The 72,089-nt window shown below is 43.3% G+C and overlaps 1 protein-coding gene across 1 annotated transcript; it reads left to right on the forward strand.

Moving 5' to 3' along the window:
* The first annotated feature begins 14,370 nt into the window (after positions 1 to 14,370).
* On the forward strand, positions 14,371 to 57,743 carry LOC126455436 (farnesol dehydrogenase-like). The gene is made up of 6 exons (XM_050091185.1): positions 14,371 to 14,526; positions 26,742 to 26,904; positions 35,324 to 35,453; positions 56,521 to 56,650; positions 57,199 to 57,345; positions 57,552 to 57,743. The coding sequence occupies exons 1-6, from the start codon at positions 14,395 to 14,397 to the stop codon at positions 57,594 to 57,596; spliced, it is 747 nt and encodes a 248-aa protein (XP_049947142.1). The 5' UTR covers positions 14,371 to 14,394; the 3' UTR covers positions 57,597 to 57,743.
* Positions 57,744 to 72,089: the final 14,346 nt, after the last annotated feature.

Consider the following 72,089-nt stretch of genomic DNA (forward strand, 5'->3'; position numbering starts at 1 on the left):
TTACACGCCAGGGCAGGGTTTGCCGAGCACGGAGACAAGCAGTAGAAGCTCTCGCCGCGTGTAGTCTGACGTTACCAAGGCTGAAACGTAAGACCAGGTTGGATTCCATGGAGGGCAACAAAACGGGGCGTAGAATATCAGCGACGCACGGCTCAGTTGTAAGGGTGTGGCGGATGACAACATGGCGTCCCCAAACACTTCTTCGGCCTGTAATCTTATTAACTGGAGTCGTATTGTCTCCAGTGATGGGTTCCGCTTCGAACTGAGCTCCAATGACGAGCAAATACGTGTGTGGAATACCACCAGTACCGTCGCCCGCCATTCGGCCCGACAACCAGGAGTGATGCCCATGCGGTGGGACTTGGTTTCATAGCATGATCCCTTGGTTGTCATATGCTGCTCCCTTAACGGCACAGACGCAAGACGATGATATTCTAAGGCCCGTTTTGTTACCCTTCACGGCAAGTCATCCTGGGCTTACATTTCAGCAAGATAATACCTGCCCTCACACGCCAAGAGCTTTCGCTGCTTGCATTCGTGATAGCCAAACGCTACCTTGGCCAACAAGATCGCTGGATTTCTCCACTATTAAGAACGTTTGAAGCGCTATGCTTGCTCGGGATTTCGACGCTCTAACGTGTCAGGTCTATACAGAAATTGGCACAGTATCGGTCAGAAGGACTATCAACAACTTTATCAATAAATGTCAAGCCGAGCAATTGCTTGCATAAGGCCCAGAGGCAGACGAACGTGTTAATTAATTGCTCAATTTGTGGAAGTCTCTCTCCTAAATAAATCATCCAATTTTTCTGAAATTGTAATCATGTCTGAACTTGTTCATCACGTCTACCGGTACCGTCACATTCTGGTAGTTCCTTCGTGGTGCTTCGTTGTCCTCTAGTCTGAGAGTGTATGCTCAAAGTCGAGAGACTACTAACTTGAACGACGAATTTCGTAGCAGCAAAATCTGAAACAGTTTCAGAGCGCATAAAAAAAGAGAACATTTGTCTGGTCGATTGCCACTGTCTCCAGAAAATGGACAGTATTTCACTATGCTTTGGCGTTCGTCAGACGATACACCGCTTCACACCAGACAGTGGAGTTAACTCCATGTCAGTTCGCATACGACAGCAGGTGCCACCACTATGTTCCAAAACCCCGCGCATAAAAACGGGATTTTTCCGGGGCTCATCTTTTGGTTCTACTGCTGATAGAAAGGTAGGGTCAAGGGTATTGGGTAGCACGTTGGCTAGGAACCATTTGTAAAACAACAGAAGGAGCGCCTTAGAGTAACTATCCTGTAGTGCAGGGTCAAATTCTGAGTATTACACACTTCCTCTAGCTTAGGCAAACCGAGTAAATCGCTTGGCTCTTGTGCCTTAGTTGTGGTCTACCGTGTGCCCTGTTTAAATGTGTAGTTCCCAGTTGCCCCATTCTTCCTTCCTTGGCACATTTAAAAACTTCCCAAAAATTTTGGCATGCGATCATATTCCCATTTTTTTATGTTGAGATAGAACAAAAGAGTGGTAGTGGGAAACAAACAGGAAACAATTCTGGAAGACGGTAGACCATAGTTGTGGTATAGAAAGACGGAAGGAAACAATGACAACGCGAGAGAAAGAGAGGGACACAGCGACAGTGAAACATAGTTGACGGTGACAGTTCAGTGATACGGAAAGAGTGAAGGAGACAGTGCAAGTGGGAGAGGAATAATGGGAGGGAGAAAATGTAAGTGGGTGAGAACCAGCGATAACGTGAAAGAAAGAGATAGCCAGTGTGCGGAGAGACAGTATCAGTGGAGAGGGATGAACGAGATAGTAGCAAGGGGAATACAGTGACAATGAGAAGAGATAGTAGTAGTAGAACAGAACGAAGGAGACAGGGGCTGTGAGACAGTAGACTGTGATAGTTGGGGAGACACACGGAGATAATAATAATGACATGAGCTGAGTGAGTAAGTGAGACAAGGAAAGTGGGAGTGGATGGGTGCGGGCGATTTACAGCAGTGGACAGTGGGTGTAGGTGAGTTACACATAGGGAAGCCTTTGAGAGTGAGGGATGATTTGCATGTTAACAAGAGGGTGAATATGTTAGCACGCCAAAATATTGGGAAAATTTTTAAAGATTCTGTGGAGGGTAGAACGAGGCAGCTTGTTTCCCACTAGCCGGCCGGGGTGGCCGAGCGGTTCTGGGCGCTACAGTCCGGAACCGCGCGGCCGCTACGGTCGCAGGTTCGAATCCTGCCTCGGGCATGGATGTGTGTGATGTCCTTAGGTTAGTTAGGTTTAAGTAGTTCTTGGGGACTGATGACGTCAGAAGTTAAGTCCCATAGTGTTCAGAGCCATTTGAACCATTTTTGTTCCCACATTTCAGTCTGAGTCTTTTAAACTGGAGCATATTAGCCTATTTTGTGCTGCGATAGCAGCATCTTTCCGCTGGTTAAATGTATAGTCACACGGAAATGGGATACGCTATAACCACGTACGAAACAGAAAGCTAGATCTGCTGTTTCGGTGTCATTTGTCAGATCGGTGTCTTGCTACAGCCAATAGGCGACTGCGTATCACGTTACGTCTCTGTCTGTACACCCCGCGAGCACTCTGGAGAAAACTTGGCGGCCTGAGGATTAACGATTTTTACCCTGTACGTAGACTCCCTAGGTGCGCGTCTTAGAGATAAGAATGGACCGAGATGGCGAGCAGATGATATACAAAAAATATAGGATCTACCTGGATATGTATAGCTGAGGACTGAAGATCAAAAAAATTTTAGATTTTAAATACCTGATGACGATTACGTCACAAATATTCAGAAACAGTATAAAATGTCTTCCGAAACGTGTTTACATTTATTAAATGTTCCTGGTACTTTACAATACTGTCAGGCTAGTAGTGACAATTAAGCAGTGTAACATTAATACACTCCTGGAAATTGAAATAAGAACACCGTGAATTCACTGTCCCAGGAAGGGGAAACTTTATTGACACATTCCTGGGGTCAGATACATCACATGATCACACTGACAGAACCACAGGCACATAGACACAGGTAACAGAGCATGCACAATGTCGGCACTAGTACAGTGTATATCCACCTTTCGCAGCAATGCAGGCTGCTATTCTCCCATGGAGACGATCGTAGAGATGCTGGATGTAGTCCTGTGGAACGGCTTGCCATGCCATTTCCACCTGGCGCCTCAGTTGGACCAGCGTTCGTGCTGGACGTGCAGACCGCGTGAGACGACGCTTCATCCAGTCCCAAACATGCTCAATGGGGGACAGATCCGGAGATCTTGCTGGCCAGGGTAGTTGACTTACACCTTCTAGAGCACGTTGGGTGGCACGGGATACATGCGGACGTGCATTGTCCTGTTGGAACAGCAAGTTCCCTTGCCGGTCTAGGAATGGTAGAACGATGGGTTCGATGACGGTTTGGATGTACCGTGCACTATTCAGTGTCCCCTCGACGATCTCCAGTGGTGTACGGCCAGTGTAGGAGATCGCTCCCCACACCATGATGCCAGGTGTTGGCCCTGTGTGCCTCGGTCGTATGCAGTCCTGATTGTGGCGCTCACCTGCACGGCGCCAAACACGCATACGACCATCATTGGCACCAAGACAGAAGCGACTCTCATTGCTGAAGACGACACGTCTCCATTCGTCCCTCCATTCACGCCTGTCGCGACACCACTGGAGGCGGGCTGCACGATGTTGGGGCGTGAGCGGAAGACGGCCTAACGGTGTGCGGGACCGTAGCCCAGCTTCATGGAGACGGTTGCGAATGGTCCTCGCCGATACCCCAGGAGCAACAGTGTCCCTAATTTGCTGGGAAGTGGCGGTGCGGTCCCCTACGGCACTGCGTAGGATCCTACGGTCTTGGCGTGCATCCGTGCGTCGCTGCGGTCCGGTCCCAAGTCGACGGCCACGTGCACCTTACGCCGACCACTGGCGACAACATCGATGTACTGTGGAGACCTCACGCCCCACGTGTTGAGCAATTCGGCGGTACGTCCACCCGGCCTCCCGCATGCCCACTATACGCCCTCGCTCAAAGTCCGTCAACTGCACATACGGTTCACGTCCACGCTGTTGCGGCATGCTACCAGTGTTAAAGACTGCGATGGAGCTCCGTATGCCACGGCAAACTGGCTGACACTGACGGCGGCGGTGCACAAATGCTGCGCAGCTAGCGCCATTCGACAGCCAACACCGCGGTTCCTGGTGTGTCCGCTGTGCCGTGCGTGTGATCATTGCTTGTACAGCCCTCTCGCAGTATCCGGAGCAAGTATGGTGGGTCTGACACACCGGTGTCAATGTGTTCTTTTTTCCATTTCCAGGAGTGTAGATCGCCCGACAAAAAAAAAAAGTTAAACACCCTGGAGTGGAGGGGGAAACAAAATTAATCTTCACAGTTTAAGAAGGTACGTTATATTATTTCAGTGATTACAAAATTAAGTGAAATTAGGGGGAACAACAGGGTAACAGAAGAAAATAATGTTGAAATTCAGGATTTTTTTCTCCGTACTGGAATGCAGTAGACAAATGGGATTTGCTGCAATGAATAAATCATACATTGAAGTTTTTATTGGTATTTTTTATTCAAAAATATTAACATCTTCACTGTGTTACAGGGATTTTCCCGAGGCAGCTCTGAAAGGCGATACTGTAGAGCGAAGATTCGTCGCTGGAACTCCGGTTGTGATTATCTGAAACATGAAGTTAACATATCACCCTGATCCTTACAGGTGCAATTTTAGTTCATCGTTGTGACTTTGAAAACAATATGGTGAAATTGTAGATATTTGAAAATATGGCCATTTTCGGACCCCTCTTTTTTGGTCGGAAAAAATACTGAATGTCGACATAAAACTATCGTCTTTGATGAATTTTAGAGAATTCATTTCGCTTCAAGGGAGACCAAAAATCATTAAAGTCATATGATAATTGTAGCGTGGGCCACGACAACCACGCCGAAAAACATGGTTTTGAGAACACAACTAGTGCGCTATTTCTTCGCATCGCCATTCTTCAAAATCAGTTGCTGAAAATGATGAACTAAAATCTAAATGGCAAGACTGGTCTTTGCGGTAGTCGGAGACATGTGAAGGGAAATGCTGACGTAATCGGCTCTCGGCGCTACCAACAGAGAGTGCAGCGTTTAGCTTCACCACTCAGTTTTGACACAAATGCTAGATCGCTGGAACTGGCAGGAATGAAAAAATAAGGAAGTCGACGTGGAGAGTTACGGACAAAACCGATATGTGACGAAACCGGGTATGTAAATGAAGCAATCTTATATCATCTCCTGAAGTTAGTTTTACGTAGAGGTTCTCTTTTTCCCTTACAAAATTAAAAACAACTTCTTTTCACATTTGCGCGTTTTCTTTACGACACTATGTAACACGTTTCATCCGGTTATGAGGAATCTAACTGACGTACAGAATCGATTTCTTTCGTATCTTATAGTTTCCTCTCACAGCTTGATCATGAAGAGCATTTTTTGATTACTGGTCATAGTTATTGTCATACTTAATTTCCCAGTACTCTGCAGCATAAAATTTGAAGGGTTTGGAGTGAAAAATTGGTCGCTGGCTACTTTGCATTAGGTCTATTTTAGGTGATACATTGCTCCGTGCTAAATGTAGCTAACACATCGATATTGTTTTTGATGTTGGAAGGAAAACCACATCTTACCACAGAATTGCGAAAATAGAGGTTAAAGTATTTTATTTGAGTGCTGCCAAGTGTAAGTAACCTGCGACTCTGTCGTGAACAGTTTATGCAAGTAGATGCATGTTTCTCAAGTTAGTGACGGCAATTTGTTGTTGTACTCACTGCTGAAAGAAAGTGACGGAGAAGAAGTCATTCCACTTCAAAGGTTACATAATGGAAAAACACAAACACATCTCATATTTAGAACAGAGCTTGACAAAAGTTTCGTTGCGACACTTATCAATCGCCATTTACTAGACGAATATGATTTATATTACATATGTTAGCGTGAACTTATAGGTCCGATTCCAAACATTTCTATAAATTAAATTTTAACGCAGCAGACTGCTTTCATTTCAAGTAATACCTATGTTAATCCGAAATAAATTTTCTGACTGCGACTATCGTGGCATATGCTGCGTTAGATATAGATGTACTATCTATATGTAGATATAGATATGCCACCTATTTCTAGATACACTATCTGTATTCTACAGATGTATTAGCGAAATATGAAAAGTAATGCTGGACCAGGATTGGAAGCCGGATTTATCGCTTATCGCCTGCAGTAGCCCGAACTATTGGGGCTATTCTTGCTCGTCAGCTTATTTCGAATTAACGTTGTGCGGCTGAAAGTCGTCGTCAACGGATGTTCATCCACACATGCAAGTAAATAATACATATGTGTTACTGTAATGCCGAGAACACGAATGAAAAAATCCCAGTACTAATATAAACACTGAAACTCTTGCAGAATGTCCGATAATAGCTATTTCTGTTGGACCTGAAGTTGATTTATCAGCTACAAAAGAAAAATATAAGAAGTAAAACAAATTTCCAGCAAGGAAAACACCGATATTTACTAAACATAGGAGCTGTGTCACTTCAGAGGTTGCACATACGAACAGTAATGCATTTAAAGGCTTATGTGATAAGTTTTTAACTAAAAATTTGTCACAGTGTGTTTCATTAATGTTTTCTTGCCTACAAGTTTTCATGTAGTCGGTTAGATTACTTCCATCCGTTAGGACGCACATTTCAAGCCGTGGTAGTAGGCAGCTATCGTATGGCGTTCACTCGGTTCCAACAAGGCGTCGAGCGCAACGCTTGACTTCCTACAAACTGATCGAGCCGCCCTCTGCTTTGCTTTCTGTATCGCTGTCTCGCGCGACTACGCAGCATCTCCTTGTCCTTCATAGTGATCCGTCAACATCCAACCCTGTTCGAGCACTTTATGTATCCCACCAGGCCTGGGAACAGCACGCAACACGAACAACACTAATGTGCACCAGTGGCCATTCTACCTGTCACAGAGGTTTGCTACTCTCGTTATTTACAAACCAATCCATGGTTTCTACGAGTACAAAGTTACACCGACATCCGACCACGTTTTCTGTTTGTTTCATCGTTATTGTCAGGCAGTGAACAATAGCTGCGGATAAATGACACTCTTTTCCTTCTGTCACTAAATATTAGGAAACGAGTGTGTAATTACTTCAAATATCTTGTGAATGTTGTTCCGTGGTTCAAATTTGCAGTCGTGTAGTCATCCGGCCGCACCCAGACACTTTGTTCAAGATGTAGGCTATGGTGACACTGTGGGAATGGGAACTGACAAGTACACATGCCTAAAATGTATTTATTCTGCCAAATGAGTAAATGGACAAGTGACAAAAATGAAATGAGATCGAAATGTCCATTAACCGGCGATCGCGATAACTGTGTTTTCATAACGGTTCCATCGATCCCAGAGGGAGTACACACCTTGGTGAGAAGCGCATTGATCGATCGCGTGATCGCGGGTGAACAGTGGACGCGTATCCGTAACGAAACAAACCTTTTCCTCGTGATTCCTTGGCGTCGTGTATTTCGTGGACGCGATGAAGTGAAGGCGGAAATGAACCGAGAGCTACAAAGAAGCTTCCGTATGCGCCTGTGGGGAGCTCGCGTTAAACTCGAACCACGTGGCCAGCGGACTCAGGTTTAAGCTACTCGAAAAACACGTCTGTACTGTACAGTGGCTCGATTCGCACTGCCGTTCCTTCTTTTGCTGACCCCGCGCTGTGGGCGCCACACGTTGCCAGAATTTTGCCTATTGGTAGGTATGCACGCCGACGGATATCTGACGCAGCTAAGGCTGTGGTCATAGTGACACCAATATAGGTGGATTCCTCCGACGACCGACATCGGCCAGACACGGCCGATCTTTCAAATCAGTACTCCACGACCACACGATAGTATAGACTTCCGACAACAATCGGAAAAAATGAAATGTGTTTGTTTTCTTCGATCAAATCGACTGAGGTTTCGCACACGAAATATGGAGCGTGAGAAACTGATAAGTTTGGAGCAAGAAAGAGCACGTTTGTAGCATTCTGAGGGTGAAAATATCATATTGGGATATAGGTCGAAAGCAATGAACGGAATTCGCACGTTTATTCGAAACCTTAAATAGGCAAAATCTTTAGTAGAAATTTTAAGCATAGATTATAACCTAAAAAATGAAATACACTACTGGCCATTAAAATTGCTACACCAAGAAGAGATGCAGATGATAAACGGGTATTCATTGGTCACATATATTATACTAGAACTGACATGTGAATACATTTTCATGCACTTTGGGTGCATAGATCCTGAGAAATCAGTATCCAGAAAAACCACCTCTGGCCGTAATAACGGCATTGATAAGCCTGGGCATTTGAGTCAAACAGAGCTTGGATGGCGTGTATTGGTGCAGCTGCCCATACAGCTTCAACACGATACCACAGTTCATCAAGAGTAGTGACTGGTGTATTGTGACGAGCCATTTGCTCGGCCACCATTGACCGGACGGTTTCAATTGGTGAGAGATCTGGAGAATGTGCTGGCCATGGCAGTTTCTGTATCCAGAAAGGCCCGTACAGGACCTGCAACATGCGGTCGATCATTATCCTGCTGAAATGTTTGGTTTCGCAGGGATCGAATGAAGGGTAGAGCCACGGGTCGTAACACATCTGAAATGTAACGTCCACTGTTCAAAGTGCCTTCAATGCGAACAAGAGGTGACCGAGACGTGTAACCAATGGCACCCCATACTATTACGCCGGGTGATACGCCAGTATGGCAATTACGAATACACGCTTCCAATGTGCGTTCACCGCGATGTCACCGAACACGGATGTTACCATCATGATGCTGTAAACAAAAGCTGGATTCATCCGCAAAAATGCGGTTTTGCCATTCGTGCACCCAGGTTCGTCGTGGAGTACACCATCGCAGGCGCTCCTGTCTGTGATGCAGCGTCAAGGGTAACCGCAGCCATAGTCTCCGAGCTGATAGTCCATGCTGCTGCAAACGTCGTCGAACTGTTCGTGCAGATGGTTGCTGTCTTGCAAACGTGCCCATCCGTTGACTCAGAGTCGAGACGTGGCTGCACGATCCGTTACAGCCATGTAGATAAGATGCCTGTCATCTCGACTGCTATCATATGGGGCCGTTGGGATCCAGCACGGCGTTTCGTATTATCCTCCTGAAGCCACCGATTCCATATTCTGCTAACAGTCATTGGATCTCGACCAACGCGAGCAGCAAGGTCGCGATACGTGATACGTGATGAGACGCATTTCTTCTTCTTACACGAGGCATCACAATAACGTTTCACCAGGCAACGCCGGTCAACTGTTGTTTGTGTATGAGAAATCGGTTGGAAACTTTCCTCGTGTTAGCAAGTTGTAGGTGTCCCCACTGGCGCCAGCCTTGTGCGAATGCTCTGAAAAGCTAATTATTTGCATATCACAGCATCTTCTTCCTGTTAGTTAAATTTAGCGTCTGTAGCACGTCATCTTCGTGGTGTAGCAATTTCAATAGCCAGTCGTGTATGATTAAGTGGGAAGGGTGGCGTATCTTACATGTTTATAGCTGCTGGATCTTTTTTGTGGTGGGCCGGCCGAAGTGGGCGTGCGGTTAAAGGCGCTGCAGTCTGGAACCGCAAGACCGCTACGGTCGCAGGTTCGAATCCTGCCTCGGGCATGGATGTTTGTGATGTCCTTAGGTTAGTTAGGTTTAACTAGTTCTAAGTTCTAGGGGACTAATGACCTCAGCAGTTGAGTCCCATAGTGCTCAGAGCCATTTGAACCATTTTTTTTGTGGTGGGTTGTCATCAGTTGTCTACAAATTATTATTACTGCTTACTTGCGTTTTATGCTAGTAGGATAGTGATTCTGTTAACATGAAATGTTTTGCAAATGTAGTGTACGGTATGTATTTCAACTTTTAAGTGTTTCACGTGTGCAGAGTATCTTATGCTACACTTTGTGATCGTCTTTCACTCGTGCGCTAAATGACAGTGATTGAAGGTTAATTGACATACGTCTGCACAACTGTAAATAAATACAGCTAAACAGAATGTTCATAACTTGCTTTTCAAGGCCACCACGAATTATCTCGAGTATGTAACAGAATATGTTTCTCTCGTCGTCTCATACATTTGTAGAACTTGTCTGATTCTACCGACAACTGACGACACGGTCTATAGTACTCGCGATGTTCCTTACGAGACAGCAGAGCTCATTCACATGCATTTGGCGTTATCTTTAATAACAGAAGCCGCCATGCAGCACTCGTACCTACTTCATACACAAAACAGTCTAACCTAACCTAACCTAGCCTCCTTGATCCTTTCAAAAAAGGACGAAGGACATCGGACGCACTAAGACCGAGCTGTCGGCCAATGTTATCGGGTGACCTCTGGCGACAGTGTCTGATGGCCGGGCCGACCTTGAGCAGCCCAGGTCCGCTGGTCCGTTCAAGCAGTTTTGCGGCACGGCTGACACAAATTTTCTAACTAACCATCTTGAAATAATGTTGTGTATTCATAAGAGCTTCCCCCCATCAACCATGGACCTTGCCGTTGGTGGGGAGGCTTGCGTGCCTCAATGATACAGATAGCCGTACCGTAGGTGCAACCACAATGGAGGGGTATCTGTTGAGAGGCCAGACAAACGCGTGGTTCCTGAAGAGGGGCAGCAGCCTTTTCAGTAGTTGCAAGGGCAACAGTCTGGATGATTGACTGATCTGGCCTTGTAACACTAACCAAAACGGCCTTGCTGTGCTGGTACTGCGAACGGCTGAAAGCAAGGGGAAACTACAGCCGTAATTTTTCCCGAGGGCATGCAGCTTCACTGTATGATTAAATGATGATGACGTCCTCTTGGGTAAAATATTCCGGAGGTAAAGTAGTAGCCCATTCGGATCTCCGGGCGGGGGCTACTCAAGAGGACGTTGTTATCAGGAGATAGAAAACTGGCGTTCTACGGATCGGAGCGTGGAATGTCAGATCCCTTAATCGGGCAGGTAGGTTACAAAATTTAAAAAGGGAAATGGATAGGTTAAAGTTAGATATAGTGGGAATTAGTGAAGTTCGGTGGCAGGAGGAACAAGACTTCTGGTCAGGTGAATACAGGGTTATAAATACAAAATCAAATAGGGGTAATGCAGGAGTAGGTTTAACAATGAATAAAAAAATAGGTGTACGGGAAAGCTACTACAAACAGCATAGTGAACGCATTATTGAGGCCACGATAGACACGAAGCCCACGCCTACTACAGTAGTACAAGTTTATATGCCAACTAGCTCTGTAGATGACGAAGAAATTGATGAAATGTATGATGAGATAAAAGAAATTACTCAGGTAGTGAAGGGAGACGAAAATTTAATAGTCATGGGTGACTGGAATTCGTCAGTAGGAAAAGGGAGAGAAGGAAACATAGTAGGTGTATATGGATTGGGGCTAAGAAATGAAAGAGGAAGACGCCTGGTAGAATTTTGCACAGAGCATAACTTAATCATAGCTAATACTTGATTTAAGAATCATGAAAGAGGGTTGTATACATGGAAGAACCCTGGAGATACTAAAAGGTATCAGATAAATTATATAATGGTAAGACAGAGATTTAGGAACCAGGTTTTAAATTGTAAGTCATTTCCAGGGGCAGATGTGGACTCTGACCACAATCTATTGGTTATGAACTGTAGATTAAAACTGAAGAAACTGCAAAAAGGAGATGGGACCTGGATAAACTGACTAAACCAGAGATTGTACAGAGTTTCAGGGAGAGCATAAGCGAACAATTGACAGGAATGGGTAGCTTTGAGGGATGAAATAGTGAAGGCAGCAGAGGATCAAATAGGTAAAAAGACGTGGGCTAGTGGACACCCTTGGGTAACAGAAGAAATATTGAATTTAGTTGATGAAAGGAGAAAGTATAAAAATGCAGTAAATGAAGCAGGCAAAAAGGAATACAAAATGAGATCGACAGGAAGTGCAAAATGGCTAAGCAGGGATAGCTAGAGGACAAATGTAAGGGTGTAGAGGCTTATCTCACTAGGGGTAAGATAGATACTGCCGACAGGAAAATTAAAGAGACCTTTGGAGAAAGGAGAACCACTTGCATGAATATCAAGAGCTTTGGGGGAAACCCAGTTCTAAGCAAAGAAGGGAAAGCAGAAAGGTGGAAGGAGTATATAGAGGGTCCATACAAGGGCGATGTACTTGAAGACAATATTATGGAAATGGAAGAGGATGTAGATAAAGATGAAATGGGGGATACAATACTGCGTGAAGAGTTTGACAGAGCTTTGAAAGACCTGAGTCGAAACAAGGCCCCGGGAATAGACAACATTCCATTAGAACTACTGACGGCCTTGGGAGAGCCAGTCCTGACAAAAGCCTACCATCTGGTGAGCAAGATGTATGAGACAGGCGAAATATCCTCAGACTTCAAGAAGAATGTAATAGTCCCTATCCCAAAGAAAGCAGGTGTTGACAGATGTGAAAATTACCGAACTATCAGTTTAATAAGTCACAGCTGCAAAATACTAACTCGAATTCTTTACAGACGAATGGAAAAACTGATAGAAGCCGACCTCGGGGAAGATCAGTTTGGATTCCGTAGAAATTTTGGAACACGTGAGGCAATACTGACCCTACGACTTATCTTAGAAGAAAGATTAAGGAAAGGCAAACCTACTTTTCTAGCATTTGTAGACTTAGAGAAAGCTTTTGACAATGTTGATTGGAATACTCTCTTTCAAATTCTAAAGGTGGTAGGGGTAAAATACAGAGAGCGAAAGGCTATTTACATTTTGTACAGAAAGCAGATGGCAGTTATAAGAGTGGAGGGGTATGAAAGGGAAGCAGTGGTTGGGAAGGGAGTGAGACAGTGTTGCAGCCTATCCCCGATGTTATTCAATCTGTATATTGAGGAAGCAATAAAGGAAACAAATGAAAAGTTTGGAGTAGGTATTAAAATCCATGGAGAAGAAATAAAAACTTTGAGGTTCGCCGATGACATTGTAATTCTGTCAGACACAGCAAAGGACTTGGAAGAGCAGCTGAACGGAATGGACAGTGTCTTGAAAGGAGGGTATAAGATGAACATCAACAAAAGCAAAACGAGGATGATGGAATGTAGTCGAATTAAATCGGGTGATGCTGAGGGAATTAGATTAGGAAATGAGACACTTAAAGTAGTAAAGGAGTTTTGCTATTTGGGGAGCAAAATAACTGATGATGGTCGAAGTAGAGAGGATATAAAATGTAGACTGGCAATGGCAAGGAAAGCGTTTCTGAAGAAGAAAAATTTGTTAACATGGAGTATAGATTTAAATGTCAGGAAGTCATTTCTGAAAGTATTTGTATGGAGTGTAGCAATGTATGGAAGTGAAACGTGGACGATAAATAGCTTAGACAAGAAGAGAATAGAAGCTTTAGAAATGTGGTGCTACAGAAGAATGCTGAAGATTAGATGGGTTGATCACATAACTAATAAGGAGGTATAGAATAGAATTGGGGAGAAGAGGAGCTTGTGGCACAACTTGACTAGAAGAAGGGATCAGTTGGTAGGACATGTTCTGAGACATCGAGGGATCACCAATTTAGTATTGGAGGGCAGCGAGGAGGGTAAAAATCATATAGGGAGACCAAGAGATGAATACACTAAGCAGATTCAGAAGGATGTAGGCTGCAGTAGGTACTGGGAGATGAAGAAGCTTGCACAGGATAGAGTAGCATGGAGAGCTGCATCAAACCAGTCTCAGGACTGAAGACCACAACAACAACAACAACAACAACAACATTCATAAAAGAGAGTACGACAGATGGTGAAGGAAACTAAAACTGCTTCGAATATGCGTAATCTGGATTTAAAATATTCATGATTTCCCATAAAAAATACTTTCTGCTACGTCATAAAATGCATTCATGGTTAATTATATCTTAAAATATTCGAAATATGTTCTAAAAACCACAAACACATTTAATTTCAAGTATATTTCACTTCAGACACAGTTATTCAGTATCGCATTAGTTCTCGTGCGTTCCATTCCGACACATTCTACCGACTCATATGGCGCAATCTGAAAGTATTCTCATACATCAAGAGACGGTCTTCAGCTGTTCTGTCTACCGAGGTAACGTGTCGCTAGTCTGTCGCTGACATTGAGTGCTAGGCAGGAAGTAGCTCGATTAGCCGTCGTGGAGAGGGGAAGGGAGGGTAAACAGCAGACTCCGTTGCGAAATGCGCGGATGAGTCAGCAGTAACAGCCACCCAAGTTCAGCAGAGAGCATAGACGTAACAGCACCGGCTGGCTGCGCCATTTAGTAGCCGCAGTAGCCACCGATCACAGAAGTGAATCGCAGGCATGGAGAGGTACGCAGGCCGCGTCGCACTGGTTACTGGCGCCAGTGCCGGAATAGGAGCGGCCATCACACAGGCGCTGCTCAAGAAGGGGCTCACCGTCGTGGGACTCGCGAGGAGGGTGCACAGAGTTAAGGTGGGCCTAAACTCGTGTTCTTTTTAGGCCTGTTTCCTGTAATCGCTGTTTCATACGTAATATGTCAGTCATTTTATTTTCTTGCAACTATAATGAAATCTGATTTGGGTCAGATATGTTCGATTTATTTAAAATATCTTCAGTGGTCACTGTAACAGTTGTGGTTATCATTACAAATATTGTTAACGAGATCGTAAACAGCTGTGTTATTAAAATTGTTTTTTTCCTGCGTTGTTTCCGTGGTTCCTTGCATAAACAGGCGTGTGATTTTTTAGCGTACTATTTTCTTGTTTTTGTACATCCTCTTTCACCTGGTGTTCAATGTTTTGATCTCGTGAAATGCGATTCTTTGTTTTGTTTTTCTATGGCCGTGGCAACGTATGTATTTCACTGTGTTTTTAGGTACCTAACGGTCTGTGTGTTTCTTACGCGCAGAGATATTTTAGGACACTTTGCTGCAATCAAAACACAGTACACGAGGTGAATGTGAATCTATAAAAATATGCAAACGCGAAAATACCGTGTGTCACTGCAGTGTCAAGAAAATCAAACGCTTGCTTGTAGAAGAATGCACCGAAACATTATGCGAGTCCAAAAACCAAATAAGTGACGTTAAAGATTAGAACTACCGATGTTCTCGTTTCACCGTTTTTTAGAACCTCCTTAACCCTAACTTATTAACCCTTCGTAAAATTTAAACTTGCAGTAATGTATAGAATAGGACATTTTGTACTTAATTTGGTATGTAACATACAATTGTAGATCTAACTGTAATGAACTAAGGCATAACCTTTAAATACAGTACGACGTCTTTCGAATAAAATGTGGAGTGCTATACTTTTGGGTGGTTTAGTTCCGATGTAATCATGTAATCTTCCCTCCCCCCCCCCCCCAATCACCCTTTTACTGTTCTATGGTTAACACGAAGCGAACGCAAATGAATCCGCAACAATGAACGATAATCCGCCCAGATATAAACGCTATGTGTTCGTGAGCAAACTGCGTTCGTTTGAGTTTTGTTGGCTTCGCCTGCGTTCGCTCGTGTTTCTCTTACTTCCGTCGTTTAGCGAATCAACAAAGGAAGTTACTGCCCTCTTTGTTTCGGTGTTAGCAGTACAAAAAGCTGTTGTGCTATTGTGTCCTTTTTTACGTAAGGTAAAATGAGCGATGGAGTAGCCGAAGAGAATGTAATCGTGCTTCTGGAATGGAAGAGATGCATAACACAGTTGCGAAAGGAAATGTGACTGGCAGAAAAATAACGAAGGTCCCAATGGGAGATGTGCGAAAGACGATAAATTCAATAGATACTTGCACCAGTCAGACACAGAATGAATAAACATAACCGTTGTATTTATTTTTATTAAAAAATAAAAGCACAGTAAATTTCTTTGAAAGTAAATAAGTGCGAATATGTATCTATTATGCTGATTAAAATTAAAAATACACGAACGACAGACTCATTTTCGTTGCGTACGTTCTTGGTAGCTGTAATAATATGACTGATGTATCGCAGTTACCTTAGAGACTTTTGTTCATGAATAAAGGTGTTTTACGTGGGACCACACCATCATCCCTCTAGCAAAATACGTAGCAGAATGTACCAAGTAGCCTGGGTGATAGGTCATATGCGTATCTCACATTTCATTAATCTTTGTTTTTTGATAACTTCCTTATAACTATTGAATTGTGAAATAGTTAGTAACGTGTTTCCGAATGCTAATAACCAGAGTGTAAATACTAAACTTTCTTCCGGTTATGCTGGTCGTCGGTGATCAGTTTTCTAATTTTAAATTTTCTGATCTGTTGTAATCTGTACAACGTTATGAACTAAAGCTAACGAAAGCTGAAGCTGCGATTCAGTGTCACTACCTCCACGCATTTCATGTTTAGGTACAAATTCAGTTACTTATATTCTTCTTTTCATACTCCATTTTATTTACTCATTTTACTAATGTTTGAAGCTCCTCTTTTCGCTCTTCCATGTTTGCGATTTAAAAACTGGGCTGTTTTGGAAATCAGCCTTATGCAAACACAATTAGCTTATTTTTATATTTACCCAGACATGTTTCGACACCAATGTGTCATCTTATGTGGGTCAAATTTTTACATCTGTAAAGTACAATGTCACGTGTGTAATAATTTTACTGCTGTAGGCCTAAGAAATACAATATTTGCAATTTGCTTCGGTTGGTTTAGACACTCTCTTTAAAATTACATCGCTAACTAAACTGTATTATTATACATCGATTTTAGTGCTCGTTCTCGTCGTTTTTTGACAGCATGTCATCTGCAAACTGGCTATCAAGAAAATTCTTGTGTATTTGTGGAGAGCTGTTTCGAAGGTAGAGGTTATATACGTTTCTGGACTTACATTTTTCGTCCTGTTTCGAGTCCCTGGTTGGTGTCTCAATCAAATGCTATGACCGCATTGTTTTCAATCAGTTATTTTACAAATTTCCGCTCACTACTTCACCTCACATCTACTTACAAAAAAATGTGGCTGAATATGATCTGACAGAAACTTCTGACAACACACTCAGTGAGAAAGTGTTATGCTATTCTCATTGCTTACTTGTTCTTCGTTGGTCGTGTGTTTGTTATGGCACTGATTTCGGAAGAGTGTGTGTGTGTGTGTGTGTGTGTGTTTGTGTGTGTGTGTGTGTGTGTGTGTGTGACAGAGAGAGAGAGAGAGTTTGGAAGAGGGGTAGGGAGGTAACCAAGAAAACAGAAATCCGTTTTTTATTGTTATGTTTTTTTGTGGGGAGTCACCTTTGTATAGTTCATTGAGTGTTCGAAACAGTGTTTTGTTGCACAGTGTTACGTTTTCATTCAGGACTCTCTTTCCCTGTACTATTGCTTTGGTATGCGGTAGTTCTCCTCTATTGTGAATTTTTGATAGAGACTGTAGGCCTAAGTAGACCGACTGTCATGAACTGCAGGTTAACTGATATATTCCAGCTTTGGAGAATTTGTCTGCAGAGGTGTTCTTAGATCTTAGATTTTTTCTCTACTGTGTTATTTGTGCGAAATGATATTTGTAGCCCTTGTTTCTTCAGTATGTTTCCCACCCTGTGGACGGTTTTGTTACTGTATGTTAGTATGTGCCTCGCAGTACTCTTTGCTGGGTGTTCCAGGTATCCTTTGTTTATTTTAAATCGCAAACACGGAAGAACGAAAAGAGGAGCTTCAAACCTTGGTAAAATTGGTATTTCAAAGCCAAGCCCAGCATTTCCCACAAAGCTCTACAACAAATTCAAGAATACAACAGTACAACTTGATGAAACTATCCTCACTATCAGGTTTAACAAAATCTGTCTAAGTAATAACATAACTCCTTGTTTTAAAAAAGTCAGTGTAAATAGCAAGTTACCTGCAGCACAAATAGCCAATAGAAACGTTATTTGGTTGGAAGTAGAATTTCGTTTCCTGTATGCGAAAAAACAGCAGCTTAATCCTCAGCTGTACAAAATTGAATTAGCAAATCTCTAAGAAACACCAACCCATTTGGATGAAATAACTGAAGAAATCATGTCTTACACAGAAACACTAGTGAACAAAAAGAAAGAAAGACGAAATAGAAAACTGAATCACCTCATGAGATCTGCCACAACAATAGATAAAGAAGACAGAGTTGGGACCGAACATCAGTTCCATAACAGCCTAGTCTATTTAACTGATAAAGAATTAACAAAACAAGAAAGAGAATTACCTGAAAAGGGGCCTAAACACAACATAAGCACAAACCTATCACACAAACAGAATACACAATAAAGCAAGAGGAAAAGTTGGAGAACTCAAACTTCAGTGCAATCTTGACACAGGAACTTGTAGAAGAAGAAGTAAAACCCATAATAAAAGAGAACAAGACCCACATCATCTCAAAAAGAAAAGCAAACAATGCAATCATCACCAGAGCAGACAAATGTAATACACTTGTACTGATGAATGAGGCAGAGTACATCAGGAATTTCTAGAACAGAACAACATCATCAAGTTAATCAATGATCCTACTAGGAGGTACCAAAGAAACATTCAAAAACTTTTAAAAATCCTCAGAGTCGCCATCACAGAATCTCGATCCAAATACATGGCACAGCAGAATCCCAAAGCACCCAGCCTCGATAGTTTACCAAAGATACATAAAAATAACTGTCCAATATGGCCTGTAATACATTTCATAAATGTACCATCTTGCCACCTAGCATACATACCACTTGCATACAGTACTACAGAAATTATACACTTTCACAAGCAACATAAACCTAAAAAATACCAGTGAATTGGTAGAGAAGATAAAAGATATAAATATACCATCAACAGAAATCCAAGTATCTCTTCACATCACATCCATGTACGCAAATGTGGCAGTAGAAGAAACAGTAAAAAAGCTGTAGTGTCAAGGGGACATAACGAGTAAGACATAGATGAACTAGAAGCCACCCTAAAGATTATATCAGAACAGAACTAGTTCACTTTCAAGAAAGGGTTCTATCAGCAAAAAGATGGCCTACCAATGGGCTCACACCTCAGTGGTCTACTTGCAAACATATCTCTAAACCACATTGAAAACTAAATATTCAATGAAATCATACATTTAAAACAGTACAAGATTATATACTGGAACCGATATGCACTTGTAGATGACATCATTTGCTTGATTGATGAAACAGATACCCAAATGAAACAATTACAAAATGACATAAATACAGTTCACCCACAAATAAAATTCACCATTGAGACAGGAGAGGAAATGAAGGTTAATTTCTTAGACATTACCATACACAGAATCAATAACAAACATAATTTTGGAATTTTCAGGAAACCTATAGCCGCAAGTACAACCCTTCACATCAAATCCAACCACCCCAAGCACACAAACTTTCAAGATTCAGATACATGCTGGTCAGGCTCAATGGAACTCCACTGGACAAACTCAACTAAACACAGGAACTAAATACAATACACCAAAATGCCAGAATGAATGGGTACAACACACAAATGATAAACAAACTGAACAACAAAATTAAAAAAGAAATTAAAGGAGAACAAACCATCAACAAATCTCCAGCCACAATAGAGAACCAAGAACACAAGCTGCAGACAACACAGGATACCAGGAACACCCTACAAAGAGTACCACATGACACGTATTAACATATAGTAACAAAAACGTCCATAGGGTGAGAAACACACTGAAGAAACAAGGGTTACAAATATCATTCCGCACAAATAACACAGTACAGAAGAATCTAAGGTCTAAGAACACCTCTGCAGCCAAATTCTCTAAAGCTGGAATATATCAATTAACCTGCAGTTCATGCCAGTCGATCTACTTAGGCCAAACATGCAGAAATTTCAAAATGAGGTACTCCAAACATCTCAGAGAGATAAGAAGTGATAGTACAAACTCCACATTTGCAGACCATCTAATTCAAGAAAACCACCACCCAAAAGATATGGAGACTGATATTAACATCCTCAGAGAAAGCAACAATCTCTATCAAAAACTCACAATAGAGGAGAACTACCAAATACAAAAAGCAATAATACAGGGAAAGAGAGTCCTGAATGAAAATACAACACTGTGCAACAAAACACTCTTTGGAACACTCAATGAATTGTACAAGGGTGACTCCCCATAAAAAACATTACAATGAAAAACGGATTTCTGTTGTCTTGGTTACCTCCCTACCCCTCTTTCCATATCTCTCTCTCTCTCTCTCTCTCTCTCGCTCTCTCTCTCTCTCTCTCTCTCACACACACACACACACACACACACACACACACAAACACACACACACTTCTGAAATCATAACACAAAGACATCACAAACACAATACCAACGATGAGCAAGTGAGCAATAACAATAACATAACACCTCTCACTGAGTGTGTTGTCAGAAGTGTCTGCTCAGATCACATTTCATCAGATTTTGTGTAAGTGCATGAGAGGTGAAGTAGTGAGGGGAAATTTATGAAAAACTGAGTGAAAACAATAGACTGAATAGCAGTTGATTGAGACACCAACCAGGGACATGGAACAGGACGAAAAATAGTGCAGGAAAGGACATAACCTCTACCCTCCAAGCAGCTATAGCAGCTATCCACAAATATGCAATAATTTTCTTCATGGCTTGTTTGCAGATGACACGCTTAAAAAAAAAAACGAGGAAGATACAAAGTTGGCAGCGGGGCGTGGTGAGAATTGGTATGTGAGTATGATTTGGCTTAGCGACGAAGCTCACTTTCGTTTGGATGGGTTCGTCAATAAGAAAAACCGGCGCACTTGGGGGACTGTGAATCCGCGTTTCACGATAGAGAATGCTCTTCACCTCAGCTGGTGACTGTGCGGTGTGCTGTCTCCAGTGACAGAATAATCGGTGCAATATTCCTTGATGGCACAGTGACTACCGAACGCTACATAAAGGTTTTGGAAGATGATTTCATCCCCATTATCCAAAGTGACCCTCATTTCGACAAGATGTGGTTAATGCAAGACGGAGCTGGTCCCCACCGATCCAGGAGAGTTTTTGTTGTCCTGGAGGAGCACTGCGGGGAACGGATTCAGGCCCTGGGGCACCCAGAGGCCCCTCGCATGGGCCTCCATGGGCCGCTATATTCTCCAGATCGGAACAAACGCGACTGTTTTTTGTGGGGCTACATTAAAGACAAGGTGTACAGCAATAACCCCAAAACCATTACCGAGCTGAAAACAGCCATTCAGTAGGTCATCGACAGTATAGATGTTTTGACACTTCAGCGGGTCATGCAGAATTTCGCTATTCGTCTGCGCCACATTTTCGCCAATGGTGGAGGCATATCGAACATGTCATAACCTAAATCCGAATAAATGTGGTGACGTTCACACGTTGAATAAAGTGTTTGTACGCCGTAGTTTGTAACTAAGCTACTTTTTTCATATAGTTCAATAATTGTCACCGTCTACGTGAGTGGCTCAAAGACATTTTGCGTAATAGAACCCAGTACTTTGTCAGGGACAGCAAGAGTCAGTCGGAGACGAAGGTATCGTCAGGGGCGCCCCAGATAAGTGTGAATAGACCGCTCATGGTCTCTGTTTATATGAACGATCTGAAGCATAAAATAAACAGCGATCTGTGACTGCTGATGACGTTGCAGTGAACGGAAATGTTTCGTAGGTTAGTCTTTGGATGAGTCTAAATGTGAAAAATCTGAGTTACTGCAGATGAGCTGGAAAAACACGTGTTCAGATACAATATTAGTGGTACACTTCTTCACACAGTTCCGTGGATTAAATATTCAATAGTAACGTTGCAAAGCGACATGAAATTGAAAGAAAACGTAAGGTAGGTTTCAGCGGAGAAGAATTTTCGATTTTGATTTGTTTGGAGAATTCTAGGAAACTCGATTATTATAAAAGAGACCACGTACTGGGAAATGTGCGATCCATCCGTGAGTACTGCTAGTCTATGGGATTCCCACTATGTCGGATTAAAGGAAATACTTCTTTGCCTTTACAGTTAGACATATCGACCTGTTCTGACCTCAGTTCCGTCTTTTAACTGGCTGTCCTTTGTGCCACTTTCTTTTGGGTTTGTATTGTACGGCAACTTTGGAATCCTTGTTTCTTCCTTTGGTTCCAAATAGTTTTCTGATTTTGTCTGTGTTCTTCTGTTTCGTTATTTACTGCAAAAAAGTTAAGTTGTCATCTAATGTTATCATTAGGAGTCCCGTTCTACTTACTGCAGTCTTCGACTGCTCGTAAAAATTTTATTTCGGCCGCCTGAAGATGGCTAGTATATTTTCTCTCAGAATTTAGTGTTTCTGTCCCTATTTTTCAATGTTCTGCTCAGAGTGTGACGTATGCTCTGACAGTTCTGCAGTTTAACATTTACATTCTTCTCTTTGTTAACGGTAATACAGGTACCCAGGTAACTGAAGTGAGCTTATTCCAAAACTTGATCTTCAGTTACAGTTGTGTTTAGTAATAGGTATTTTCTATGGAATGCCATTGTCTCAGTTTCATTTACTGTCGTCTTAAAATTAGGCTCCTTTGCAAATAAGTGTAATAGATAGATTTATATTTGTAGTTGGTCTTCAGAATTTGCGAGTAATACAATGTCATCATCATACAATAGTATGTTAATGTATTTATTCTCGTCCCCATTGAGCCTTTCGGACGCTGTTCCTTTACATTGTCAGATGGGATTGTCTGTATAAGTATTAAAATAGCAGGCGGTAAAGTACACCATTGTCTCACGCCTTGGTTATTATCTCTTATCCGATCTAATTTTGGCCATCAAGAGTAAGTTCAGCTGTATTGATTCTCGATGCATTGTATTGAGAGATTTGGGTAGGCACGTTTTGCCATAATTTCCTACAGGGTATATGTCCACACTTTTTTTTTTCAAAATCAGTATTTCGGTAAATTCTTCTCTTTCGTTTTTATTTGTCATACACTAAATATGTAATTTATTAGGAAATGATTTCACGTCAGCTGTACTATGTATTAGTAACGCATAACTGATTGATCCCGATCGGGACTCGAAGCCGGATTTCTCACCTATTGCGAGCGGTCACTTTGACCACTTCAGCTGTCCATACATGCTCCCCACACCAACCGAAACCTCCATATGTTACACCGTCCACATCCCTAATGCTCGCACATTATGTGGTTCCCGCAACAGGAAGGTAGAATGTTGTTGCCTCTTTGGAGGACACTGCACATTATAAAACAGACATTCTGAACTATAATGTGTATTACATGACATGTTATAAACGACGATAGCAACATTGTTTCTCCCTGTTGCGGGAATCACATAATGTGCAAGCATTTCGGAATGTGGGCGGTGTGGCATATGGGGGTTTAGAGTCGTGCGGGAAACATGCATGGATAGCTGAAGTGGTCAAGATCACCACTCGCGATAGCCGAAAATCTGGGTTCTAGTCCCAGTCGGGCACAAATAGTCGTGCATCACTAATAAAATAGTACAGCTGACGTTAAAATCACTTCGCAGTTTGCAAATCAATTTTGTAATTTTTAATACTAGCTGTGGATTGTCGGCAAAGTCAGTTCATCAGACATGCAACCAGATAAAACACAGACATTGTAATTAAAGTGTATTGTCGCTACATGACCTTTCTTCTTCCAGGTGTAACTCTTTATTACGTATGTGTTTTCTTATTTAATACATCTGAATATATTTTGTAGATACTATTTGACATATTAATAAGTCTAAAATTTGGAGTTTTGTTGCGATCCTCTACTGTAAACAGCGGCAGTTTTGTTCCAAGCCACTCTTTTGAATTTTAGTGTGTTGCCAATAGGCATTGATCACATGTAAAATTCTAAGCTTCAGGAATAATCCACTACGCTTAATCAGCTTGTACATTAATCACTCCAGGTTCTTTACATTTCTTGGGTTTTGATTTTTTTTTTTAATTTATTTATTGTTCCGTGGGACCACATTTAGGAGAAGTCTCCATGGTCATGGAACGAGTCAATACATGAAATTATAACACGATTGTAGAAACAGATAAAATGAAATATAAGAAACATATTCAAGCGACAAGTCGTTAGTTTAAACAAAGAAAATCAAGAATGTAACACTGGAATTTGCTTAATTTTTTAGCTCTTCCAGGAGCTCCTCGACGGAATAGAAGGAGTGAGCCATGAGGAAACTCTTCAGTTTATACTTAAAAGTGTTTGGGCTACTGCTAAGATTTTTGAGTTCTTGTGGTAGCTTATTGAAAATGGATGCAGCAGAATACTGCACTCCTTTCTGCACAAGAGTCAAGGAAGTGCAATCCACATGCAGATTTGATTTCTGCCTAGTATTAACTGAGTGAAAGCTGCTAACTCTTGGGAATAAGCTAATATTGCTAACAACAAACGACATTAATGAAAATACATACTGTGAGGGCAATGAATCAGAAGAATTACCCCAAAAAATAATACCATATGACATAAGCGTATGAAAATATGCGAAGTATACTACTTTTCGTGTTGAAATGTCACTTATTTCAGATACTGTTCTAATGGTAAATAAAGCGGCATTTAGTTTCTGAACAAGATCCTGAACATGGGCTTTCCACAACAGCTTACTATCTATCCGTACACCTAGGAACTTGAACTGTTCCGTCTCGCTTATAACATACCCATTCTGTCTGATTAAAATGTCAGTTCTTGTTGAATTGTGGGTTAGAAACTGTAAAAACTGAGTCTTACTGTGATTTAGCATCAAATTATTTTCCACAAGCCACGAACTTATATCATGAACTACATTATTTGATAATGTTTCAATATTACACACAAGATCCTTCACTACTAAGGTGGTGTCATCAGCAAACAGAAATATTTTTGAATCACCTGTAATACTAGAAGGCATATCATTTACATAAATAAGAAACAGCAGTGGCCCCAGCACCGACCCTTGGGGAACGCCCCATTTAACAGTGCCCCATTGGGACTGAACATCATTACCACTCTCAATATTGCGGAGGATTACCTTCTGCTTTCTGTTCTTAAAGTAGGAGGCGAACCAATTGTAAGCTACTCCCCTTACTCCATAATGTTCCAACTTCTGCAGTAATATTTTGTGGTCAACACAGTCAAAAGCCTTCGTTAAATCAAAGAAAACACCTAACGTTCGCAACCTTTTATTTAATCCGTCCAAATTATTGTTCCATTTATTATAAAGTTATTGAATATGTCATAACATAATGAAATATATTTTCGTAATGACTACTTGCCTTCCGATTGTACCGCTGCTTCTTCTAATGTTTTGGCCATTGTTCGTGACTTGTACACTTGTACTTCAGTATCTTAATTTTTGAAAGACAAGTCTTGTCTGTCATGTAGTTTGTAATTGATAACTAATTTCTACTTCTAATTTATCGGCCATGCGGGGTAGCCGTGCGGTCTGAGGCGTCTCGTTGCGGTTCGCACGGCTCTCCCCGTCGGAGTGTGTGTTTTGTCCTTAGGGTAAGTTAGTTAGATTAAGTAGTGCGTAAGCCTAGGGACCGATGACCTCAGCTGTTTGGTCATATAGTCCTTACCACAAATTTCCAGTTTCTAATTTATCTCAGTGAGCCATTTTTATTAGTGATTTTGTTTATTTCCTCATCAGTCTGCAGTTTCCTCTTGCTTATTCATTGAGAGATTGCAGCATTCAGTAGTATGCTCTTCGCCTCCTTTAATTATTTCTTCAATTTCTTCATTCCTTTTTTGCGTTGCCGTTTTTATCGATTTCCTAGTGTTTCACCTGTTGCTTAATTTATACAGTATTTGTTTCCCTTCCTAAATTAATATTATTATGTGTAACTTAATTCGCTAAATAATACAGTCTTTATTGGTAGAATTCTGAAGGTTTATTTAATAATCTTACTTTAAAAATGGATGATTTGACTTTGTCTTAAAGCAATGAGTGCATGAGTCTCTTCCACCTGTTTGTTAGTTCTGTTTTGGGCGTAATCAAACAATGGGCGCTAAAAATATCACACTCTGCGAAAATTTTAAATGTCCTTAACTAAGGAAGCAGACATCTTTTTCACTAAAATGAAATATATAATTGATCTAATTCCTGTGTTAGTCAACGTGCATTTATCAATATCCTCATTCCGGAAGAACGTGTAAGTTACCTTGAGATTGTTGAGAGTACAGGAAAATTTAGTTTCATTTACAGTATATTCCAAATATCTTGCCACCACATGTTTAATAGGGCTATTAACTACTCTGACTTTCCAAACTTCACGTATGTAAATCAAGTCTGTTTTATTTATTACATCTTACAGAAGCTGGAGCTTTTCGAAATGATCTCCTGAGTTCTGTACTCGTCCTTCAGAAAAGTAAACTTCATGACAGTTAGGTGCCTTCGGTCAATTATGAACCTAGCAGTCATTAGTCTCTTACTGTGAAAGGCGTAAGATGTAATTCTTTTCTTCTGTTTTCAACCTACCGTAATGGCTACGACAGCCTGCGCAGTCGCGCAACCTATTTGCACGCTCCAAGTTGATACTTGACTTGTTTAAAAGTGTTTCCCATTTACATTCTCCTCCATCAGCCACTGCGCTGGGTCTCAGCTTGGACTATGCGAATAGTACGTGCGTATACGTAGCGGCTTTTCAGGTATACAAGTCCGAACTCCGTCACTGTTATTGCCACAATTTTCACTTCATAAAACCAAAATGAGAGTACTTTGTGGCTCGCTCCTCATCGCGCAACGTCTGCGTCCACAGGTCCTGGAGCTGAAGGATGCTCCAGGCAAGCTGCACGCTCTGCAGGGAGACGTGGCCGACGAGCAGAGCATCCTGGCGGCCTTCAAGTGGATCAGGGACAATCTCTCAGGCGTCGACGTCCTCATCAACAACGCCGGGATACTCGTAGAAAGCGAGCTGACTTGTAAGTAAAAAGTCTGTCTAATGCAGCCAATTGCTATGCTACTCTGGGTCTTTAGTTCCTCATTCCACCACAAAGTAACATAAATATGAGTTCAATAGTATGTAGGCCATTACCGCAGCGTCCTTCAAAACATTTTACGGCTTGCGAAGATAGAGAGGACACAGTATGTTATTCTTGAATGGAGAGGAACTTCACGTGAGCCCCAGGAAATCGTGCTCTTGATGTTACACGTTTAAGTCCTAGAAGACAGTATTATTAGCTTTCCCGTGTTTGGAGGGTACCGTCACCCCGCAACTGTGTATTTAATTAATGAAGGGTGGCTTCCGCTTATGATATCCGCTGCCTGTAAAACAGTGCACAGTAAGAATGTGTTCCAAAAAGCTGCGCGTTTTTAAGGAGCTATCTTTCGGGATCTCTTGATGACAGAAGTAGGGGAGTAAAGTGCTGTATATAGCCCTTGGCTTAGCGACTGTCTGTATTACCTATCGGAAGAATGGTCATACTTTATGTAGTCTACAGCACATGGTCAAAATTTAAACATTGCACAATTCTTCTAACCCAGGAAAATTGAGCTAATCGGCTGGGTGATTTTCATTAGAGGTTTCTGTGGTAGTCCTTATGTGGCTAGAAACACAATTTGTTGATGGGTGGTTCCTGAGAAAACCCTGGTCAACCCTAATTTTTGGGTACGAAAAATACCAATTGCGGGGACGGTCACTTCCATAATTCTTGTTCGTGGCAAATCTTTGAAATTTTTACCAAAGTTTCTTATGATGATATTCTCAGGGAATCTGGAAACTTTTTTTTGATACCTTTATCCGTTACTGAGATCCAGAGGTTCAAAGTTACTGCACATTTGTAATAAAATTTACACGTAATACCCGGCTTTAGGCGCAAGCGTACTTTAAACTGACGTAGTGGACACGTAACAATGGTTCTAGGGTCATCGCAAGGATTTCTCAGGTCGCCACACTACGTTCTACGTCAGCATTTTTTCCCAGTAAAATTTTATGACGCGCTGCCTCTGCATAATGGACTGTCACACGGCTATAGAGGTCTCCACACTTATACTTCAGTTACAAACAGGCGATAAAATGGGTCTAACATGCCAGAAGAAAGGTTAAGACGACTGCCAAAAATCCTGTAAAACTGGGAAGATTGCAAATTTGTTACAATACATCTAATACACTTTTACTCTTTTAAGATACGAGTCATAAGCCGGGCGTTTTCGATGAATTGCGATCGATGAATTGCGATCGATGAGCGAAGCATCCAGAAAATGTAAAGCAAACGATTTTGTGTTAACCTTAGATTATTGTTAGTTACTTATTGTTTGTATGTCAAGCATATAAATGCGTCGAAGTATAAAGAAATATATTTTCTAGATTTTAATGAGCTATAGAATTCGTTTTCTTATAAGCAGTACACACGTTGTAGCAGGGAAAAGAAAGGAATCAGCGGGAATATACTCCTTTCGGAGCACGGACAAGGCGAAAGAATTCGTCCCTAAGACTGTGAGAGAAAATAGGGGAACCACCTGCCTCATCTCAATCCTTATTCGAACTCCAACACCAAAGTTTTGGCATGCGAACATATTCGCTCTCTTTTGTGCTGAAACAGGGTATCAGAGAGACAGTGATGGTGCAAAAGAGTGGAGGCAGTACCAGTGCAAAAGAGGGAGAGAGTGAAGGCGGGAGAGAGAAAGTGGCAGTGAAAGAGAGGCAGAGACGTGGATGGAAATAGTAGTGGTGGGAGCAAACGAGACAGCAGACATCGGAAACGAATAATATAGGTGAGTGGCTACCATCATAGGTTAGGGGATCTGCATCGTTCCAGATGTGTAGGTAAGGGGCGTTTCCATTTTTTACCAAAATTTTAGTGGTTCTTCACTTTTCTGTCATTCTTTTAAAGAGAGACATACTCGCCTTTTTGTGCTCCGACAGCAAATTTTTGCGGAAGTCCATGACCGCTTTCGGCTTTCACATACAAGCCATTTTCAAGTGGATCTAAAAGTGCCATTCTGTGCAAAACTTAAGCACGATCGTAACTTCCTAATGATGTGTCACTGCAAAGTAAAAAAGTCTAGATGAAACTTGCACCATACATAGAAAGAACTGCTACACTATAGTACAGAACGTAACTGAATGATAAGCGCAGTGAGACGAACAGAAATGCTACCTTGATTCGAAATGAATCATTACACTGAAGTCTCCGCTATTCATGATGGTCCATACGAAATTACGAATGACGAGGCACGCTTCTTCATAGGGTGTATGACAACTGCGGACGGCAATGCATACGGGGCAACTTGCTCCCATATTCGTCACAAGGTTGGTGAGGATTTCTGGTGACAGGGCGTTCAATTCCGTCACCAGTGCGATGGTTGTTGGTGGATGTGGGCGTGCTGTAATACGTGTGGCCGACGCATCCCACACGTGCGAATGGTCAGAGATTTGTTTGAGCCGCTGGAGGGCATCACTGAGATGCTAAAAAACCTGAACTGGCTGATTCTTGAACATAGACGCCAACCATCCCGCGAAAGCCGGCATACAGAATTTAAAAAAAAAGAACAATTTTTATCGAATGTGGAATCTAGCGACATACCTTTCGTTCCCATAGGGGCCGCAGAGATGAGATCAGACTAACTTCAGCGTTCACACATGCATTAAAAATTAATCTCCTGACGCCCCGTATGCGAATGAAATGGGAAGAAACCCTAATGTTTGACACAATGGAAGCAGTCTCTGCCATGGACTTCACATTGATTTCCGTAGCATGGAAGGTCTTACAAACAAAACGGGCGAGTAGCGGACAATGAATTAAGGAAAAACCATGATAAAGACATGCTGTCGGTATAGAAACAAATAGTTTAGCCGATGCAACGAACGACACTGGCAACACTAGTAATCTATAAAGGTCCGTCTAGTTTGAAACAACGCAACAGACGCGTAAATTACAGATTAAACAAATGACCTCATGTGAATTTATCATTGTGGATACTAGACACTGTGATTTCAGATTCCTAGGTACTGGTAAATAGTGTTTCTTTACAAATGTATCGGTCGTGCCATGACAATAGCGCCCCCCCCCCCCTCCCTCCCACTCACCCATGTCTCCCGACTGGAACCAGTTTTTTTTCTGTGTGGGGATATGTAAAAGCGTTTGTGTATTCCAGCCGTGTTGATAGTGTCGGTCAACTCTGGGAACACATTGTGGATGGTTGTCGGTGCATTTGTAATGTGTACCGGCATCGACGAGGTGAAGCGTTGAGACCTCCCTTCATATCAACGGTGGCCATGTGAAAAATACCTTGCAATGTGTTTGTCCTTAAGAGCATGTCTGCAGTCTGGATCCTCGGGTATTCTGTTGCAAGGTGTTCCTGTATTCTGTCTTAATACGTCGTATCGGGGAAACGGTTTAGGATTATTTGCTTGTTTAATTGTCCTCTAAAGTAGCAAACATTCTGGATACGTAGACCGTTAGCCGGTATCTGGAACCTTTCCTTCGTGAGTGGTGAAATGTGTCAGTGATATTTCCACGACAGCTGCCGGCCTCAATAAAACATTCCTGGACGTTCGAGCAGAATGTAATTTTGTTTCGTGAACCAATGGTTCTGTAATTTGAAAGTTAATCAACTCCTCGTGTATAGTGTCAGGTCCCCAGAGGATTTAATTAACAAAATGACATAGCTATTCATAATGTAAAGGTTCAGCCAGTATTTCTTACGCGGACGCCGCGCAGTACCGCAGACACGGAAGGGAAAGTGTCACACAGTACAAATAGCCTGAGCTAGTAAACACGTCGAGGATACGAACAGCGCGTCTCTCGGACCATGGAGGGTGAGAAGGAACTTTCCGTCCGGGACTCGGCCCGACATATCGAAATCAATGTAGGTCCACAGCGACGAAATGTCCGGGAAGACCGAAAAATAAGGTAGAGAAAGCGGATACCAGGGCTACGTCCGAGCAGGGCAGACCTTCACAATGGGTACTTAAGGGCTTCCACGAGCAGCAAGAAGCAGAGTCGTCGCAGAAGTCGAAGAGGGCACAAGCAGCGCCCAAGGCCCGGCAGCATCGAGAAGGTAGCATCCGCTACTGATGAGTAACTGCAACTACGAGAAGACGGTGATGCTCTGGTGGAATCAACTACAACTGTCAGTTAAGTAGAAATTTTTACCGTGGAATAGTTTTGAACAGGGACAGTTTGTCTCTGTCTCAAGTAGCCTCTACAGCTAGTTTCAGCAATAGAAGGAACAAGCCACTGGCTGGTGCTTGTCTCCTGTGGATAGTATAAGGGTCCTTTATTTAAACTAAGAGTAAAGTGGAGATTCTGGCTGAATCTATAGAAGTGTACAGAGTAAGAGGAAGGGTCTGACACCTCACAAGTTCTTTGTGATATTAGTTTAACAAAATTACGTTAAAGGAGAAATCTCATCGTACTGTTTTTCAGTGCTGCCAATTCCCCCATTGTACCCGCTACCTGTTGGAAGTATTGTCTAAGGTATCTACACCTCCTATACGCCCTTAGACAGTCCAGGAGATTCTACTCCCTCTCACCTCCGTAATAAAGGCTAGTTAAAGGGAACCGCAAACCCATAATTGTCGTCAACGTCCCGATTGCGCCACGCAGGCTCGACCAACTCTATATTGGCATCCGGGACCTGTGCCGGGACGCGACAATAGAAGAACATGCTAGAAAAGTTTTGCTGGCTAATGAAAGTATGCATTAATACCTAACAGTGCATTCCAGGTCGGGAACCCACTTCAACGTCTATGGTGCCGTCATTCAGGAACTGATATTGCCCTATGCAGTCTGTCCACTCTTGGGATCTGTGAGCTTTTAGACCAACATGATAGTGGTTGATGTGGTCAGTTTCCGCTGCTCGTGGTCTGCTGATTAGCATTACTGCCTCTAGATCAGCCGGTTTCGAGTTTCTCTGCTTTGGGACAACTTAATGTATCCTCATCATAATATCATCGATGTCCAAGTTGTCAATGTGGTATTGAATAGAGAGACTTGCCGTAAGTGGCCATAGTACCCCATATGGCATCTCCCGGCCAATAGTGCTATACAATCAAATGGTTTGAATGGCTCTAAGCACGATGGGACTTAACATCTGAGGTCATCGGTCCCCAAGATTTAAAACTACTTAAACCTAACTAAGGACATCACACACATCCATGCCCGAGGCAGGATTCGAACCTGCGACCATAGCAGCCGCGTGGTTCCGGACTGAAGCGCCTAGAACCGCTCGACCACAGAGGCCGGCGCTATACAATCATTTCATTTGGTCGCAGCATAAGTCATCTAGAAAAAAGTTCCATCTCTAAGAGCTACAAACCAACCTTTTCTCCAACGGATCGTCTGAACTTTCCGAGATCGGGAAGGAATGCTTGCTTACTTATAGAGGCATTTATCAAGCAAAGGTCAAAGGGGACGATCAAAACGTTTCTGTCTGACTACGGTACTGTGCGGAATCAGTACGTCAATCAGGCTAAATCGCCGTGAGCCCTGTGGCAGTCATGCCACCGACGCACCGGGTTCAAGAAGCCCCCGTGTCCTGCTGCGTGAAGAAGTCGATTACTGCCTGCTGCACATCTTTACCTGACAGGAAGTGTCAACCCGTTAAAGGCTTTCTTAAGGGTCAGAAGGCGTCGTAATGGCATGGGGAGAGATCATGACCACAGAGCGGGTCACGAGTGTCTCCCAATTCAGTTGGTGTAATTTCTGCGTTACGACATTTGCGACAAAAGGACGTCCATTAGCATGAAACAGCGGCACCCCTTTTCGCACGGAACCTGCCGCACCATTTCGCAGTGGTGGTTTCTGACACACATAATGCCCCATACACACTCTTCGCTCTCTAATGGATGTCCACCGGTGTTTGTCCTTCGGCAGCTAAGAAAAGAATAATAGGACGTTGGTTCTATTTCGGACGCATTTGTTAACAACATCGCCATAGCTCAAGTTTCCGAATATACCACACGCATGTTGGAAAGACACGAATGCGACAATAATCCCTTTCCTACATGTCACTGCACAAATGAACGCGTCGGTGATGTGTTGTGTATATACTGCAGCTGTCGTCTCAAATATAAAGCTTTTGATCACCCCCTTATACTATAGACATCATCCATATGCTTAGTACCACCTTGTATGCCGCCAGCACATATACATACTCTGATTCTTCTCTGGTCCTGTGAAATGCAATGTAATTCCATTTATGGTAGAGTTAGATTAAAGTTCGTACTAGTTTTCGTCTGTTCTCTCTCTATCCCTCTCTCTCTCTCTCTCTCTCTCTCTCTCTGGGCATTTGTGTGTGTCTGTGTGAGTTTTCTTTTCGTTATGTGCCTGATTTCATCATTTAATTCAATTTTCACTTGCCGTCTTCAGACGTCACCTATTATTCCACCGAATACTTCCTCATATGTTTAGCAGTTGTTTTGTGAGAGGTATACGGTCTGTTGGTTAGTCATTGCTATCATTATTACTTAGACAGTTCGCCAGTGGCAGTATTAAAATATAAAATTCGGAGCCTGCAATTACTCCTACTGATAGTTATTATTGCATGTCATTTTCACCTTCGATTTTCGTTCATTTTCTGTTTGTTAGTGAGCATTATGTTATTAAAGTTCGATTCATGTGTATTTTTATTGTCGTATTATGCTAATATTTTAATTTTACATGTAATTTATGCATCATTTATAAGTGCACAAAATATGAGTTGTAGCACCAGCTTTTCACAGATTTAAAAAGACATCGTTTTGAGGCTTGGAGGTGAACAAACCATGATTTTCGGGCTGCATTCTAAATTGGAGCGCTCTTCTGCGGTGCAATGTTCGTGTCCTCAGCAGGCCAATTGTACTGGCGAACTTCATGGCAGCGAGGCGCTGTGTCTCCACTCTCTATTCGTATTACAACGAAAATTGCGGTGAGCGCTGATTATAGCTCCAGCATATTAGGATGTACAAGTGTTCGCATTTCAGATTCATGATACGTTTCACTGCCTCATTTTCATCAGTTTATCTTCAGGTCTTTGTGATTACGTGGTTCTTTTTTCAAATACAGTTACTATCGTCGTATAGCCCTTTTACGATATATTTCACAGAGCCAGATGCGAGATTATTTAGTAACCACACCCCAGTGAGTAATTCAGCAATTGACAGTCTTACTTTTGCATACCTCATTGGAAAGTATGTCATCGTAACATTCATTTCATGATTGATTTGAAAGCTTCGTAGTTACAAATATCTTTCGTAATAAATCATAGAGCTCTAAATTAGAGGTTATCATTAGATACATTTAAACATTTCAAATGATAAATAGTGTGGGAACTACCGACCTTAAGTTTCACTGATAGGGTCGAAATAATTTATGGCGTTAGTAAATTCATTGTGTGCTGCACTGAGCATCAAGGTTGTTCCTGTTTCATAATTAACTCAGATCCATTTCAATTCGCTGAAACAGGTGCAGTTTTGCACAGTGTACTCCTTCATAAAAGAGTGACTCATGTTTGATCCAGTGAGTGTATATCCACCTTGCTTACTAGTATTCAATCAGTGTATATGGATGTTTATGACCAGTTACATGTACCTAAGACAGAGGATTTACGAACGATCTTAAACTTATGTATGTACCAAAAAAATTATACATCCATGTACGGTACTCGATATGCGTGAGTTGACTCCATTTGTGACTCAGTGACATTTTGCTGATACGATACTCCTTTTTGTGTTTCGTGAACGGGACAATTTTGAATTTCCCTGCTCCAGTTTCAAATCTTATCGAGGTCTACCTAAATACTTCTGCAACTTCATTGCAGAAAAGTGCATAAATTCCAAAAAGTCTGTTTTTATTATTATTATTGTTGTTGTTATGTTTGAGGTCACTAGCATAGAACGTGAGCAGTAAGGGTCCCAACATACATACGTGTGACATACCTGCGGTTCCTCCTGCATCTGCTGACGGCCTTAAATCCACGATAGCATGCTGTACCCTCACTACCAAAAAAGCGTCAGTCCAATTTTTTTTTAATAATTTTATATACATTTCTACACATTGATCTTGTCAAAAGCCGAGAAGCGATTCTTCTTAGTGTTTTAGCTCTCTGGGGCACTCTGGGATGCTGTCTGTGTGACTCTGGGATGCTCTCTGGGGCACTCTGGGATTCTCTCTGGGAGAGTTTTGTATGCATTTTGTTTAGTCCAATTACAAATTTCGTTTGATATCCTATATGATGCTACTTTCGTTAATAATCGTTAGTTTAGTGCTGAGTCAAATCACAGGAGGAGCACCTGCAGTTTACTGGCAAGGAAAAGCGTTACCATTATTTGGGGTGACTTGGCAGTCTCGTTGAATCAATCGTACCCTTTGGCGTGGTTCCGGCGCCTGCTGACTGTTGTACGTATGTTGTGGACAGCCGCCCCCACTGAAGCCTGGAGGCGGCAGCTGGACGTGAACGTGCTGGGTCTGAGCATCTGCACCAGGGAGGCCGTGCAGGACATGCTGAGGAGGGGCGTCGACGACGGCTTCATCATCCACATCAGCAGGTGGGTTCTCTGACAGCGCGTCGCCACTTAACAGGGACGTAGAGGACTGCACGCACCACGTTTCTTTTCGAATGGACACTATGTAGCATACGTGTTAAAGTAAGTCTTACTGAGACATACCTTCGAAGCAGATAATACATTCCACGCTGCATCCTATTAAGTGTTTGTTTAGGAAGGAAACATGAACACAGAAACCAGTTTTTACCAGTCATCTCGTTTTAGGAACGCAATGTGAAAACTGTTCATTTTATATGCTGTTAAAGTTCAAGTTATCTTAAAGAAAATTAATATTATTGGTGCGTTGTCAGTGAAATAGGCGTCCGCAAGTGCCATGTCGTGAATAAAATTTTCAGGACAGGATTAATAAGAACGGAGAATTACGATGATGGTTTTAATGATTCAGCTTTTTCGCTTAACCTTCTCCCACTTCACTAGAAGGCACAGAACGTTAGTGAAACTGTCAGGAAAGTCATACGTTGGGACGTTGTTCGATTCCCGCGGTGCATCCGCAACTTCTTTGGCCTTTGTGAGCCATGAGAGACCCTTTCTGCACTCTCTCGTTTTCCCGTAGCTTCTTGTTGGCAACACCAAGTGATATTTTACAGTAAAGAATTGTCCACGATTTCATTTCAGTCAAGTCACAGCAAGCGTCAACACGTCGTTGAGTTTCGTTCAGGAGTCGAGACGTGTGTGAGAGACTTTGCAAACGCTTTCTGGTAAACGACATGTTCACTTGACTTAGAAATGTCGTTTTTTACGGTCTCCGGCACAACATCGTTGACACACTTTTGGCCGCACGTTTACTGCTAAACAGTGCCCGCACAAACCTGATTACCTGAATAATCATAATTATGGTGTTTGCAGCTGTTAGTTTAGTCTGCACTGACGTCGTTTATACGCCAGGTATGAAATAACTTTCTGGAGGGATGGTGTAGTTTGTGCACTTGCTAAACATTCACTCCTTTCATTTGTTGTATTGCAGCTGTTCCGTCCTGCAACTGCGACGGATACAAACCTCCTCTTTTCTCGGATAACTGGGCAGCGTAACTCTGCGCTAGACAGAGCATTCAAATGACGGAAGGGAAGCGTGCTCACGTGGGAATATGAATCATGGTTTTCCGTCTCAGTATTGAACACGTAAAGCAAATGAACTCGTCCTAACTTTCAATGTGTTCTAAATTGATTCATTTAGTCTCTACAACACAGTGCACGACGCTATCACCAGGATCTTTTACATTGCCAAGAACTGCCTTTCGAAAAATACGGATAAAGCCAAGGATTCAATGCTTACGGCCCTAAGCAAAGCAACGACATTTAAAGGGGACCTGGCGTTGCTACAGTGATTATAGTGCCAGACGGCTAGCCGTAGCCCCTTAGGTTAAATTTAACCTCAACAACGCAGATACTTTTGGGGAAAGTTTTCTTTTTGCATTTCACGAAACGATAGTCCGCCCCTGGTAGCTGAGTAGTCAGCGCGACGGAGTTCATACCTAACGGCCCGAGTTCGATTCCCGGCTGGGTCGGAGCTTTCTCCGCTCAGGTACTGGGTGTTGTATTGTCCTTATCATCATCATTTCATCCCCATCGACACGCAAATCGCCGAAGTGGCGCCAGCTCGAAAGACTTGCACCAGGCAAACGATCTACCCAACGGAAGGCCCTGGCCACACGGCATTTCCATTTTACGAAACGATGAAGGAAAGAGGGTGTTGGTAAGGGGATTTCGATGTCTCATTGCTATGTTGAAGCTGGCTTGCAGCATACAGCAGGCTTTTAGTTGCTCACGATGCATTAAAACGGTTGCGATTTATCGCAGGAGCATTTACCCAGGAGCATAATGGCAGGAGTCACTTCACATTGTTATCCAGGAGGGTAATAGACAGTGACGAAATGCGCTGCCTTTAACCTATAATGTTTTCCGATACGCAAGGAGAGAGTTAGTAGTTATATTTTATTAGACTCCAAACATCAAAATAATACGCAAGCAAGTTATATACGTCATCTGTTGAAAAGTATCTGGTCACATTTTCGAGGATATTAGTGTGGGGTGTGTCCAGCGTTCGCCTTTATGACGACTGCAGTTCTGCTCGAGAGACTTTCAGTGAGGTGTCTGAATGCGGAGGAATGGCAGGTCACGCTCAGGAGCAGACACCAGATAAGGTAGTGAGACGGACGCTGGAGTCTGGAGGGAACTGCACGTCGTACTTCATCCGAAAGATGTTCCTGAAAGTTTAGGCTGGGTCTCTGGGCAGGCTGCTCCATTTCAGGATGTTATTGTCGAAAAACCATTGCCTCACACGTGAAACTTTCATGAGAGGGTGCATTGTCATACTGATACAACTGTAGCCTACAGACCATTCCTCTACTGTACACACTATACTGTACGTATCCTTCCGCATTTAGCGCTTCTTAATCGCTTTAAGAGTATAACAACGAAACCACGGAGAACACTCCCGTAGCGTAACACCATCTCATTCGCAATCTGTCATCATGATGGCAGGTAAGGTTCCTTAGGCATTCGCCAAACCCAAACACCTCTGTTGGACTGACACAGGGTACAGCGTGATCCGTCACTCAGTATCACTCGACTCCAGTCGGTCAGTCCAGTGCCGTCGCCCTTCACTCCGACTAAAGCGTGGCTCAGCGTCGACCACAGGAATGTGTGGCGTGCAAGGAGCCACTCGACCCACTGCGCCGCGTTCTTCTCAGCTCACCGAGCACAGTCACTGTGTTAGCCTATCTACTGGTAGCAGTTTCAACCCCACGATTGGTTCGTTCCTCAGATTTTATGCGGTTTTTTTGCAGTCGCCACTCGATGATCCCTGCCAATCTGTACAAGAGGTCTGGCCTAGCCTTGGTTTAGTTGTTGTAGAGAGTTTACACCATAAACTTACAATGGCAACATTTACGGTGGGCAGGTTTATGAAGGTTTAAATATACCTGCTCGATGTGTTACCCAGATGACATGGAACGCCTAACCCACGTTCGAAGTCGCTGGGCTCTCCTGACTGAACCACTCGGCTGTTCCTGCCTCAGTACTGCCAACATCACAACTCTCCGCCTCCTGTAGTACTGGCGGGTCAGCCTCGCGTGCCAACTGATGTTCAGTTCCTGACAGCATATGGGTATGCAGATACTTTCCATCAAATACGGTAGTTAGGAAAAGGAAGAGGTATGTTGAGATTTCCCTCCAGCTTTGGGAAAGGAATTGTTTCAGACCACTTGCGAAGAGACATTTCACATCCACGTTTTACTTTACTTCCATTATACAGAGTTGGTGAAACTCCAAGAACTTATCGGGGAAAAAAGGTAATTGGTCAATTGAAATCAAAGTGTTACAAACACGAAAATATATTGATAATGTGTTAAAACAAATCTCGAATGAAGAGGAAACCCATGTGATGTTCATTATCTATGTCTACATCATGGAATTTTAACATGCAAAACAAAGCAAAAAAGTGAGGACAAAAAGACTGGTTCATAGAAGAAGTATGATTGAAGACGATCTTTTTTTTATTACTGTAGACTGTAAAAATATATTGTGGACACAAAGATCGCATCATAACTACTACTTTTGTCAACAGCTGTACACTTCAGTATGTATTTTGTATAGGAGTGGTGTTAATGAACTTTGATACTGTGAGCAGTATGGTTTTATTCCGACTGAGGCGACTTTCATCTACGATTTCGTTTTCTGTAAGCAAAACTGTTATCGCATCTCGGAGATCGCTCGCGACGAATACTATGCGCAGGTGCTGCTACTAACGTAGTGTTCAGTAGTTCCCCAGTGCGTAATGTCGCTTGCGCGCAGCCTTTGTCTTCAATGCTTCGGGAAGCTCCACCGCAGCCGATCCTTGTGGCTGCCGTGCCTCGTTAATAGCTCCGCCTGACACGGTGTCGCTCACACCGACGAAGCTGCTGTCTCCCATGACAACTGCCTTGCTGCGCGATATCGCGAAATCCAGAAGACCTCTACGGAATTTCCACTTAGGTAAGCAGTGAAGGCACTTCTTAAATATCTTAAAGGTAATTCCCCCTACAGCGAGAAAAGGCCTTATAGTAGCCCGCTGCAGGAGCAGCAAAACTACAGTATTTGCGACTCTGTCGCAAATGGTACTGTCAAAGATCAGCATGAAGGAAAGGGCCGTCGGCCTTAACGGAAAACTGTTAAACAGTTTAAGCTTTAGTGGAGTGCTTCGTGGTCTACAGCCGAGTATTTTTTTCTTTTTTTTTTTCGTTTTATGCACAATGTTTCAACGCCGACCCAGTCGTCGTGTTTAGGTGCTACTAGTGTCACTGGTATGTGTGCACTCTAGAGATTGTTGGCCTCTCACAGCTGTTTGTAGCCGAGTTCAACTCTTGGTGGCTACTACGCCCTTTGTTGTTCATTTGTTTTTCAGAGATCCCGTTCCGTGAAGCCGTGGAAGTGAAAAAATTGTTTATTTGTTTACCTTCCGGCAGCTAACGGTCATTTAACCAGTTGAACGTAACTGAGACACATAGCTCAACCCATACATAAATGACACAAGTGATACAAATACAACATTAACGATTAACAACACAAGTTAACACTTAAAACGAGGTAATATGAGCATTAGATATACAACTGTTCAGAGCCTACATTAAAATAAATATACATATAAAATACATATTAATAGTTAACATAGTTCCCAGTGCTATGTTACTGTTAAGGTGCGTTTACACTGCGATTTGTATCGGCACATGTATGAGATACATGTATATACGACTTTGCGACATGTATCGCGACTTGTATGAGTTGACAAGTATCAACCTCATACATGTATGAGCGTGCGTTTACACTGGTTGATATGTATCACTGTGCGATAGCTTCCGACGACGATTTGGAAGTTTTCACATTTTTATGTGCTGATACACTTGCTCTTTTGGAAGATGATAGGAAGAAAAGGCGGAGGAAGCGTAGATGGTGGCACAGAGAGTTTCTCGCGAATTAACGCCATATTTTAGAAATTATGTTAGGATGAGTATGGAGGATTTCCGCGGTTTGTTATCACTTGTGGCTCTTCTTGTGTCCAAAACCAACACAAACTTTCGGGAAGAGATTCCACCAGAGGATCAGTTGGCAGTAACACTCCGTTTTTTAGCCACTGGGGATTCCTCGTAAAACGAAGATTTCATGACAAAACATTTGCATTGTTGCGCGATTGCTAATGCCGACGTCTCACACACGATTGTCGGCATCCGTTGTCAACATTATCACGCGAGGCCGCCGGAATAACAGCAAAACATTGATATACGTGCCAGATGCATGAAAAAATTATTTAATGTATGACATACTCTGATATATATAAAACTTTTACCTTCACTTCTTGGGATAAAACTTGCACAATGGCCTCGCAAACACGAAGAATAACGTTGCATATGGCACTTTTTGATATTTTATGCAGATACATTAACGTCGAAACGACAGTCGGCACCTTCAAAACTCAAACAGCCGCCAAAGAGCCTGATACTACGCATGCGCTAATCGTCGAAATAAGCGGCAGTCGACAAGACGACAGGAAATGATAGTACTGCGCATGTGCGAGTTCTTCAAATGTCGCTCATACATGTCGCGTATATGGCCAAAAAGCGATATACAAAATGTATACGCGACATGTATGAGCTCGAGGGTCCGCATACAAGTTCCGTGAATTTTTGTATGAGGTGATGCAGCGCGACATGTCAAATTGACATGTCGCTCATACATGTCGCGATACATGTATCCCAGTGTAAACGTACCTTGACACAGATACCTTGGCAGCTTATAACAATCTGAAAACCTCTTTTTTATATGAGCATTACTCAAAGAAAATAGAATGTTTGCACTCATAGGTACCTCCGCTTTCAGACGGTATAATTGTTGTAAAAAAGATTGGCTATGTCTCTCATAGTTTGCACATGTGGAGACAACGTGATTAATGTTACTTTGTATGGTGTTATTACGGTCTCAGACCAGTGTCGGAGTAACTGCAGTGCGTAATAAAATGAAGCACCTGCAGCCCTTGTTTTGATGTTATTTTATTATATGGCAACCATTTTCGGTGATTCAACAGACCATACTCAGACCTCAGCTGATGCTGAAGGGCTGAACTTCGATCAGATGTACGATCCTATCAGCAGCCAACGTCTATTAACTGGCGTCCGTAAAATATTGTAGCAGTGATGTTGCCTAACACAATGAAATAAAGGCTTTGAAAAAGTGAAGGGAGTTGACATATTTCAAAGCTCCTAGTATGGCTACAGCTTCCGCAGAAAAGAAGTCGAAGTTTCCTCTGGCTGTTGGAACATTTTTGAGACCGTATTTGTGGAAAAAGGCACATCCCGCATTTTCTGCCTCACTTAATTTGGGGCCATCAGTATATAAGTGTGCAACCAGTCCGGCCTTTTCTGGTCATTCTGTCACGATAGATGAGTGATCCGTTAGTGACAGGCTTTCTAAATGTATAAGCACTTCATGAGACACGACTGAACAATGGTGCGTGCAAATAGGAAGTGATCTTGTGCTGACGTTTTTTGTTGGCAGGTGACCCCATGTTCTATAGCTAATCACTAGAGCGGAGACAGGCTGGCGGGGAGTCGCTATTCCGGCAAATAGTCAAGGGCTTCCAGTTTGGAATGCAAAGGATGATTTAAAAAGGACATCCTGTTGAGTAGAAATTGGCCCACCAGCAATTACCTTCTGTTAGGTAAAAGCATTTCATAGGCTTCAACTAACAGGGCGTTGTATAAGGTAGAGCCCATAGTGCCTAAGCAGTGACGAATTCATTTAAATTGAAATTTGTCCAATTTTCTCAGAATGTCCTTTCGCCCAATATGGGACGCCACACTACTGTACTTAAGTCTTGTTCGAAGTAAGTTTTTGTAGCACGTCAATAAATGGGTTGGATGAGATCCCCCTCCAAACTCGGGAGACTGATTGGATAATATTTTATGCTTTTTTGTAGTCACTTAGTACATGTGAGGGACACATGACAACATGAGTGGAGCCTGCGATGACACCGAGTAACATTCAGAGTCTAGGATAATTCTGTCGGGAATCTGTGGAGACCAACGCATGGAAAATACAACGAAAGGTGACTCATCAGTGGGTGCATCTGTAACGTGCACTCTCAGCCACCTGTTCACACGGATCGTGGCAGAGAAAAATACAGATTTAAGGTCTGTAAAAGAAGTGGAGCGAGAAATAATCACACATTGTCTGCATACTGAAGTATTTTAGTCGACGTGGGAAGAGATTTTCCATACCCATGGTGTACACAGCATATGACGGAGTACTGATAATTGCTGCTCGTGAAAGTCCAGTTGAGACAGTGCGATGGCCCATTCGATTATCACGCAACGTGATGAAAATATTCCTGTCAAAAACCATTTCTTCTGAGATACCTAGCGCTCCATTTATGGAGCAAAAGATCTACGTTTACATTGTCATGTGCTCCGTCGATATCCACAAACATAGCTGTGGTCTTTCCAGTCTTCTAGAGCTTGTGAAGCTATCTGTTAGAGCGATATTGGCAATTGTGCCTTTTCCCTTTCCAATCCAAATTATGAAGTAGCCCAGAGGTTGTGCTATTCCAGCCATCATTCCAATTGATGTTTAACTAAACGCTCCAAAGTCTTCCCAATGCAAGAGGAAAGTGCAATGGGTCGGTACGAAGTCGGCTCAGAAATATCATTGCCTCTTTTCAAGACTGGACTGTTATGTGTGTTCTTCAGTCTTTGCCAGGATCTTTAAACCCCCAAAGTTGATTGCGTATATGCAAGAGGAGGAAAATTGCATGTTGCACACCACACCATAGCATAGTGAACAGTATCAAAATGGTTCAAATGGCTCTGAGCACTATGGGACTTAACATCTGTGGTCATGAGTCCCCTAGAACTTAGAACTACTTAAACCTAACTAACCTAAGGACATCACACACATCCATACCCGAGGCAGGATTCGACCCTGCGACCGTAGCAGTCGCGCGGTTCCGGACTGAGCGCCTGAACCGCTAGACCACCGCGGCCGGCGAACAGTATCAAATGGCTGTAGAGCTGCCTGTGGCTGAGTGAATTGCCCTCTTCAGTTCCACGAAAGTAAAGGGAGAAACAAAGCATTCATCATAGTAGTGGTGGCCAAGTGAAGCAGTCAAGGACGTACTGGAGCAGGAGAAATTCGATCAGCGAATTGTTCTAACCAAAGTGTTTCCACCATAGGAGTGTAAGCAGATAGCTTGGTCCTGAATTTATTGATTTTGTGTCATAATTCTGTACTACTAGTACTAATACTACTACAACCAGTACTACTACTACTTTCTTTTGCTGATCTACAGCAAAAACTTAACCAACTTACCTTCTTTTCGCATATAAGGTTTCACTTAACTGATGTATTTTTTTTTTTTATATTCCAGAAAATTATGAAGAGTTCATTAATTGCGATAAGCACTGACTGCAAGATGGCGTCGTTCCACTGTTTGAGAGAAGGTAGGGTTCCGCCAAATGGGCGAGGGTTTCCTGTCAAGACTAGTCTCCCCCCCCCCCCCCCCCCCATCGTCCCCACGGCTTTTTCTTGAGTTCGTGTGTGGCACACATGGGACCGAGATATTGGGGCCCAGTCTTCCTTCCCAAGCTGCATTTCTTTCTCTGTGCTGCTCCCTCTCTGTGCCCCCTTCTTCCCCTCTGCCACTTCCATCCATTCTGTGTTCATACTTACGTCGGTCTGGCTATCCAGCTGGTTTTTTGTGTTACTTACGATTTTTGTTCCCCTTGATGACCTTTTCTTTTTGGCGTTTTCTGGTCTCCCTTTGGGATTTCACTTCTACTTCTAAATTTTCTCTCTTTACTGCGCAGGAGAGCTTCTGTAAAGTTTGGAATGTAGGAGACGAGATACTGGCAGAAGTAAAGCTGTGAGGACGGGGCGTGAGTCGTGCTTCGGTAGCTCAACTGGACTGGCAGTCTGCGTTCTGCAGGCCAGCAGTGCGCACCGCGCTCGGCCGTCCACGCCGCTGCGCGCGCCGAGTGTTTTGTTTACTTCCTCGTCACCGCGCTTCTCAGTCGAACAAGCTCTAATGGCCAACTCTTACAGGAAGGACACTCTTAAGTTCACCTTCTCAAACGAATACGCACGACCCAAAGCACTGGCCGTCGAACGCTTCCTACGCGAAGACGTGAAGATCCCCCGTGACGAACTCTTCGGCGTACACCTATCGATCATTAGCAGCGTCGTTTATGTTAAGACGACTTCCGACGCTGCCTGAAACGAGATCATTCAAAGGACGCGACATGGACTAAAATTTCGGCTCTCCGACGGAAACGTCGGGCCTGTGGATGTCGACGATGCAGGACTTGGCCTTCGGACGATCCGTGTATTCGAACTGCCTTTCGAGGTGAATGAAGATGAAGTCATCGCGGCGCCAGACCCGTTCGGAAAAGTCCAGAGCCACGTAGCCGAGACATGGGCACAGTTTACGACTTATCCGGTGCTTAATGGTGTGAGACAAGTCCGAATCGATCTCAAACGGCACGTTCCATCGTACATTTCTATCGGCGGCTGCCGTGCGGTGGTCATTTACGACGGACAACCTCGAACATGTTCCGGTTGTGGGAAAGAAGGCCACGTCCGTAATGAATGCCCGCAACGCCGCATCACACAACTAAGGCACGACGATACAAACACCGACAGAACCACGACCACCCTTCCAGTCACCTATGCGGTGACACTGCACGTCCAGCCCTCACAAGACGCCGTTCATGAGCGTCTCTCTGGTCCGATACACCTGGAGGCGTCCCAGCGCCTTGACACCGGCGGTGTCGCCCGGGAACATGTCCGACAGCCGGACACACCCACGTTAGAAGATCACAAGGATACCAATGAGAGTGTTCTGGAGAATGACGACCGCATCATAGCACCCGCAGCTTTTGTACCGGAATGACCTTCCTCAGACACCGAAACTCATTGCCGAAAGCAGAAGTCGCCCAAACGAGGAAAAAAAAGGCCGCAAGACATTAGAATCGACCATTGAGCCACCTCCGCAGGACGAAGAGATGGCACATCACTCTGACGGAGAACACGATAACACTTTCTCCTCTGCCACGGAGACGCGTCATCCACCAGACGGTGAACCGTCCAACAGAGATCGTGCGCCAGCCCCGCGCCCAGAAGCCATGGAACATAGCACGCCTGTTGTCACCGACGCAATTGAGCCGACTCGGCCAGCGCTGCCACCTCTCGCCGATGTCAAAACTGTCGGACATTTTTCATGGGCGGATGACACGGATTTCCCACCTCCATCTGATGTGGAAATGAGATCTGTTCCTCCGTTAGACCAACACTAAAATGGGGGAAGTATTCTACGGCGACTCCTGAGACTTCTATGGACTTCCAGCATCCACCACGACAATCTTCACCAGCTACGAACCTATCGGCAGCACGGATCTCCCATCAGGCGTACCGAATAGCTACTATCAATACTAATCGGCTCCCACGTTAAACTTCAACTGCTCCGTGACACGCTAAGAGCAGCGGACATCAACATCGCCCTGTTACAAGAACTGAGGACAGCAACTTGGACTGGGTGATATGGATATGAGACGTACGCCGCCCCTGCAGCTATGGAACACACAGGCGCAGCCATCCTCCTCCGAGAAGGGATCGCAGTTTCCGATGTCGCATACCTCCCAACGGCGCGAGGGGTGGCCATAACAGTTGAAGGAATCAAAATCATAAATCTCTACGACCCATCGGGCACTGATAAACGGAGGGATCGCTCCCAGTTCTACGCAGAAGATATCACGCCTTTATTCCTCGGCCGATACGATCATCTCATCGTAGGTGGAGATTTCAACTGTATTCTAGAGCGCACAGACCAATACCCCCATTTCACCACATGTCCCGAACTTCGCTTCCTCGTCCGCCGCCTTCGTCTCCTCGACACTTGGCGAGTGATACACGGCGACCGCCTGGGGTATACACGCATCACGAGCCACTCCGCCAGCCGACTTGATAGAATATACATCTCTAACGCTCTAAAATCAGTTCTCCTCGACGCGGAACGTTGGCCGTCTGCCTTTTCGGATCATCACATCTACATCTGTACCATGAACCTACGTCAACAATCTATATGGCGCAGCGCAGGACCTTGGAAACTCAATGTTACGCTACTGCGTGACCCTGAATGTCGACAACAGGTCACCGACACGTGGCACACCTGTGTTCAACGCATTATGCGTTACGAGACCACACTGCAGTGGTGGTTGCTGTGCGCCAAACCGGCCATCCGACGCACATTGATACACTATGGCAGAGCCAAGCCAGGTGGAATCACCACAAACCTGATTTCTACTATAGCGCTCTACGTGAACTCATGGATCATTCTCCATCCCCGGATCGTCTAAAAGAAGCTCAACGCATCAAGGCAAAGATTTTAACCTTGACCAGATGCCGTCTAGAGGGAGCCATTGTACGAGCACGCAGCCAAGATAGGATTAACGGTGAAGAACCTTCTATGCATCATATTGTTCAAAATGTTCGTCGACGCAGACAGGCTTTAATGTCAACTTTAGACCTACCTGATGGACGACGGCTGACATCGCAAGCTGCCATTGCGTACGCATTCACAACGCACTGTAGACTTTTCTATCAAGAAGTACCTGCCGGTGCAGAGGCCATTGCTGAGGTTGCCCAGGAGACATTTGGTACTCTAAACGCAGCAGCTGCAACCCTCCTGACTTCTGAAGTGACCACCGACGACGTCCAAGGCACTGTAGCCAAAGCGTCTCTGAATCGATCTCCCGGCCCGGCATTGTTTACCTCTCGAATTTTACAGAACCTTCCAAGATTTCATATTGCCACGATGGAGGGACATGTACTGGGGACTTTTGTCCGGCGCGGCGAACCCGCCATCAATGTTCATGGAAGGCTTACTTGTACCAGTCCCGAAACCCGCAGGAGGAACACGACTCGACAGTTATCGGCCGATCACGTTACTCAATTCCGACTTCAAGATTTTCACACGCCTTCTAGGAGTGCGACTCAAACATGTCTTACGAGACATTGTTTCCCAAGAACAAACATCCTTAGGCGCCGATCGTAATATACAGACAGCCCTCAGTGAATATCGAGATGTGATCGCTGTGGCAACACACTTGCGACTGCCAGGCGCTTTAATCTCCATCGACTTCAAACAAGAGTTTGACCGCGTCAATCATGCATTCCTCAACGCAGTGATGGACCGAATGGCAATTCCCCCGACGTTCACGCAAGTGATTATGCGGCTCCTTCGTGGAGCAACGTCCAGACTTCTCGTCAACGGCAGACTTCAGAACCTATACGGATTGAATGCTCAGTGCGGCAGGGTTGCCCTTTGTCGACGGTGCTTTATGCCATTGTGATGGAACCACTCATTTGCGGATTACGGCGACGTTTGACAGGTATTCCACTCCGGGATCATATGTTCCGCTGCAAAGCTTACGCGGACGACTTGGCCCTCGTCGTACGTTCAGCGGCTGAAGTACAAGCTGCGATGCAGTGGATTACCCGTTACAGTGCAGGGGCAGGGAGCGCTATGAACGTGGCAAAATCATGCGCCATGAAGATCGGCCGCGGCCTTCCCGCAGACAGCGTAGCTCCATTTCAACTGGTAGACAACATTCGTTGTCTCGGATTGGTGTACACGCGAGACATTCGCCGCACCTCGGCGATCAATTTTCGTGCGCTGCTGCAACGCATCCGGGCCAACATACAAAATCACATACTACGCCCGCTGACTATGCGCCAGAGAGTCACCTTCGTCAATACCCATCTGGCAGCCCGGATACCCCATATAGCGCAGATTCTGCCATCACTGCGACAATGGCGGCCAGATTACAGGCGGCTTTCGGCTATTTCATTTGTTCTGGACACATCTTCAAAGTCCAGTATGAAGCTCTCACCTTACCGAAGCGGGACGGTGGCCTCGATCCGGTTAATGTGAGAGCCAGGACAACGGCACTTTACACCAATACTATGCTCCGGTTATGGAAAAGCCAAAATGCTAGCTTTACTGGAATGTTGACCACCGAGCTCGCGCCTGTTTCGAGACGCCCACCGACGTCTTTGGCACACGTCCCACCTCCGATGTCACATATCGGCCGTTTCTTTTTGGAGTACAGCTACATATGCACCGAGCTCCCCAGGACCAGGAAGACGACCACCCGCGACATCTACCGCCTTCTCCGAAAGTCTCCACCCCGCAACCCCGTCGAAACACGTCACCCCCAGGTTTCATGGCCTACAGTTTGGAAAACGATCCACCAACCATATCACACCACTGACACCACCTCTATGTGGTACCTACTCGTCAACGGCAAGTATACTACAAGACAGAAACTGCATCGCATCGCACTGGTGGACTCACCCCTGTGCCTCAAGTGCAATGTCGAAGATACAGATTTACATCGTTTTGAGTGTGGGCCAGCAGCAGCTGTCTGGACCCGTACAGAAGATTGTGGCTTTCTACCTCCGAGTACCACCACATCATGTTTCTCCTACCATGATGATATATCCCGACACGACCTACTTTCCATCGGCTAAGTGGCACGCCATCACATGGATCAGTGGCATGGCTGTCAACTACCTCTTCCAGGACGACATCGTCGATCCGGCGGACTTTTGGACACGCCTCCAAGTACATCACCACACCCTTCGCCGACATCGACACTATCGGGCCATTTTCGCGAACTATTTACAGAGTATTTTCACCAACCCGCCTCAAAGCTGGAATCTCAACGAACCGTGCCAGCCAAGAATGGACGATCCCACGTTCCCCTTTAACGGTCAACGATAGTATGCATTTTGTTCTGATGGCGCGACAAAGTGGAGCATGGCGAGGAAAGTATTCCTATTTTATTTCACTTCTATTTTCTCCTCCTCTTCTAAGTTTTTTTTCCTTACACATTTTTAAGCTTTTCAGGCATAGCTCTCTATCTGCAGCCTATTTGTTTTCTTTATCCTGTGCTCCCCCACCCCACAAAAAAACATAAAAAAATGGGTTGCTACTGATGGTTTGAATCCATACTCATTTATGTTAACAATTTAAAAAAAATAAAAAAATATAAAAAAAGAAGGCCGTTGCGGAAATATAGCTACCTTTTATGTTTTACGTTTTCTAAGGATATTGTGTTATTTTATGAAGAACGTCGTCTTTTATTTTCATACACAAGAGGTTTTTATTTTTCTCCTTACCTGCACCTTAAAAAAAGTAAAAAACGAAAGTTGGTAGAGCACTAGCCCGCAAAAAAAGTAAATAAATAAATAAAATAAAAAAAACAAAAAATGGAACTTTTAAAAAATAAAAAAATCAAAGAAGCGGTTCAAAAAAGATGGAAGGGAAAAAATGGTAGAGCACTTGCCCGCAAACAGGCAAAGGTCCCGATTTCGAGTCTCGGTCGGGCACACAGTTTTAATCTGCCAGGAAGTTTCATATCAGCGCACACTCCGCTGCAGAGTGAAAATCTCATTCTGGAATTTAAATACTCTTTTACTCTATATGCGTCGATAGCTGATGAGGCTAGAACTCCTAAAACTTCTTTGCTTACTGGAACTGATTCTTACTTGTTACATTTTCAACATTCAGGTCATATGCACTACTCACGTTTGCAAACGCTTTACCAATGCTTTCTTTGCCGACAGATATTTGCAATGACGAAAGAAGTAATCAAGACATGATATCCTGACTTGTGGATGACAACAAATCAAAATATTCTTGAAATGTCGAAGGATCCGAATTGTACAGAGGTATACCACAAAGCGGAACTACGTTCTTGTTCTGTTACACTGTCAGTGTGTCAGTGTCGTCGCAGTTTACTCACATTCTCGCAGTGAAATCTTGACTATGAATTGTCATTCATAGTGCGGCCAGTAAAAGCAAAACATGATACGTTCATTTTCGAAAACAAGTTCTAGCAATTTGCAACAAAATGTCACCAGTAGACAGTTATGGTGCTATTAAAGAGCTTTTAAAATAATACCTCATATATTAATTAGTGAAAAAGCAATTGTAAACAAAGGAGTGGTCTCAGTTGCCTAGACCCTGTAAAATTTTATATTTTGCTTCAACAACTAGCCCTATGTAATTAATTTTCTTGGTAACGATGGCCTAACCTCTGTAACACGTACATGCTTCTTAAACAGCTGTTTCACATCCATTTTAATAAAGATTTAATTGATAGCGGGAAATTTTACATTTTATTTTCACACTAAACTATTGTAAGTTTTTAACAGTAGCTTAATTGCTTCATTTCTATATTACTTCTTGCCAGGACCTTTGTGTGTCAGTTTTTCAGAAATAACTTGTTCTGTTTCATTTTTGAATTCCGTTTTGAGGTTTTCGAATTAAATAAGCCGACATCGAGCTTTGAGATATAGCAGTATTAATACTAAAATGACATGAAACAACCGCTTTAATTTTAGTCACCCATACATCATACCTGTGATCAAGTTTGCTACAATGTACTCTTCAGAAAAAACCATGAACGATGATGATGCATTTTCTACTTACAGCTGTTTTCTTCTGCTGTTATGTTTCATTCTATAATGCCGTAAGTGAAATGGAAAGAAGACAAGGATTTCTGGTAAGTTGAGTATTGGGTAATATCAACAGCAGCAGAAAATGGCATAACGGGAGTAGGATTTGTTATGAATGGGAAGGCAGGACACAGAGTGAGTTACAGTGAAGAGGTCAATTATGTAGTTACTCTCATCAGAATCGACAGCAAACGAATACCGTGAACAATGGTTCTGGTATACATGCCGACGTCGCAAGCAAAAGATGAAGAGATAGAGAAAGTATTTGAGAATATTCAACGGGTAATTCAGTACGTGACGGGAGATGAAAATCTAACACTAACGGAGAATTGGAATGCGGTTTTAAGGGAAGGGGTAGAAGAAACGGTTACGGGAGAATGTGGGATTTGTATTAAGAATGAAAGAGGAGAAAGACTGAGTTCTGCAATAAATAGCAGCTAATAAGAGCAAATACTCTAATCAAGACTCACAAGGGGAGGTATGCTTGGAAAAGGTCGGGAGATACATAAGGATATCACTTAGATCAAATCAAGGTTACACAGAAATTCCGGAATCAGATACAGGATTTTAAGGCATACCCAGGAGCAGATATAGAGACAGATCCCAGTTCAGTACTGATGAAGAGTGGGCTCAGGTTAAAGAGATTAATCAGGAAAAATGAGTGCACAAAGAGTTGGGATATGATAGTACTAAGAAACGAGGTGATAAGCTTTATGTTCTCTTAAAGCTATAGGCACTGAAATAAGGTGTAGCTGAGTAGACCACACAGTTAAAGAGGAATAGACATCTCTAAAAAGGCCAATCACATAAAGTGGAGAGAAAAACATAGGTATAAAGAAGGTAACTGCGAAGAAACCATGGGTAACACACGATATACTTCGGCTGATCGATTAAAGAAAAAAGTACAAAAATGTTCTGGAGAAAACAAGAATACAGAAATAAGAGTCGCTGAGGAACGAAATAAATAGAAGGTGTAGGGAAGCTAAAGCGATAAGGCTGCAGGAATAATGTGAAGAAATCAAAAATGAAATTATTGTTGGAAGGACTGACTCAACAGAAAAGTTAAAAGAACCTTCGATGAAATTAAGAGCAAGGGAGGCAACATTAAGAGTGCAACGGGAATTCCAGTGTTAAACGCAGAGGAGAGAGCAGATAGGGGGGAGGAGTACCTTGAAGGCCCCTTTGAAGGGGAAGATTTGTCTGATGTCATAGAAGAAGAAACACGAGTCGATTTAGAAGAGATAGGGGATCCAGTATTAGAATAAGGTGGAAGGGGTAGACAACATTCTATCAGAATTTCTCAACTAAAAAATTGCAATAAAATGACAATTCACGTCGGTGTTTGTAATGTGTGGGTCTGGCGATGTATTGTCTGACTTCTGGAGAAACATCATCCACAAAGTTCAGAAGGTAACATGAGCCGACAACGAGAATTGCCGCACATTCAGATTAACAGCACGTGCATCCAAGTTGATGACCAGAATAATACACAGAAGAATGCAAAAGAAAATTGAGGATGCGTTAGATGATAATCAATTTGGCTTTAGGAAAAGTAAAGGTACCAGAGAGGCAATTCCGACGTTGGGATGGATAATGGAAGCAAGACTGAAGAAAAATCGATACAGGCTCATATAATTTGTCGACCTTGGAGAAGCGTTCGACAATTTAAAATGGTGCAAAATATTCGAAATTCTGAGAAAAATAGGTGTAAGCTGTAGGGAAAGATGGTTAATATACAACATACACGAAAATCAAAATAGAGTAATAAGAGTGGAAGACGAAGAACGAAGCGCCAGATTACAAAGGGTGTAAGAGAATGATGTAGTCTTTCACCTCTACTGTTGAATCTAGACATCGACGAATCAACGAAGGAAAGAAAAGAAAAGTAAAAGCGAGAAATTAAAATTTGACGTGAAAGGATATCAGTGATAAGATTCTCTGATGACATTGATATTCTCAGTGAAAGTGAAGAAGCATTACGGAATGTGCTTAATGGAATGAAAAGTTTAATGAGTACAAAGTATGGATTACAGGTAAATCGAAGAAGGACGAAAGTAACTAGAAGTAGCAGAAATTAGAACAGCGAGAAACTTATCAGGATTGATGGGCACGAAGTAGATGAAGTTAAGGGATTTTACTACCTTGGTAGCAAAATACGCCACGATGGGGAGGGCAAGGAGGATATTCGTCATCACAAGCGGACTAGTATTGCAAAAGAGGGCATTCCCGGCCAATAGAATTCTAATAATGTCGAACATAGACTTCAATTTCAGGAAGAAGTTTCTGAGAATGTACGTTTTGAGCATGGCATTGTATGGTAGTGAAACATGGACTGGGTGGAAACCCAGAAAAGAAGACGATAGAAGCATTTGAAATGTGGTGCTACAGAAGAATGTTGAAAATCAGGTGGACTTATAAGGTGAGGAATGCGGAGGTTATATGGAGAATCAGCGAGGAATGGAAGCCGTTGACAACAAGAGACAACAGGATGGTAGGAACCTGCTAAGACACTAAGAAATAACTTCCATCGTACTGGAGGGAGCTGTAGAAGGTAGAAAAACAGAGATTGGAATACATCCAGCAAAAAATTAAAGACTTATGTTGCAGGCAGTGCTCCGAGAGGAATTCGTGGCGGTCCGCGTCAAACCAGTCAAAAGACTGATGACTCAAAAAAAAAAAAAAAATCAGGATACTCGCTTTACGATAACACTCACCCGTTAGTCACATTGCAATCGAAGTTCTGACTGTTACATTGTTTAATAATAAAGCAAAGATCGATATAAAATTGCGCCTCATCTTGCATCTAAAGTACGCTGGTAAATGGCATTTTCTTGGTTAGGTGAGCAGAAACTTGCATGTGTTACTGTTACCACATGTGTTACTGTTGCCGAGGTAGTGCATAAAGTTATTTCTTTAGTGATATGAAGGCATCAGAAATATCGGAGAATAATGTTGAACACTCCAATGCTATGCAGAATAGAAGATCAATGAAAAAAGTGTTGTGGCGTATTTCTGATTCTTCAAAAAGACGACGGCCCACGAGCGATGTTGTAGGTGACGATGTAAGTACTTACGACTGAGATGTTTTCGGAATATTCCGTTTATAGAAGGGAATAGATTAATCAAGCAGTTCAGTAAATTGTCTTCCTATGATTCACATAACTGACCTAACTGTACTTATCAGTGTAAATCCTGTGATGCGAAGTAGACAACGAAAAATTCCGGATGAAGCTACACGTCATTATTCTGTCTCGTGTCTATAAGGGACGTATTAGCATTTGGACAAATACAGGAAGTTCAGGTATATCGATTAGCATTTTTGACATGGCATGGCATCACATACAGACCGTTTATTACGCTGAAAATGGTGCTGGGTACCACAGCGAAAGCGCATGTGGTGGCCAGAGGAAAACATAATGTTACGCTAAGTGTACAGGGAAAGCTTACGTAAAGTGCATCTACATATACACAAACTGAGAGGCCGCAAATCACATTCTACCATTCGTGATAGAAAACATGTATTTGCCAGAACAAGATAACATTTGAAAGTCACGCCTGGTACATGCAGGAAAAAGTCCTCCAAACCCTGTCATACGGACAATATTGACCGACTACAGCATAAAATTTGGGCACCCCAGAATTGCCACATGTTTATTGTGAGGCAAATATAGAGCTGACTGTTTTAATCTTGACTCGTAAACGAGACGTATGTAACTCAGATAGTAACTTTGAATAAGCGGAAACAACATCCAACGAATTAAAATTAACTAGGGTTTGTATAATAGTAAACCAGGCAGTTTTACGAGAGTGAACTTTCCGAACGTTTGAAGTCTGTACGGATTACCAGAAGTATCTTCCACTTCCTAATATTTTAACCAATGAAGTATATTCCTGCCTGCAGTTATCATTTTATTCATTCAACATTCATTTGCTTTCTTTTGTGAAATCGGAATTTTGTAAATATAATCAAATACGTTCCAACAAAAGACCTATGAACTGTAATCCCTTTACACTTTTGCCAGATCGAGTAGAACTCTCATAAACGACGCAAGCTAGCGTTATTGTTCAAACAACTACCACGACTCTAGTCAGTCAAAACATCTGGAGGTAACGTTCTGGGGCAACTAAGATAGCAGAGGTCACCAAGTTTTGACGTCATGACAACTCCCCTTATTTTTACCGCCATGCGTGAAACTCATATTCTCTCAGTGTTTTACAACTCCTGGTGGATGTTGTGGCCATTGAGATCTTCATAACGTCACTACCGGACTCCAGGCATTGTTTTAATTGAAATCTTCAAGCATATTATTCGACACACTCTTTAATTCTGCTACTGCAGAAACTCGGCGTTAGCATGACGATACTGGTCACACCGCATATGTTTTCATGATTATATTCGAGGCTCGAACCTCAGGTGGCATCGCACATCTCTGCTCCATGAGCCATTAAGACCCATCATACAGAAAAGAAGTGCTAAAGACTCCGCTCCATAGAGCTCGAACACTCTCAGATAATGAAAGCGTCTCCGAAGAATAACAACATCTGGAATAATGTTCCGAAAAAATGGGTATTCAGATCATAAAATTGATTGGGCGTAAAAAATGTGTTCCTGAGGAGGCGTTTGAGACTGAGAAAAAGAATGAGAAGCAAATAATCATTTATCTATCTTTTTTAAATTGATGTACAAGGCTAACATACGTTACCATATGCACTGCAGTACTAAACTATTGATGATATCATTTCATCATATTGTATTTAGACAAACTGTATTTCTTGCACTTCTTTCTACAACTCAGATGCTTCCCCATGCCGGAATATGACTCGTGTAATGTAGTAACGACCTTTCTCAGTCTGAATCTTAAATGAAGTAAGTGGCCTCACATATCGCTCAATTATTCACATTTACTGCAATTACTAACTTCTTCCCCACTTCCAATGTTTTTAGCAGATACTGAACTTTTACTTGAATTGTCAAGAGTCTTAATGTGGGCCAGTACTCTGATAGCGTGCTTCGTAGCGTTCTCATATCAACATAAACTCATGCATTTTATATTCGTCAAATGAAGGAAACTTTGAGACTATCTCAGATAATACATGCTTCTAACTTATTGCAATGTAATATGTGGTTATAGTTTCTTAGCTATGTTTCATGTCATTTTAATAAAAACAAACACAGCGGCGTTGAGGTTGAAGAAACAGTCGTGAGTGTCTGTGTATTTCTAGCACATCATGTGTCTAATGTAATGTAGAAAGACGTAAGCATTTCTTATTTTTTTTTTACTTATTATGCTTCTTCATTAGCTCACTACGCTCTGTACTTGGAATACAATGCAATATTAGCTTTTATGGAACTTACGTGAGCACGTTATGAAGCTATGTTTTGTACATTGCTACGTGCATTGCTCAGTGAAATAAGCAGGCACATCGAGAAATGTCCACACTGATTTTTGTGTCATGAAAGGTATGTCTTGGACCATAACACTAGGTATTTATTTTTTCTTTTCAGCATTGGGGGCCACCTTCCGCCGTTTGCCAGTGATGGAGCTATGTACAGTGCCAGCAAGCACGCAGTGAGGGCACTCCTTGAAGGACTGAGAAAGGACCTGGTCGCCAGAAAGAGCAAAATTCGAGTCGGGGTGAGTAGAGATGCTTCACAGTAATTGGGATTTCTTGTAAGTCAACCGACTCTTTTGGGCTTTAGTCTTCTTTTTGAAATGTTCATAAATAATTACTGCACTGTTCTGCTACTGACAGATTGAACAGGATGCAATCAGTTTTTTCTCGAATTATTTACGTTTTCTGTGAAGTTCCCTGTAATTATATGAATACTATAACAGTGTTATGATTGAGAGTTCATAAAGTTTTGTCTGTTTACCTATCGTGGCAGTTTATTATTCCCATAGTTTCAATAAAACAGCTTTGACTCCGATTGCAAAGGCAGGAGACAGTTTTACTGTCGTGCTGCTATACGCCTTACAAAGTCTTCTGCCTGTACTTGTAAAACAGGCAATACCTAGAGCACCTAGCGCTCGAGAAAGAACTGAAATTGGCCGCTGGCTGGCTCAGTTGAACGTCACTCACAAAGTTATTTTAATCGAAGTACTCATTTGTACATTGCTGCCCCTTTTCTGATAAGTTGAGGAAACCCACAATGAAGTAATTATGAATGCTTCTCTTCCCACAGTCTGTTTCTCCTGGGCTCGTGAGGACCGAAATCCTTGACGGAAAAGAAAAGTGGTCTTCAGAAATATTTGACAAATTTAACTGTCTGGAATCGGAAGACATCGCAGAAGCTGTTGTTTACATGCTGTCACAACATCCGCGTGTGCAGGTAGGCTGTCTGCTGTCTTGTCATTCCTACTGCCTGACACTCAAAATCTCCTTATCACGTAAATAAAGCTAATACTTAACTGGAAAAATTTGCCAGTTAGGTAGATGAGTGATTGTTGAGAAGGTCACTAAAAACAGTGAGAAAGAAAAATATATTATGTGTCTGCAATTTACTAGTCGCTCATCACGTAAAATCTTATGTTTCAGGTGCACGACATCATTATTCGTCCCACTTGCGACGCCCATTTATGAACGAGTTTTTTAAAGACTCTAGGTGTAGAAAAATTCAAAGGGAGTTGGTAGTGGATGTCTGGAGCGGCAGCAGGTATCAAGCAGATCGCAGTACTATGAGCGAATACTGCAAAATTTGGTGAAAGCGAATAAAATAGAATTATTGCATTATGGCTACTGAATTGTTCGCCACAGGCACAGAACGAACGTTGGGAGCTACATCTGGGGACATCTGCGTGAGTTCCCTATAGTGGGTCGAACATCTGCGTGGAAGAGACAGCACTCAGGCAACACGTCGGCACGATGAGAGGACGCGCAGCTTATGTGTGACACAAGGCTCTCGCGTAGCGTATGTAACTGTCGACAGAATGTTTTACTGCATGGGGAAGAATTGGGAAATGGTAGTCAGCATGTTCGTGATGACACTTTAAGCTAAATAGTGTCTCCATGCGGGATCGACCAGTGGCAGAGCGGTCTGAGGTCCAATTATGTAATGAAAATTTGGCAGGGAATCAGCACGGAATGCGAGAGTTCATAGTTCGGCCAGCAGCGGCCACACACGACCTTGGAGGCGAAATGCAGCCACGGTTTGGGGAATAGTAGGCCGAACAGCCAGTCCACCAGCACAATTAGCAGTCTTTGGAAAAGGAAGTATCCTTGACGTGGATTGTCGTGAAACAAATTAGAAAGCGCGTGAAACGGTAGCAGACGTGGCCAATACAAGGGGTATGCTAGAGACGCTGAAGAAATACAAGGGTCTGGAGGCTTTGATGTGTTCAGAATCGCGAGGCTGTTTGAAGAGCAAACACCAATGATACAGAAAAGAGGAAACAATAAAGGTTCAATGAGTCAGCATGTTTGAGATTTGCGGTTTAAAAATCACGTGTTCCAACTGGCAAGAACGAAAATATTTACAAAGAATGAATGAGAAAATTAGCACCAGCAGGAAAAACAGGTAAGGTAGTGCCAATAATAGAAAGTGATGTTACATTTAAGTTTTTGTTCGAGAAAGATTCCGAAAACGAACATCAGCTAATGTTAGATAATGAGCTACTTTAGCTTTGAGAAGGGCCAGCCTCCGACATAAAAATTTTAGGTGCTGTAATAAAAATGTCCAGGACTGTTCATCATGAAGTGACATTACTTACGCCAATTCTGGATGAATTAGCGGATAACACATTCCCCATAATTACTATGCTCAGTGTAAGTCAGATGGTTGGCACAGATTTTTTAAATGTATATCATTGTGAGGTCAATTGTGAATTATGTTCAGTGAAAATGTATATTGAAGGAATAGCAGTAGTGGTACCATTCTTATCACAATAGTGAGTCAGTTAAGGGAACTCCTGAATATAATACAAACGGCCAAAAATAATCACGAAAAAGAACTGCAAAATATAAAGTTCAATCTCTTGAGAGTTTAAAGAGCAGCAGAAGAGCTATGTGGACATTACAGTACTGAAATCATATTGTGGAAAGTTGAAAGTGAGAGAGAGAAATTGAGTAGAGTAGACGATAAGTTGTCCTAGTAGGGAAAAATCTGTAGTGTGCCTCTCACTGTTCGAGAAACTTCATAGCATTGCAACTCTGTGTACTTCAGCTATCTGGAGCCATTCTAACCTTCTGGTCCTAGTCTCTTCTGTGGTCTATTATCTGTCTTTTGATCATAGAAATGGAAGAAATTTCTCAATGCGTCATCGATCTACATTTGAGACCAAAATAAGAAAACAGGCTGATGCGAGTCAATTCCGTGAACTAAAGATTGGTACTGAAAAACGTCAACGAAACTTACCAGGAAGGACATATGGAATGAAGAGTTATCTCGGAATGCCAAAGTACAGAATTATATAATTGGCTAACCCAGTAAACGAGTAGCGTAAACACCGGAACTGAAAGAATGAATAAATGCTAAGGTTAAGTTGTTGAAAGTTTTGTAATGGCGTAAGAAAGATGTGAACGCTGAAGTATGAGGCGGTGTTGCTAAAGTGAACACAATGTAATTGTTTTCAATTTAGTGATAAAAATGCTACAGATATCTAGTACAGTATGAAGCAAAGTATATAACAAAAGTTGGGCTTGATAATGGCCCAGGCGAAATTAAACAGCTTAACAATAACCAATGTGAATTGGACTGTTGTGCCTTGAGCACAAGAGTAGAGAAAAATTTGCAAGTTGAAAGAAGTAGACCTTCAGAGTTAACATATGTGTTAACAAAGACTGAGCAGCCATGACTGCCGGCATAAGAATAAATAAGCTACAACAGGATATATATTTTTAGAAATACAAGGGAAAGAAGAGTTATATGGTCCGAAAGGTGTGTTGTGCAGCAATTAGGACAACCGTAATATACCTTAAGAAATGGTAACGAAATGCTTGAATTTATGTGTGTGGATATATGGATGATGTACAGAAAAGCTTCCAACATTTTGCAGGTGTGGAGTAAATTGAGCATTAAGGCCCAGATTAACAAATAAGTTTAGACTAGTTATCTGATTCAAGGTTGGCGCTAAACGGTGAAGGTTTAAGACGATAGGAGGCGGTCTGATACTATGGGGAAACAAATTTAGACATTGTAATGGCCAATGTTGGGAAAGAGATCCAACAAGTAGGGATTGACATGGACCATTTCAGAAGGGTGGAAAGAGATGGGGGCCTTAGTTTGATGCAGCAATCGGCGTTTTCCCCCTGAATCTGCTCAATATAGCAGACCTCAAACTGGACAAAAAGACTCCATTCCCAATTATGTCCACAAAGTGGTGATGTGTATGAGAAAGTGAATAGAAGGGAATTGTAGAAGTGAAAAGTGCATATATAATGAAGCTACACTATCAATCGGTCATGTATTAGCATTAGATCTAGAAGCTACTTAGATTATGAGAGTCAGAAAATTTGTTGTAACAAATGTTTTGATCAGATGGCAAGTAATACAGTCTCTGCTTAGTGGGGATATAAAAGCAGAATTAGCATAAACGGTAAAAAACAAAAATCCACAATGAAAAATTTGTGAAATATGTTTGTGGTGAAAAGATTCCTACCTAGCCGCCATACCGACGATTCATTTAGTCTGTGGTAGCGTTTCCAAACACATGAAATGTTTAAGAACAGTTGAAGCAGGGTGAGATGTGTCAGTGTGCTGTCATTACACTGTATATACTTAAGCTGATAATCAACAAACGAGACAAGAAAGAAAGATCATTAAGAAAGGCAATTAGTTGAAAGATCCTTTAAATGAAGCAGTATTGTGTTATACTAAGAACAGTAAAAATAGCGATAGGATCGATGTATTTATAATGGAGAAGTTTTAATTAAGAAGGCCAATCAGAATTGACTTGGATGCGGCGGGAGGCTGGATAGCCCGTTAGGGGGCAGGTGCCGACGTCTGCCACCGACATGGCCACTCAGCGAGGTGGATGAAGCCAAGAGGGCCTGAAAAGGATAGCAACGGGTGCAGGGATACAGAGAAAGGACCCGAAGTAAAAGATGGAGTTCTTGGAGTCAGATACCCATTCACTTTCGGTCCTGTAGAGGAGTCGGTCAGCATACCGAGCTGAGAGGAAAAATAGTTCACCTTCCATTTGATTGTGGTGGATCGTAGAGATTTCCTCGTATGTTCAGAGTTTGCCTTCAGGTATGTAAGTCGTAGAGTGTGAAATAATTAGAGACACAACTAGTATTTGATAAACTGTAGTGTATGGCGTCACTGCCTCCAAGGATTATGAGCAGGGGGCGACACACCATTGTTACGAGGGAAGTGGCTTGGAAGTTGAACAGGACGATTGTGTGCTGAGGGTTGCACCTCAACTGCACTATGAGGTGTGACCTGAGATGTGAACAATCGTCTAAGGCCCTCTGATGGGCGACCCCCAGTTGGATGGAATGCACCATCGGAGATGCTGGCAATCATGGGGGATTTTCTCGCAATGAGCCAGTCAGCCTCTTTGGAGTCAGTGTCTACCAAACGAAAATGGACTGAAGCTCCTGATTCAAATATCCTCCCAGCTGCACCATGGTTCCTCGTGATTTTACGTACTGAAGGCGGTCAGTCCTTTGCGACGGTAAATCCGTTTCTTATTCAGAAAGGAGTTGATGGACTTGCTGGCCCTGTAAAATACTGCTCTCGTTTACGTAATGCGACTTTGCCTTTGGAGACTATTTCTGATTCCCAAGCACAACTGCTTGCCACTTTTCTTCTCCACAGCCATCCTGTTTCTGTTGAGGCCCACAGAACTCTGAATTCTTCCCATTGTGTTATTTACACCAATCTGGTCGACGGTCTGACTGAAGCAGAAATCCTAACGTACCTGTCTGACAAGGATGTCATTGCCGTCCATTGGGTGATGAAACAAGTAGTGCAACCATTCTGCCCACTGCACATTCTGAAAGCGATGCACTGTTACCAGTGTCATCGTTTCAACAACGGTCGAATGCCTTGTCGACACACGGCCAAACGTTTAACCTGTGGTAGCGACTTGCACGAGGGCGATTATACGCCTCTTTCTCCCCGCTGTATCAACCGCAATGGCGACCATGCCACCTGCTCTCGAGATGGTCCGGTGCATCTCGTTGAGCTGTCTATACAGGAGATCTGGGCAAAGAAATCAGTCCCTCACCCGGTCGCTCGCAAGTTAGTGGCTAGTTGCGACCCTGTCTTTTATCATCTGGCATTTACAATAGTGTTCTTGCGACCTCTCGTTCCATGAAGGACATGGCTACGCAGACATGTGGCCTCAAATTCATCACTGCGGTTGTGAATTCGCCCAGTGTCATGGTAGCATCGCCATCTCCTCTGCAGCTGTGCAACAAGCTGCCAAACATTCGTCTCCCGAGGTGACGCCACCTGCTACACTACTGGCAGGCTGGAAAGGACAGATGCAGTACACCTGCGACGAATTCCTACGTCCCTCCAGCCAAAAAATTTCTGAGTCTTCCTCTGCCAACCGGAAAGGCTCCAAAAAGTGAAGGAAAGCCTACTGTCACCTCCTTCATTCGTTCGGAGGTCCTCTTTGATGGTGTCGCCACATGATACCCTCGGTCGGCCGACCTCCATGTCTCCGGTGTGCAACGCCAACCGTTTGTCTGTTTTGGACTGCGCAGACCGACAGAGGGGGAATCTGACGCCTCTGTAGATCTCGTGGAGCAGGATCTTTCAGCCTCTGCGCCCTGTCTTTGAAGACTGGGACTTGGCAGCTGCTAAGGTGACACACCTCCATTTTTCCCTCCTCCCCTTTCCTTGTTACAGCTCTCCTTCAATTGAACGTCCATGGCCTCCGATCAAACAACGAGAATTTATGGCTGCTTTTAGAATCGCATCATCCGCGTGTTCTCTGCCACCAAGAAACAAAATTGCTTTTCTCACGATCTCTTTGAGCTCTCGCATTTCTTCCTGGTCTGGTAAGGTTATGTATGTTCTGTGGGACCAAACTGCTAAGGTCATCGGACTCTAGGCTTACACACAAATTAAATTAGCTTTAAGTAACTCACGCTAAGGACAGCACATACACCCTTGCCTGAGGGAAGACTCGAGACTCGAACCTCCGAACCGTGAGCCGTGACAAGGTGCCGCAGACTGCACCGCTACTTTTTCTTGACTGTTACGACCTCCTCTGCCCCCTCCCCGACCCGACGACCGCATTGACTTTCGTAGTCAACACATCTCCCTGACTACCCACTTTCAATCTGTTGCAGTTCTCCTTTTCCTTCCTCCTTCCAGCTTATTGGGCAGCTACCTCACCCCTTTCTGCTGATCAGTGACTTTAATGTGCACCATCCCCCTAGCGGTTCTCCCATAACCTGTCAGAGAGGTGCCCTCTTGGCTGACCTTGTCGGTCAACTTAACCTCTCCATTAACACAGGAGCACTCATGTTCCTTCATAGACATTTGAACCACCTCTTCTGCACAGCCCAGCTTCCCCACCTTCTCGAGTGCTCCATTCTCTCTGACACATAATCGAAGAACCATTTCCCGTGTTCTACCTGTTAGCTGACTCCTGACCCACCTAAGTGCACACCCAAATAGTAGATTACTAAGGCTGACTGGAGGCTTTACTCCTCTGTGGCTACCTTCGACGACAGCATTTCCCCAGTTGTGATTGGCAGGTGAAATATCTTACAAACGTTATTCTTACCGCTGCAGAACTTTCTATTAAAAAAAAAAATGGTTCAAATGGCTCTGAGCACTATGGGACTCAACAGCTGTGGTCATCAGTCCCCTAGAACTTAAAACTACTTTAACCTAACTAACCTAAGAACATCACACACATCCATGCCCGAGGCAGGATTCGAACCTGCGACCGTAGCAGTCGCACGGTTCCGGACTGCGCGCCTAAAACCGCGAGACCACCGCGGCCGGCCGAACGTTCTATTCCTCGCTCTTCCTATTCACCATGTCATCTCCTGATCCCTTGGTGCACTGAGGCGTGCTGCGACGTCATTCGCGCGAGGAGACATGCACTCCGTGATTTTAGCCATCATCCTACAATGGCAAGCAAACTGAATTCATTATAAACATTTGCGTGCAGTGACGTCGCATTCTTCAGGACAGCAAAGAAGTTTGCTGGATTTCATTCACTAGTTTTTGTTAACAGTTCCTCTCTGTCTTCCGTTGTATGGCCCAGCCACCAACGGTTCCCCAATTTCCGGCCTGACAATAACAGACTTTGTCGTCATGGCCCCTATTGCTATCTCGAAGACCTTGGGCCGCCATTCAAACTCATCCCACTGTCGCCCTGCCTTCGTCCATCGGGAACGAGCGGAGGAGGCTCAGCTGGTCCCTTCTTTTCTCAGAATTGAGTGCTACAGTGCCACGTTTACTATGAGGGAGCTAGATCATGCTCGATGCCGGTCCTCTTCCCCAGGGCCAGACAAAGTTCGCATTCTGATGTTGCAGCACCTTCTCCTTGCAGGAAAGCACTCCCTCTTCGTTGACGATTTTGCCATCTGTTGCAGTTCTCCACGACTGGTCTCTCTGAGCGGCGTCTTCAGCGATGTCTCGATCGTCTTTACTCATGGAGCATCGACAATGGCTTTCGTTTTCCCACTGACAAAACCGTTTGTATGATCTGCTGGCGGATCAGTGGTTTCTTGTACCGTCCTTACAACTTGGACCATCGCTCTTCTATTCGTTGAAACTGCAAAATTCGTGGGGCTCAAGCTCGATAGGAAATTTTCTTGGTCATCCCACATGTGTTACCTGGCAGCTCTCTGTATGCAGTCCCTCAACATCCTACGTGTCGTCAGTGGTACTTCCTTGGGAAGCCGATCGAAACACCCTCCTCCGTTTGTACTGGCCCCTTGTCTTTTCGAACTATGAGTGTTCCATTTATGCATCCGCACGTCCGTCACGCTGTTTCACTATTGTGGCATCCGTTAGGCCACTGGCGCCTTTTGCACTAGCCCAGTCGAGAGTTTGTATGCAGAATCTGGCAAACTACTGCTGTCCTACCGCCGTGACTTTCTCCTCAGCAGGTAGGCATGACATTTGTGTGCCATGAGTAGCCACCCATCACACACTTCCTTCTTCGTTGACTCCTTTGATCGCCAGTATGAGGCGCGTCCCTCTTCTGTGTTCCCCCCTGGAGTTCACTTTCTGTTCATGCTTTGCCAGCTTAACGCTTCCTGGAAGTTCCCTGTATGAGTGAACACTTCATCATCTTGGCCTCGTGCAGCGGCCCGTGTTGATCTTGGACTGCATTCGCTTCCTAAGGACACTATACTCCAGCCTCACTCTATTGCCTTCAGTTTCACGACTGTCGCCCGGAACTTCGCAATAGTACCTTTGTGTACACGATGGCTCTCGCACGGTCCGTGGTGTCATGGGAACCATGGGAACGAACATTTTTCGTTATCGGCTTCCGGAACACTCTTCATCCCGTATCAGTACATCTGGCGACACAGGCTTTTCAATTGCGTCGTCTGCTCTGACTCCCTGTGCCTTTCAAAGCCTCTGTGTGCTCTACACCGTCCACTCGTCAGCGCAAAGGGTCCAGGAAAGCTGTGACTTGCTAACTCTTGATAGAGCCACTGTGACGTTTATTTGGGTTCCTGGTCACATCGATCTGATAGGAAACGAGGCCGCTGACGCTGCTGCCAAGGCTGCAGTATTCGTACTTCAGCCAGCTAGTTCTTACATTCCCTCAGATGATCTCTGTGTTGCCGTCTGTCAGCAGGCGGTGTCACTTTGGCGTCACCACTGGGCCTCCCTTCATGGGAACAAGCTCCGCTTTGTTAAGCTTTTCCCCTGCGGCTTGGACGACATGCTCTCGGCCCTCTCGACCTGATCATTTTAAGTCGGTTGAGTATCGGGTAGTGTCTTTTTAACCATCGCCATTTGATAAGTGGTGCTCCCCCACCATTATGTGCTCATTGTGCTCTACCTTTGACGGTCCACCATTTTCAGATGGAATACCCTTTTTTCAACCACTTACGTTCTCGTTTGTGTTTGCCATCTGAGTTACCGGTCGTTTTAACGAACGACACGCGGGCTATCGACCGCGTTTTACTTTTTATCTATCGTAGCAATGTAACGAAATCCATTTAAAATTTGCCTTTCTCATCGTCCATGTTTTTAGCTGTCTTGGATTTGGATTAAGTGTAGTCGTTTTTAACTTCTCTCTATGTCTTCAAGTTCTGTAGTCCTTACGTGGGCACGTATGACCGTAGTGGTTTTTTGGCCCTAAACACAAAAGAAAACGAAACTGATGACCATTTGGTCTCGAGTAGCAATTTGTGGGATTCGTTGGCTTGGAGGAAATGAAATTACAAGGGGTGTTAAAAAAATGCAAAAAATTATTTACTGAAAGCAGGTTGATTTTACTCAGGATTCCAATACACCATAGTGTCTCCCACTCTTCTCGCTACAATATCCTATTCCTCAACATAATTTCCTTTCAATGTGACGGCCTTAGGCCGCCTTACTCGGACAGCATGTAGGGCCGCAAGGTGTCGCCCTACTGGTTAATGTCGGAGCCAACGACTCGCTGCATCAACAATCTCCCCATGACCCAGGTACTGGTTCCCACGGAGTGCATCCTTCATTGGGCCAGACACATAGAAGAAGGAAGGTGCGGTATTCGTGCTTTAAAGTGGATGAGAAGAAACAGTCCACTGAAGTTCTGTGAGCTCCTTTTCAGTGCGCAGACGTGTGTGAGACCCTGTGTTGTCACGAAAAAGAAGTTCGTTTCCATTTTTGTGGCGACTGACATGTTGACGTCATTTATTCAGTTTCCTGAGGGCTGCACAATAAAGTTCAGTGTTGGTCGTTGCACCATGAAGGAGGACATCAAACGGAACAACAGCATCAGAGTCCCAGAGGACCATCACTACGACTTTCCCGGTTGAGGGTGCGGCTTTCATGTTTTTCTTCGGAGGAGAGGTGGTGTGGCGCCACTCCATGGACTGCCGTTTTGTTTCCAGTTTGAAACCCACGTTTCATCGCCTGTGACAATGTTAGGCGAAACCTGTCACGATCAGCCTCGTAAAGCGCGAACGTTTTATGGTCTTGTGTTAGGCGGTGAGGAACCCAGCGCGCAGACACCTTCCAGTACCTTAACTGTAGGCGAGTGTGCCAGTCCCACTAACAGATACACAGAGTTGGGCGGCAGCAAGGTGTTGGACAGTGACCCGCCGATCACCTCGGATGATAGTGTCTTCACGTTCCAATAGTGCCAACATTGCAGGAGTGTGAGGCTGGCCGGCACGCGGGAAATGAGACAGGTTTGCGCGACCTTCTTGCGATGATGACTGTTCTGTATGACTTAATATGACTTGGCACACAACAATAATGACGGTAGGCTACAGCGTGGTGCCGCAACTGTCGTTGTATGCAAGCTGGACGGGAGCTTCAATGATTAGCTAAGAAGTTAACACAGTAAATAGAAGATTTAGTTGACTTGTATTTCTCCAAGCGTTCGAAGACTCATTAGACATACGCCGTCAAGGAACAGAGTCCAGCTCTCAGTGTTAACATGGAAGAGACTTCCTGAACTAACCACGAACGATGGTGTGGCCGAGAAAGAGAATTGTTGCGTTAATTATTGACTGCAGTTCACATTGCTACCTATCCGGGCGGAGTGTGAGATGTTAATATTGCAAAGAGGATTAACTGCATTTCGCCAATCTAGATTAGCTGTGTTGCGGCATTTATAAAACATGATATCTTAGGCGAGTGATGTTCCGTGGTTGGCATTGATCTTCTGGTAACGGCACACTCGCATCGGAGCAAGCTCTGTGAAATGTGATGGGCACCATCATTGAATTTTTATCGATGTAATAACGAATGTACAATCACCTATTTCGAGAACACTGGGCAACTACAGAACATTTCACTTCTCCCAGGCTTAATTTCTCTTTATTTGTTATTGTACTCAAATTCCCAAAGTGTAATTGTGCTAAAAACTTAAAGAGACAGAATTCACATGTTTGAGTGCAGCGTGCGAGGTCAGGCGAGTTTCACAGGTTGGAAATGTGCATCTGGCCTTTAGAGGGACGCTGTACTAGCCGGTAGGTCAATGTGTGTAGAGAACAGTGCCACATACCCCTGTATACGGCCAAAATGAGTTATGCCCAAAAGATTAGGTTGTCCAGTAACGTTTGTCACTCCGTATTCTCTCAGAATAGGCCATTGAAATTTTGTTGTATTCGGCACCAACACAATTGTTAGATCCAAAATATAAACTGACCCGACCGAGATTGATTATCGGAAATGTTACAAACAGATAGCCGGGAAAGTCTGAAGACTTCAAAGCACAGAACAGGCATCCTCCCGAACGTGAGTCCAGTGTGTCATCACTGTGCCACCTCCGTCCTTGTCAAACGTACACCGTAGATGTGCAAAAGTGCTTGGCACATCAGAGAAACATTGATAATTGTAAATACTCACAGTTGGGAAACTGCAATGGTCCAGTTACATATGGTTGTTGAGAACAGCTAAGAGCTGCAGCATACAGTATTGCGACTGGAATTACTTCTAATAAGGCGTCACATAACGAAATATTGTGACTGCATCCTTAATTATTTGTTACGAATAATCCGATCTCTGTCTTCCCCTATTCAAATGGTTCAAATGGCTCTGAGCACTATGGGACTCAACTGCTGTGGTTATTAGTCCCCTAGAACTTAGAACTACTTAAACCTAACTAACCTAAGGACATCACACACATCCATGCCCGAGGCAGGATTCGAACCTGCGACCGTAGCATTCGCACGGTTCCGGACTGCGCGCCTAGAACCGCGAGACCACCGCGGCCGGCCTTCCCCTATTGTTTTATCCTATTCAGCTCACGGAATCTATTCCCTGATTCCATAACATCTCTATCAACCTGTCCCTTTTTTGTACCAGTGTTTTCCATATGTTTCTTGCCTCGCAGATTCTGCGAAGGACGTTCTCACTGCTTGTCACTCCGCCTGAGGCACTGCTACTGATCATCAGTTTACAAAGCAGGTACTGTGGGTTCTATCTAATTGCATGTTGTGACTTAGCACGACAGCCAAGTCACAACGAGAGGAAGCCGAAAGGCACGCGTTGAGCTCGCGCAGATTGGCGTGAGGTCTGGAACAGTTAAAAGGAAATGAGAACTTAGAAAATGGACGCAGTTGCTGTAATACTTAACTTTAATCCACATTTGTAGAACATCGCTCTTGATGATACATGCTTCACAATATTAATTATCAAAGCTATGGAGCCTTGCTAGGTCGTAGCCAATGACTTAGCTGAAGGCTATGCTAACTATCGTCTCGGCAAATGAGAGCGTATTTGTCAGTGATCCATGGCTATCAACGTCGGCTGTACAACTGGGGCGAGTGCTAGTACGTCTCTCTAGACCTGTCGCGTGGTGGCGCTCGGTCTGCGATCACTGACAGTGGTGACACGCGGGTCCGGCGTATACTACCGGACCGCGGTCGATTTAAAGGCTACCACCTAGCAAGTGTGGTGTCTGACTGTGACACAACATTGCACATAACTCTTCTGTTTATTGCATGTTTTCGCTTACAGTCAGTTAACTTACTTAGGAATAAGAAGCTGATAAAGATTGCCTCCAAATTTCTTTCGAGAAAACAAAGTACGTAACCAACAACCAAACAGCATCTCATCACCTGAAGGAGTATGGTAAAATAGAAAAAGCACAGCGTTTCAAATACTTTGTTGAAATGGTTCAAAGGAAAACTGACGAAAAAGAATCCAACAACAACTTGAGAGAAGATGACCGCTGCTTCCCATTGGACGCATGTTGTACACGAGACGAAGTCAATCTCAACAAAAGCAGCACTCATTCACTACAACACAGTGATCAAACACGAATATGTATCTTCAAGCTAATGCTTGGGAAAGACAAGAAAATCTGGACTGTCAGTCGCCTTAAAGTTTGAGAGCAAAATCCTTCCTTAAAATGATGGGCCCTAAGAGAATATTCGGACAGTGCAGTCTATGAGAAAGAGAACGGTACCATGGGGATGATGAAAGGCTGATGGAGTCAGTAAGGAAACGACGACTGAACTTCAATGGACATCTATTCTAGATGAATGCAACTCGGGTAAGGAAACATATGTTTGATGTAACAGATCTAAAGTCAGTAACAAACGGTTCAAGAGAACAGAGGATGACCTATAGAGCACTGGACTCAATAAAGCAGACATCTCCAAACGGTCAAAGCACAGATCCCTGATGAACAACCTTAAGGGCTTCCACTGTGAGCAGGAGCAGGACAGGTGGCCAGAGAAAGAATTCTACGCCTTTGGACTCAGGGAAACGCTTCCAGAAACTCCTAGTAATTGGCTGAGACGGTATCGACATTCATTGTCGCCCCCAGATGCGGTGCACCTATAGACGTATCAATATTAGCACAGAGGATGGCAGTATGTAAACGTGCCCTTGCTTCTCGTACCTGTTTCTTTATATTCTCTGTCAAATCTAGCTACTGCAACAGAGAAAAGAAATCGTTTTCCGTCGCCGTAAGTAACAGCACTCATCTGGAGCAACGACTTGTCCAGCATTAGTCGTAGCGTCAGCTGATCTGGCCCTGTCTGTTGTTCCAGCGTTCCTACGCTTGTGGGACTAAGCGCGAGTTCCGGCTTCTACAGATGCAAGTAGTGCTGACTAGCACTTGATAAACATAACCAGGGCAGAGGGCAGCAGATAGCGGGAGCTGTTAACACGCCAGGAAGCTGCGACTGATACGAGCAGCTAACAAGTGGACGGAACGTCTTACTGCTTAAGATTTCTGATGTGCAACTGTATCGATAAGAACTCTGTAAACTCAGTGTACCTGTTATTTTCGTTACAACGTAGATACAGTTGGCAGTAACTCGTCTTCTGGCATTCGTTCGTCTTATTTCAGACATAGTCAAATAGCACACGTCAGATTCAGAAGCGCAAGCTTCACAAGAACGGGGTACAATTAGTGTACTGGTTCTCTTTTATTGAAAACCAAACGACTTACGTCAGTAGCATTAGCATCACTAGAGATACGAAAAATTAATTCTGCATTTTTCACTGATTAATATCACTTACTACAGTGCGAATTGCAATTGGTATTGTTGGCCGCCATTTGCAAGACATCAGGTTTTTATTAAATTACTCCAAGATTACGTGGCGTAAAGCCAAAAGGATATGGTTTAAAATTAATATCTTGAATAAACAGACTAAAGCCAGGTTAATTTCATTCATTTTGCAAAGAGGAGTGTCAATATCAAAACAGATTCTTGTGTTTGCCGCTTCACGGTTATCTTTTGTTGAAGTGACGATATTATTCACAGTTAAAAAAGTGCACAGGTTTGAATTAATAATAAGTGTACCGCATAAAAGGTGTTTCTCCAAGCGAATCTACGAAAATATGAATAAGAGGAATGTCTGGTGGAAAGAGTGATGATATAACGAAGAATGACATTACGTTCCGACTAAGGCTTATAACCTTTGACGAAGCGTGAGTTCTGGCTTCTGTAAATGCAAGTTGTGCTTACTTGCACTTTATAAATGCCATGAGTGCAGACATCAGCAGAAAGCTGCTTTTAGCAGATGCTACAAGACATTCCATTACAACTCTGAGATATTTCTGAAAGTAAACGACTAAGGTGCTTCACACTGATCTGTTCGTAATATATTTTACGTCTATACAGACACTTCCAAGCTTTTTATTTATCGTACACTTCAATATAGAAACGCTTAACAATATCAAAAGTAAAATTACTTGCCTGTGGAATGGAGTTGTAGTGAATATGTTGTACGTAGCCTCATGTTATCTTATCGTGTGTTATTAACAAAAAAATCAAATGGTTCAAATGGCTCTAAGCACTATGGAACTCAACATGTGAGGTCATCAGTCCCCTAGACTTAGAACTACGTAAATCTAAGTAACCGAAGGACATCACACACATCCATTCCCGAGGCAGAATTCGAACCTGCGACCATAGCAGCGGCGTGGTTCCGGACTGAATCGTCTAGAACCGCTCGGTCACAGTGGCCGGCTGTTATTAACAGCACAGGTGTTCTCACACATATTGCTAAGTAACACACACACACAC

This window comes from Schistocerca serialis, chromosome 2 (assembly GCF_023864345.2).
Source record: "Schistocerca serialis cubense isolate TAMUIC-IGC-003099 chromosome 2, iqSchSeri2.2, whole genome shotgun sequence".
NCBI classification, from domain to species: Eukaryota; Metazoa; Arthropoda; class Insecta; order Orthoptera; family Acrididae; genus Schistocerca; species Schistocerca serialis.

What these genes read in the sequence shown, in the direction of transcription:
- LOC126455436 (XM_050091185.1), top strand. Translation starts at nt 14,395, where the DNA reads ATGGAGAGGTACGCAGGCCGCGTCGCACTGGTTACTGGCGCCAGTGCC. An exon ending in CGTAGAAAGCGAGCTGACTT is followed by an intron (nt 26,905 to 35,323) that starts GTAAGTAAAAAG and finishes TGTTGTGGACAG; the next exon opens with CCGCCCCCACTGAAGCCTGG. An exon ending in CACAACATCCGCGTGTGCAG is followed by an intron (nt 57,346 to 57,551) that starts GTAGGCTGTCTG and finishes CTTATGTTTCAG; the next exon opens with GTGCACGACATCATTATTCG.